General features: G+C 41.1%; 1 protein-coding gene and 1 long non-coding RNA gene across 2 annotated transcripts; one reads left to right on the forward strand and one right to left on the reverse strand.

Annotated features, from left to right (window-relative positions):
* The first annotated feature begins 20404 nt into the window (after window positions 1-20404).
* Window positions 20405-58295, forward strand: IGSF5 (immunoglobulin superfamily member 5). Its single transcript, XM_075197268.1, has 9 exons — window positions 20405-20685; window positions 35020-35099; window positions 40152-40472; window positions 41083-41391; window positions 48279-48407; window positions 51779-51803; window positions 53026-53129; window positions 54877-54950; window positions 57946-58295. Exons 2-9 carry the CDS (start codon window positions 35042-35044, stop codon window positions 58006-58008), a joined length of 1083 nt encoding a protein of 360 aa, XP_075053369.1. The 5' UTR covers window positions 20405-20685; window positions 35020-35041; the 3' UTR covers window positions 58009-58295.
* LOC142139563 (uncharacterized) lies at window positions 36743-45364 on the reverse strand. Its single transcript, XR_012688231.1, has 3 exons — window positions 45342-45364; window positions 44901-44969; window positions 36743-36833 (listed from the first exon to the last, which is right to left on the reverse strand). It is a non-coding gene; the product is annotated as an uncharacterized LOC142139563 (long non-coding RNA).
* Window positions 58296-72089: the final 13794 nt, after the last annotated feature.

Consider the following 72089-nt stretch of genomic DNA (forward strand, 5'->3'; position numbering starts at 1 on the left):
CGCCCGTATAATTGGTGGCATTGTTGTAGTGTGGGGGTGGCGTGGTGGTGGTTGTAGTGATGTAGTGTGTTTGGGGGTTAGTATTGTTAATAAGTGGGAGAAGGTATTGCTGTAATGTGGGGGTAATGCTAGTTGCTGTAATTTGGGAGGGTATTCATGATTGCTGTAATGTGGGAGTTTTGCTGGTAAGCGAGAGAGAATAGCCTTCCAAGTTGACTGCCCAGTCATGTGTATCATCCCACCAGGTCTCAGTAATACCTATAATATCATACTGCTCATTCATTGCTACTAGTTCTAACTCCCCCATTTTACCTGTCAGGCTTCTTGCATTTGCAAGCATACACTTAAGTCTATTGCCTCCCTTAGGTATTTCTTTTTGCTTTAAAAAGGGCCGCTCCTTATCGGCTATGCTTCCCTTTCCCCCCCTCTCCACCCCCTTTACTCTTGTTAAATTCCTCCTTACTACTCTCAATGTCTATCCCATAAATACTTGCTTGCCCCTCCCCCCCGGAGCCTAGTTTCAAATCTCCTCCAACCTTCTAACCATCCTCTCCCCTAGCACTGCAGCCCCTTCCTCATTCAGGTGCAATCCATCACGACAATAAAGATGGCAACTGACCGAGAAATCAGCCCAGTGCTCTAAGAATCCAAAACCCTCCTGTCACGATTTGCACTCTGCAGCTGCTGTCTGCAGTGACTCTATTGGATTTGGTATGCTTTCCACTTGTAGTACCACTGCCTACCAAAGGGGCCACTGTGCTACTTGATTATTCTCCTTGATCACTGGGAGTGGTTTCAGCTGCATGAGGCCTATTTATACCTGCCTGCTTCAAACAGTCTGGGCCAGATCATCAGGTCATTCCGAGGAGCATTCCCTGTGCTCAGCTTCTGTCTGCTATCTGGACTCCTGCATATTTCTTCGTTGAAATCTACTATTTGCTGTTACCTGTGTCCTGGACTCCTGCATTTTCAACCATTATACCTGGTACTTGTAGTTCTACGCTGCCTGTTGAAATCTACTATTTGCTGTTACCTGTGTCCTGGACTCCTGCATCTTTAACCATTATACCTGGTACTTGTAGTTCTACGCTGCCTGTTGAAATCTACTATTTGCTGTTACCTGTGTCCTGGACCCCTGCATCTTCAATCATTATACCTGGTACTTGTAGTTCTACGCTGCCTGTTGAAATCTACTATTTGCTGTTACCTGTGTCCTGGACTCCTGCATCTTCAACCATTATACCTGGTACTTGTAGTTCTACGCTGCCTGTTGAAATCTACTATTTGTTGTTACCTGTGTCCTGGACTCCTGCATCTTTAACCATTATACCTGGTACTTGTAGTTCTACGCTGCCTGTTGAAATCTACTATTTGCTGTTACCTGTGTCCTGGACTCCTGCATCTTTAACCATTATACCTGGTACTTGTAGTTCTACGCTGCCTGTTGAAATCTACTATTTGCTGTTACCTGTGTCCTGGACTCCTGCATCTTCAATCATTATACCTGGTACTTGTAGTTCTACGCTGCCTGTTGAAATCTACTATTTGCTGTTACCTGTGTCCTGGACTCCTGCATCTTCAATCATTATACCTGGTACTTGTAGTTCTACGCTGCCTGTTGAAATCTACTATTGCAGTTACCTGTTTCTCATCCGCACTTTGAACTGTCTCATGAGTTACCTTGTCATCTCTGTTTGTTAATAAACTCATTATAACCACTTATCTCCTCTCCGTGGTCATACCTGGGATATCCTGACACCTCCTCCCTACACCAATCTTTTAGCCACGCATTAACCTCCCTAATCTCCCGCTGCCTCCCTGGACTAGCGCGTGGCACAGGTAGTATTTCCGAAAATACTACCTTGGATGTCCTTGCCTTAAGTTTGCGACCTATGTCCCTGAAATCATTCTTTAGGACACCCCTTCTTCCTCTAACTCGGTCATTGGTGCCAACATGCACCAAAACCGCTGGGTCATTCCCAGCCCCTCCCAGCAATCTGTCCACCCGATCCACAATATGCCGAGCCCGAGCACCCGGGAGACAACACACTGTTCGGCATGCACGGTCCCGGTAACAGATTGCCCTATCTACCTTCCTAATAATTGAATCCCCTACCACCACAATCTGCCTGGGTCCCTGAGTAACTTTGGTCCCCTCTGTGCTGGAGAGACCATTCCCCTGGTTGCTAGAGGAAGCAGTGTCATCCAACTCTACCAATTCTGAACTGCCTTCCACAGTATCTTCATCCAATCTGGCAAATCTGCTGGGATTGCCTAGCTCAGAACTGGCCTGCCTCTTCCTCCCTCTGCTACCCCTAGTAACTGTTACCCAGCTGCCTACCTGTGCATCCTCCTCTGTCTCTGCTCCACCCTGCTCAGATAACGCATCAACGGTGAGCTGTAAACTCTGCTCCAGGTTGGCAATGTCTCTCAATGTTGCAATGGTCTGCTTTAGATCAGTTACCTGGGCTTCCAAAGAGACCAATTGCTCACATTTCTCACAGAGGTATAAACCTTGGAACACTTGCTCCACGTGTGCATACATATGACAAGATATGCATTGAGTGAGATCATCAAGCCTGCTACTACTCATCGTATTATGGCTAACCTAACTTCTTATAGCCTACAGTGAACTTTAGTACTAGACTTTCCTAGCCACTTACCAGATTAAACCCCTTCCTGGATTCAACTCCTTAATGGAACCAACTCCACACTTTAAACAAAAACAGCACTTGAAATCAAAAAAGCAGTCAAATCACAAGCTCAATGAAATCGCTTGCTACCTCCTGTTAAATAGAGCTTGCACTAACCAGCTGTATCAACTATGCAATTAAACCACACCCACTAGCTCTAACAGAGAGAAGGTTAAAAAAAAACCAAAAAAAAAACCACTTAATAAACACACAGAAAAACGAATCCCGTTCAATAAACACACAGAATAATTCCCCAAACTATATCACTCTCTCAGCACAGCACAGCAATCCTTACTGGAACCAAATCCACACTTTAAACAAAAACAGCACTTGAAATCAAAAAATCCACTGGTAACTTGTGTGCCCCAAAATATAATAGGAAGAAAGGTGCATAAACTGTTGCATCATGTCTGGTATTCTGTACGTATGAACAATACAAGATTTTTCATGCATATGACATGCATTCCCCAGATATGAGAATTGCCGAGATACAGGGCCGGACTGGCCATCTGGCACTTCTGGCAAATGCCGATGGCTGGATGGGCCCGGTCTAAGCAGGGGCGGATTGGCATTACTACTCCGGGACTAGACTGCCACGCCGGGTCCCGGCGTGAGTATGTGCGGACAAGCTAATGGGGCAGGCGCTAGCCTATTGGTGGCCGGCCCCAACAATGACTGGTTTCCTGGTGGCTAGCTCCTCCCCAGGAACCAGCCACCTTACTACATTTGCTGTGCAGAGCAGCACTGGGCTGCTCCGTCCCCCCCCTCCTCCTTATTCTCACCTCCTTCCTTCCTTCTGTCCACTGCTCCCTCTGAGACAGCTGCGGATCCTCGGAAATGTCAGCCCAGCAGAGTAGATATTGCAGTAAATATTAGACTGTGCCGTGCGGTCTGTGAGATGGTGAGTGAGATGGGTTTGCCAGCTTTCCTGGTGGGAATATACTATGGATCGCTGGGGTAATGCCATAGGAAGCATGTCAGCGCGACCATCATGCATTCAATCTTAAAGTGACAGAAAATAAAGAAGCAACCTTTTTCTCCTGTCAGGCTATACAGCAAAAGGCATCCTTGGATACATACAGCATCTGATATATATCCAGAGATCTGCCACACATACAAATGCCTGACTCTTGTATGAAGGATACAGTGTGTGATGTTCTAGAAACACATTTTTTTCCATGTGGCTTTAAGAATATCTTTAACAAGTTTAAGGCTTTCTCTGTATCATACATTTTCTTATATACTCCTTCTTCCCCATGAGACCTCAGTCTGTGTTTACTTACTAATTAGTGGTCACTGTGTAAAGATCCAATGCATAGCTAGATGTGATAGTTAGCTCCTCAATGGAAGGCCACTGTGCTCTTCTAGCTGTAATTTGTAGCCTGACCTGAAGAGATCCCCACTGACTGTAAGTAATAGGACCCTGCTGAAGTCAACACACAGCGACATTCCCCAGTAAGGAACCACCACCAAAGTACTGCTGGGGGGTATATAGCAAAATAAAAGTGGACAACTCTCTTTAATATTCATAGTAAATCCCACTTAAATTTACTAACTGTTCTGGGGTTACAAAAAGTGCCTGTTAAACCATAATGCACCTTGAGAGAACTATTTACCGTATTAGGGATAAGGGCTAAGGAAGGTGCCGGTTGTGCATAGGGTTTGATTGTGTTGTGCAGCTACATCACATTCACAATTCAAACTATTTTCAAACTCCTTACCATCACGTACAAGGCTCTCTCCCAGTCTACTGCCCCTATATCTATAACCTCCTCTCCATTCACACTCCTGCCTTTTCCACCACCCTGATCATCTCTTTCCACTCCAGAATCCAAGACTTCCCCCGTTCGGCCCCCTTCACTGGAACGACCTCCCTCACTCCATCCGTCTCTCTCCTAATCTGTGCTCCTTCAAATGGGCGCTTAAAACTCACCTGTTCCTCAAAGCCTATCAACCATCCAATCTAATTATATGTGTGTAGCTACTCTGTTGTTGCAATTTTGTGGGAGATTTGAAAAAAGCAGAACATTGGTTCCCTACAGTGGCGCCCGTATAATTGGTGGCATTGTTGTAGTGTGGGGGTGGCGTGGTGGTGGTTGTAGTGATGTAGTGTGTTTGGGGGTTAGTATTGTTAATAAGTGGGAGAAAGGTATTGCTGTAATGTGGGGGTAAGGCTAGTTGCTGTAATTTGGGAGGGTATTCATGATTGCTGTAATGTGGGAGTTTTGCTGGTAAGCGTAGGGGTATTGCCGATTGCTGTAGTTTGAGTGGGTATTGATGTAGTATAAGTGTATATGTCGGGAGGTATTTATTGCTGTAATTGGGGTACTAATAATGTATTGACATGGTATTTATTGATGTGTTGGTGGTGCTAACAATGTAGTGTTGGGGGTCATTAGGAGAAATAAGTCTATTTGCTAAATGTGAATGCTATTGATTTAATGTTGGAGCTGGTTGGGGGGCTTAGAGTGTTTATTAGTTGTGCAGCTTTCCAGGAGGTGAACAATATCTATCCCTTTTCCAAACAGGACTTATTTATTCAAGGTGAGGTATTGGGACCTTCAATTTAATTCTGGGGTGGTTTGAGGATATTAATTTACAGGGCTGGTTGGAGGAAAATAGATCTATTTATCAAATGTGCATACTATTATTTTAATGTTGGGGCTGGAGGGAGGCCTAATTATACAATGTGGGTGCTATTGATTTAATGCCGGGGCTGGTTGGAGTTTTCTACATTTCATGTACCCATTTTTTTTCCAAATTAGGCCCCCAACATTCCAGGATCCAGACAAGCAGCAACTAAAGACACCAGCAGTCACAGGTGGTGACAGTGACAAGAACAGGTAGGAGAGACCAAGACAGTCTGCCAACTGTACTGAATTTGGTGGGTGACTGTCCCGCTTAGTCAGGATTTGGTCTGACTACAAGGACAGTTGGAAGGTATGTCCTGCTTCACATTGTACTACTTGTGAAGACAGAACTGCGTACACCTAACAGTAGTGCACACAGTATTGCCTGTGTATTTGTCTAAAATGCGCCTAATAACCATAATACATCATAGGAGCCCCCCTGTCTTAAGTGACCTGGGCCACCTGAGCCTTAATCCAGCTCTGGTGAGCAGGAGGAAGCTGATAGTTGCTTCTAGTCCCCGGACAGGACACAGCCTGCAGCAAGCAGAGGAGCTCTAAGTCTCATGAGATTTGGTAATTTTGTGAGGCTAAGAGCTTCCCTGCTCACTCTACAGGAAGTTCCCACGCTGATGATGTCAGCAGCACCAGAAGAATAGATAAGTACAGTGGGCTGGGGGTGTCATAGTGTGGATGGGGAGGGCATAATAAATGTAATGTTTTATTATAATGTATTTATCAATGTCCCATGTTGACCACGCCCCTAATGCAATGTGGCCCCGGCACATGTTTTATTTTCTACTCATTAACAGAGGTGGGCCTATATACTTTAAATGCTAGGGCTGATTTTTAGTCCCAGTCCGGCCCTGCCGAGATATTTGTCTCTTCAAAGTTACAAAGTAAGTATGGCTATTCACATGTCCCACTGGGTTGCTTTGTGGATAGTATTATGTTGTCCTAGACTGTACTATTCTCTGTCTTTTGAACCCATGGTTGTGAAATACTTTTCTTCATTTTTTAGCATACTGTGGCTAAATCTGGTAATGACAGCATTAAAAATCTCCTCTGGTGCTATTTTTCCTACTAGAAAGCAAAGAAAAAACACACTTTAAGGGATATTTAATCTGAGTAACATGACCCTTAGCAAATCACACATTTAATTCCTTGATAACGTTTTTAAATTTCCACCTGATAATAAGTTGAGTAGATTCAAAATATTCCTGGACGGCAAAAGATTTATTAAGAAACTCAGCCTCAAGAAAGTATTTATAGTAACACCAGCTGAAAGAACAATAAGAAAAAATTATAGACCTTCAAACAGATTTACCTCAATCCACCGTCAAACTTCTACCCTTGCCATGTAAAAGTAATTTCATAAAGACATAGAATAATTAATTACACACAAACAGAAGACCAATCCTATCCTAAACAGACAAGAATTTAAGGCTCTTAGAGAGCTAGGAGACAACACTAATACCATTGCAAAACCAGCAACTAAAGGGGGAGGGATTGTGATCTTATACACAGCAGACTATATCAAACATTCTCTCTAATAAGGACACCTACCTCAAATTACCCTCAGACCCCACTCAGAAATCTCCAAAACAAATTCACAATGCTGTCTAAATAGAATTTGGAGAAGGGAATCCTCATAAAGACAGACTTTTGGTTTGTTCATACACCACATCCAGTTATACCTGTCATATATCATTTACTAAAAACACACAAAGACCTCAATCAATTATTTCCAGAATAAAATAATTAGCCTCAAACCTTTCACAGTACATAGACCTTATGTAAAGGTACAGAAGTCTTACCTACTAGTCACTACAAAAGCTACAGTCACTTAATGATGTGAAAGCTGGTTAATTACAAGTGACGTCACATCCCTCTATATAGTTATTAACCATCAAAGAGAGATGATCAGTATCAAACATTTTCTAGACAGTGACATCAATTATTACTTAAAACAAACAGATTTCATTCTAAGGGGCATATTCAATTAGCTTTCGGATTCGCGGTAACGCGCGTTACCGCGAAAAGTGCGCGTTCTTGCGGGTATTATGGTACCGCATTAACGCGGATTTTCGTTCGCAACCCTATGGGCTGCGAATGAAAATCCACGTTATTGCGGTAACGTGTATTACGTTTCGCGGCTGTTCCGGCGCGTTACCGCGAATCCGAAAGCTAATTGAATATGCCCCCAAAGGTTTGAAGGAAAACTCCAGGTAATGGACACATCCATGAGGACTTACGCCAATCTTTTTTGAGCAAATAGAAGGAAGATAACATCTGGTTGAGCAGCGAACCTGTCCCTGTGACAACACTATATAGTGTATTTTATAACTCAATACAATAATTCTGTATGACAGATTAAAGGAATTCTTAGAAAGCACTGGTCCATCTGAAAGATGAGGATATTGTCAAAATACTACCACCCAAACCCAATATGATATACAAGAAAGCCACACATATATGAAGGCAACTAGAAAGCTACAATAGTCCCAATTACATGCAAAGAAAAATGGATTTTATAATTTTATGAGATGCTCCAACTGCAAAACACTCAGTTACTATAGCACCAAAACAATTGAGTTCTTTAGTTCAAATTAGACAAAGCTGTCATACAACATAAAAAGCTTTTGAGGAAGTCAAATAATTGGATGAAGTAAACCAAATTGATTAATAATTTTATTCTCAGATATAATATTTATTTATCTGTCAAATTTTAAATAGCTTTTGTTATATTATCTCAATTAGGACACTAAAAGAGATTATATAATCTTTATTGAGAGATTAACAATTTAGGATCCTATAACAATTTACTATTGTGAATGGAGCCTCCTCTCCATTCACACTCCTGCCCGCTCCCTGCGCTCGGCCAATGACCGCTGCCTCTCCTCCACTCTTATCACCTCTTCCCACTCCAGAATCCAAGACTTTTCCCGTGCAGCCCCCCTTCTCTGGAACGACCTCCCTCGTTCCATCCGTCTCTCTCCTACTCTGTGCTCCTTCAATTGTGCACTCAAAACTCACCTCTTCCTCAAAGCCTACCAACCATCCACTTAACTCCCATCTCCTCCCTTCAGCTCGTCCTCCCTTCTCTCCCCTTACCTCAACTGGCTCCTCTTGTGCCTGGTCTGTTTACCCTCTCTTAGGATGTAAGCTCGCATGAGCAGGGCCCTCTTCCCTCCTGTCTCCTCACCCATTCTTCTGCTCCTTGTAGCCTGCCTGGAGTTTCTGAAATATTGGTACTTTTTGTTTATTGTTCTGTATGGTTTCACCCTGTATAGTCTACTGTTCGTACTGTGTGCGGCACTGCGGATACCTTGTGGCGCCTAACAAATAAATTATAATAATAATAATGATTTACTACTAAAATATATTTAACATAGCGAGGCGGGGCAGCAGAAGCTGCCAATTTTAATCACACATTTTGCACTTTTGTCACTGTTCATTTTTGTTTTGAAATAATTTGCTACTGGTGGCTCATTGGCCATTTAGGGATTATTTTAATATATATCTAATAAAGTATTTATTTTTAAATATTACTCTTTCACTTCAAGAATGCCCCCATTAACATTCCATGCTTTCTCTCTTTTCTCTTTTGTTAATTTCTAGAACCTGGTTTAGGTCAGTTTTCCCTTAGGCACAACATATGCTCAGCTGGTCACACTTTATCAGAGGAATCCTTTGAATTAACTTATGACCAGCAGACAACTGGAACATCATTAAACCCTGAGCCAATGGAGACCCTAGAATTGATGCTTGTATACATAGTGATATGCAAGCAGGAAAGTATAAACCGAATAAAAAAAAAACCCTTATATAAAATTAGCAAATGTAACTGATAATTTGTATTAAGTGTGCAACTATTCAAGTTTAAAGATGAGTAACTTAAAAGTATATTTTCTTTTGTGTTTGTGTATGGTGTGTGATTAAATCTATAAAAAAAAAAAGGCAGCTTGTGAGACCAGTTTTTCAAACAGTCTATAGAAACCTTTGGTTCTATTACATTCATTGTCAGTATGTAAAGTGACACTTCTCACCTTATGTGGATAATTACTAAAGTGAAGCCAGGGAAAATAAGTGTATCATGTATCAGTAAAAGATATTTGTTTTGTTCCTGTAATGGCATAGATTCAGAAATACTGGAAGGAAAAATAAGGTTTCACTGGTATGTGCTATCAGTAGGTGAGAGATATCCATTGTGTCCAGACAAATGGTATTAGTTAATTGACACTGAGTGAAATGAGGTTATATAGCCTTAGAACAATACAAAATACTTATGATAGCAGTTGCTAGGGAATTTTCCTGCATAAGAAACAATTGTCACCAATGAATGACTGCAGTCTAAGGTTTGTTTGTTTTTTTTGTGTGTTTTATGTTTTATGTTTGTTTTTCTGTTGAAAGTAAAGAAATGAAAATGTTTTGTATGTTTCGGATACTAACTTTTATTTTTCTCTTTTGTAGACAAAAACAGCCAGAGATATATTTAGTAATTATAGTGATTGCAGGTGAAATGCATAATTTTCTCTTAAAAGACAAGATAACAATGGGTCATTGTAACACTCTTTCTTCTAACTGCGGTGGCCTATGATAACTTATTTGGTTGACATTTATCATGTCGAAGTCAGCAAATTGGATAAAGTCATTTCAATTAAAGTCTAACAAACTTGGTTGTCTTTGTCTGAAAAGATGCGTACGGTACGCATCTACGTACAAGGGCACGCTATGGCGTGAAAGGGCGTACGCATCCACTACACGTGGCAGCAACAGTAATTGGTCTTTTACCATACATTCGCACAAACACGCATTCTTATAAAATAGTACACATTAATGGTAGTTGCAACACATAGTCAGTTATGTCGAAATATAGTAGTATTTATATGTTATATCAGAGTTACATGCATATTAGTGAAATACACGGAACGGGTTAAAGGAATAACCTCATGAGTGGTATCATAATGAACCTTGTTACATATCCTACTGTTTGGTCCACTCCGCGGGGGAATCGCAGAGTGCATACGCAAGTTATGAATGATAGGGAATTATGAACTACTTAAGACTAAGGAATCCTGGCGGGAAGAGCAGAGCATACCCCCTGCAGAGATGACCCCCTCCTTTGGATTCCTTAGGATGAACCAGCCAATGATTGACGACCCCTTGGACATTCCTGAGACCCGGACCAATAGATGCAAGCTATACCATCTTCATTGTATTACTGTATTTGATTGTGTATATAAGCAGCAGCTTGTGATCCAGAGTGCAGACATCTTGTCCCCAGACTTCAGGATTGAATGACTGCACTGGATCCAGAGCGCCTGCGATAAGTAACGGCTGTATTTACTATTACTTCGCTTGAGCATATTTATTCTTTTATTAGCAAATAAATCTTTGTGCTTTGGAAACACAACGCAAGGTTCGACGATCGTTATTGGTTAGCGACAATACGCACATAACAATCATTTGAAATGAAGTGTGTATATACTCTGCTTCTAATGTTGTTTTTATATATTCCAGGAAGACACACATGGGAGATACAGAGTATGCATCACAAAAGGTTAATTTTGCACTTCTCTATTATAGTCACAAGTCCATCACAAGGTATAGTTATTATAATCAGAGATACTGGGCTCCTTACGAGCTGATGGACGACACTGGATTGGATGGGTGATGTAACTCCCTGTTAAATTTAATAAGAATGGGGGAGGGGTCATAGATTAGTTAAGAGTCAAGGGGATTAGTGGAATAGTTGAAAGCCAAATCCCGTAGTGCCCAATCCAGCTGTCATCTTGTTGTAAATCTCCTTTTCTGTTTCAGCAACATCTCTAACTGTCAGTATCTTATTCTTTTCTTTTTTTTTTTTTAAAGTAGTTTTTAATTAAGGTTTTTACAAAACAACATAGATAAAACATACCAAGAGAAAGAATAAGAATAAAGTATACATATGAAACCCAGAATGTTTACAAACATTAAAAAGGACTCAAAGTAGCAAAAGGAGAATAGGTATGCTTTAAATAAAAAGCAAGAATGATGTTTTTTAATTTTCGTATCTTGGAAGGAGGGGGGAGACAAACAATGAGGGAAAAAAGGGTATTAGGGGTGAGGAGGGGGGAGAAGGATATGCTACTCCTTGTTTCATGCATCAGGTTATGAAGAAGAGGAGCGGTAACCCGTATGGTTATATGAAGGCAAAACTAAATTAAGCATTTCTGTAACTTATATGCGTGATAAACCTTCTAAACCTAGAGGGGTTATATGTCAAGACAACGGTGAAATGTCAAAGGAGGCTCAGCATCATAGTAATTCATCCAGGATGACCACGTGTTTTGGAAATTTACTGGTTTGTCTTTGAGGAGAGCTGTGATGCTTTCCATTCTATAGATTGACCAAACTTTATTGATAGTGGCTGAGAGCGAGGGGGGAGACGTATTTTTCTAAAGAGCGGCAATTAAACATTTAGATGCATTTAATATATAATTGATGAGTTTCTGTGTGGGACGAGTAGTGTCCAGGAGTCATCTAGGAAGAAGTGAGTATAGGGGGGACTCGGGCATTTTAATCTGAGTAATGGAATTAATGAGTTTATGAATTTGCTTCCAATAAGGTTGTAGTATAGGGCAGCACCACCAAACGTGAAACAGGGTACCTCGCAAACCGCACCCTCTCTAACATCGCTAGCTAGACGCAGGAAAGATAGTGTGGAGATAAGAGGAGACCAAATACCACCTGTAGAAAATCTTGCAAGAATTTTCTTTTATTCTAACTGATATAGATGTCTTAGCTATATTAGCTCTAATCTTTGACCATTCTTTAGAAGTCAGAGTCTCCCCAATGTCCCACTCCCTGGCAAGCTCATGAGGGTCTTTTTCAGGCTGACCAAAATTATTAATCAATTGGTACAAGGTGGGTATCAAGCCTCTTGTAGTAGGGGAAAAGCGACATAAAGTTTCCAGAGCATAGCATTGGTCCGATGGGAGAGGTGCTTTTAAGGATCGATAAAAGTGTCTAAGTTTAAGATATTGATAAAATAATTTTTGGGGCAAATCTAAGCTTCTCTGTAAGTCTGAAAATGTAGGGAAAACCCTCGCTGGGACCATATCCCAAATAAAAAGCAAGTTGTGTGTAGTCCAGTAATGAAACATTTTATGATCTAAGCCTGGATCAAAATTTTTATTGTTCCAAAGTGGGACAAGGAGTGGGTGATCAGATCGCAATTTGTAAAATCTGGTCATTTGATCCCAAATTGAAACAGATAAACGAGCAGACGGAAGTTGGGCTAAACGCCTAGTCGTATGCTGGGATGGTATCCAGAGTAGGGAATATGGGGAGTATAATTGTAATATATCTGCCTCAATTTGGTCTACACTCTATGATGGGGAGGTGAGTGCCATAGAATATATTGTGACATATGCGTAGCTCGATGATATTTTATTATGTTTGGGAGGCCCAGACCTCCAGAGGTTTGGTGCTTATAGAGTATTCACATTCACACTCTAGGCTTACGTCCTGTCCATACAAATTTAGATACCATTTGTTGTAGATGTTTGAGAACATGCAAGGGAACCTGAATTGGGAGCGTTTGGCACAAATAAAGTAACCTGGGTAAAACATTCATTTTAATAGAGGCCATTCGGCCAATATAGGAAATATGAAATTTATTCTATTGAGTAAGGTCTCTCCTAATTGTATTAATAAGTCTAGGGAAGTTGGCTGCATATAGGGAGGAGTAACTCTTCGTTAAGTAAATTCCCAAGTACTTAATCTTATTATTTTGCCATTGAAAATTATAAGTGGTTTTAAGTGGTTGGGTAATAAGTTGAGGAATATTAAGATCTAAAATTTCAGATTTGTCCGCATTAATTTTGTAGTTCGAAAGAGAACTATAGATCAATATTTCTTTAAAAAGGGTGGGTAGTGAAGTGTGTGGACTAGTTAATGTAAGTATAACATCAACAGCATATAAAGCTATCTTATTGTCTCTAGAACTCGTGGGGATACCCGTGACATCCGGATTGTTTCTAATTCTAGCTGCTAAAGGTTCCATAATAAGGACAAAAAGTAGGGGACATAGGGGGCATCCCTGACAAGTGCCATTATTTATGCTGAAGGGAGAGGATGTAAGATCGTTCACTAAAACTGAAGCTGTGGGGTTATGTTAGAGCGCTGAGATCCTCTTACAAAAAGACCCCTGGATCCCCATGCTCATCAGGGTCTGCTGCCTAAATGGCCAAGCCACCCTATCAAAAACTTTCTCAGCATCTTATGCAACCACCAAAGCAGGGAGAGATGTACTGTTAGCTATATGAATTAGATATATTATTCTTCTAGTATTATTTGAAGCTTGCCGTCCCAGGACAAATCCAACTTGGTCAGGATGGACCAGCGAAGGGAGAACAGTACCCAGTCTATTAGCCAGTATCTTAGCGAAAAGCTGTAAATCAACGTTAAGAAGAGAGATGGGATTATAGTTACTGACTTCCGTTGGATCTCTCTCCGGTTTAGGTATTACCACAATCCCTGCTCCGGTAGTGGCTCCATCAAATATGCCTATTGTATGGGGCTATTGAACTGGATACTAGCAAATAAAACATAAAGTTACATAGTCTAAGAAATTAGCGAAGGCCTATAATCTAGCACCTGTGTGATACATTGAACTAATTTAGTATAAACAATGACAGTCATAGTTAAGACAGTATGGTTACTCAAACATCATGAAAAAGACAGCCAAAGAAAGAGAGGAGACTGGAGTAAAATTATGTTCAAGTATCATGCTTTTTGCCAGGATGGGGCCGGAACCGGAGTCTTTTGCTGTGATGAAGAAGCTGAAGTGGAAGGCTCAGAGTCCTGGATAAGGTGAAGACGCTTAAGCAAGTCAAGACCCTGCTCCGTGGTTCTCACCGAATGGTTCCGTCCATCTTTGGAGACAATTAATTGGAATGGGAAGCCCCACTTGTACTTTATCGACTGGTTCAGTAGAACTTTTGTTACATTAATAAGGTCTCTATGTTTTTTCAAAGTAGAAGGAGACAAGTCTTGATACAACTGTAGGTACGACCCAGAATAGGGGATTGATTGTATGTTTCTAGCTGACGCCATTATTCGTTCCTTAGTTTTGAAGTAATGGAAACGTATAATTATGTCTCGGGAGGCTGATCTGAATTTGGTTTCGGGCGTAATGCTCTGTGTGCCCTGTCTCTGTTAAGTAGGTCTTTTGAAAGATCAGGTATCATTTGGAGGAATAAGCCCTCTAAGTAGTCAGGCAGTGCTTCTGCAGAGATGGATTCTGGAACATTTTTTATCCTGATGTTGTTACATCTGTTGTGGTTCTCTAGATCTTCCAGTTAATCCTTAAAAGTGTTAAGATCCGCTCATAGGTCAGCTATCTCCGTGCCTGTTGTTTGCTGGTGTTTGGAGATTACATCCAGCTGATTTTCAACAATATCAGTACGAGATCCAATTTTGATATTTCTGATCGAAGCTCTGGAACAATTGCTCTCATTTCTGACTGAATTGTTTTTTTGACTATAGCAATCACATCAGTAGGGGTGAGTGGATTTTCAGGCGATGAGTTGCCATCTGAATCTGATCCCATATCAGCTGCATCAGGCAATGCTTTAGAACGGAGACCAGCCTTTTCAAGAGCTTTTATAATGGTATGTTTAGGAGTGCTACTTATTTTTTTATTTTTGTGAGACATATTGGCAAGTAGAGAACACCCACAATCGTCCCAGGATTAGTGTAGAGACCGAAACCTGCAACAATCAAATGTACAGAACAATAGAAGGCTTCCCAATCTGTATGGAAAAATATACGACACTTTGCTTCAAGACATCATTAAAATGTAGTGCATCCTGCACCCACTAAGGTTAGAGTCAAGGTAACATTTCTTTACAACTTATAGTTGAAAGTTGCAGAGGAGTTCTGAACGTGATAGATAATCTACATATCTTGATGACGTCAATGTCAGCTATTGTTGTTGCTGCAGGAGGAGCTATCCGCATTGCCGTCAGCTCAGGGCTACGATAAGCTGAGAAAGTGGTTTCAACTCTTCTCGGTATCACTCCGTGAGGCTTCAAAGTATAAAACCAAACATTAGTATTGCCAAACAGCCACTAGGTGCTAGCAGAGATGTGTCTTGTGGGCTGCTAGGTCACAGTGTGCACAAATCAGGATCTAAGGATACCAACATAGAAAGGCTATTCAGTGTGGTAATTTGTGCAGCCTTCAGGGGTATTTTAAACTTGATATCCTTTCTAACAATGCATGTGAGATGGCCAGGTCAGCAGTCTCACAATCTCAACTGCACTCCACAGACCCAGAGGTTAACTTTCAAAGTAGCCAAAAGTAATACTAACTGCTGATGGGAGTAGGCACTCAGCTGACATACACCAAAGACTGATTTCAATATGACCAGGAGCAGCTTTGTGACCCACCCAGATCCCCAGGGGATTTCCAGCCTGTATCTTCTCACCGAGAGCTCTGCGACGTACAGAGGACATTTGGTTTCCAAAGGCAACCGATCGGCACTGCTGCCTGGCACTAAGTGGACAGATGAAGGCACAAGCGCCACCTGCTGGATTCTCCAGACGAATCTTCTGCTGTACAAGGAAAACCGGAAAAGAAGCTGGGCAAAGGCTTCCTCAACCTTTGGTATCGCCGGACCAAGGGATCTTCCTGTCACGAATCCAGTGGATATTTAGTGGATCCCTTTTATCTGCTAGATGATAGAGCTCATTCAGGGGCGCGAAGTCTAATGGGTAGGTGGTGTTCGCCACAAGAAGGTATGGATTTTTGCTGCCCCTATCCCGCAGGTCGCGATTACCTGAATGAGTGTTTGGCAAAGTAATGGGTGAAGCTTGATATAGCGGAAAAGTGCAACAAGTCAGAGAAGTACCGGAGGTAGTGGCGAGGGAGCCAGTCTCATAGGAATGCAGGGCAATGGTAGAGTAGCGGAGAAAGTAGCAACGGAGTAGCCGATTGTTAGGAACTTACCTTGTTCCCGTTCCGCTGAGCTGTCAGCGTGATCTGACAGCGGTGTCCGATCGGTTCAGCGCTTCTTCTGTTAGTGCTGCCGCACTTCCGGGTTCTCCCTGCTGCCGATCATGTGACTCCTGGGTGGGGAATTCAAACTCCTATATCTCCCCTGCTCTGACACGCTGCCTGTGTCAGAGCAATGTGTTTCCTGTTCCTGGCTACAGTTCCTGTGTCCTGACTCCTGTGAACCTGCTCCCTGTGTATACCTCTATTCCTCCTACTCCTGTGTACCTACCTGGCTGTGACCTGACTATTCTTTGGCTTATCCCTGGCACTACGCAACTGGACTATCTCTTGTGTACCGACTCGGCTGTGTTACCGACTATTCTCTGGATCTCCCTCTGGCACCGTATACCTGATCTTCTGTGTACCGACTCGGCTGTGTTACCAACTATTCTCTGGATCTCCCTCTGGCACCGTATACCTGATACCTTCTATGTACCGACTCGGCTGTGTTACCAACTATTCTCTGGATTTCCCTCTGGTACCGTTTATCTGATATCACCAGTGTACTGACCCGGTCGTCTCTCTAGACCCAAATCCTGTCACGCACCCATTGGCTTCGTGCACCTACCGGTTACTGTTCCAGACCTACAATGCCTGGAATTAACGGTTAGTGCCTGTACTTGCACCGCATTGTCTATTTTCTTGTCTGCCTGCCATCACTTAGAACTTTCTCCCTTACGTCAGTAGGCTAATCTGGGGGCCGCGACCTGCGGTTCTTCGGCAGCAAAGTCCACACTACCTTGCGGTGGTTCTTGGTGAAGACCGGAAGGCCGTTAGACTCCGCGCCCTAGGTAAGCCTGTGCTAATACTGACTAAGGCATCATAATCGTAACACCGATCTGTGGAAGGTAGCTCAGAGCAGTGGCAGGAGAATTACTGGTACAGCGGCAGTTCAAATAGAGGCAGTGGTGGAGTAGAACTAGCTGATCTGTAGATAGTAACTCAGAGCAATGGCAGGTGAATCACTGATAAAGCGGCAGTTCTAAAAGAGGCATTAATGGAGTAGAACTACCTGATCTGTAGATGGTAACTCAGAGCAATGGCAGGTGAATCACTGATACAGCGGCAGTTCAAATAGAAGCAGTAGTGGAAAAGAACTTAGCTGATCCGTAGATGGTGATTCAGAGCAATAGGTGGTGAGTTACTGGTACAGCGGTAGTTCAGAAATAGGAGCAGTAGTGAAGTAGAACTTAGCTGGTTCGTAGATGGTAACTCAGAGCACGGCTGGTGAGTACAGGTGCAGCAAGCAGTTCTATTAGAGGCAGCAGCGGAGAGGAACTCAGCTGATCTGAGCACGTTCGTACAGAGCAACAGCAGGTGAGTCAGACCGAAGGAAGCCAGATCCTTACGGAGAGTGAGTAACTCGAAGAACAGGCATCGGATAGAAGGAAATGGGAGGTTTAAATAGTGTTCCAAAATACTAGGACCAATGGGAACAGGTAGGAGGTTATAAGAGAGGGTAGTTGGTTGCACATGCGCAGAACAAGAGACTAGATGGTGGATGTTGATCCGAGAGTGAAGTCAGGACACCCTGATCACCACTTATAGAAGGAAGGTAACAACGTCGGTACCCGTCCACGGGGCCGGCGTGTGACACTTCCTTCGCTAGTCTGCGCCTGACATCCGAAAAGTGTATACAGGTAAGCAATGACAGGCGTTGGTAGTGGCTTGTTCTTTTTCCCCGCATTATGGCTGTTAAGCAGAAGCTGGAAAAGGAAGAATTAGTGTGAGCCATCGCAATTAGCGTGCCAGCTCATAACAGTACCGTCCTTGAGCAGGAGTTAAATAATCCCTATATTCGGGTTAATCTGGAAATTGTTTGTAAAATGCCTTTTACAATCTTTCCCAATGTACATTTTTTTGCAGGAATCCCTGATTTCTCCTCAGGTCCATAGACATTACAGTGGACTTGCACCTTATCAGAATGCAAATTTTTTTCTACAATGAATGCCTGATGCCCATCGATCTCCAGGTTTAGTGGAGAGGCTAGACTCAAATTTCTTAGAAATAACAACAGACTTGAAAAGAAAACATTGAAAAGTGATTGGAATTTTTAATGATCTAAAGAGATCCAGCCAAAAGGCAACAGGGTTCATTTGCTTAAGGATCATGAATGGATCGATGTATCTAGGTCAAAATTTTCTTGAAGGCTGAAGTTTCGAGTGGACAACCAGACTATATCACCCACGTTGAAAGTGCATGCCCTACGATGCTGATCCCAAAAATATTTTGATCAAACAGAGACTAGTTGCTGAGAGATGATATAATGAATTAGCCCTGTGATGGTGCCCAAAAATACAAAAGAATGGAGAGCTGTTAGTAGAGGAGTGATAGGCATTGCTGTAAGCAGATTCAGTCCACAATAAATATCCAACCTAATTATTCTGAAATTTAGAAATATAACACTGTAGATACTGCTCCAAGGACTGATTCACTCTCTCAGCCATTGGATTGAGGGTGATATGCAGAGGACAGGTTAAGATTGATTCCCAAAAGGAAACACAAGGATCTCCAGAACTGAGTGACAAATTGAGATCCTCTATCTGAGACTATATGGAAGGGCAGTCCATGGAGTCTGAACACATGTTGGATGAAAAGAGAGGCAAATGATTTAGTATTTGGTTATTTGGTAAGAGAAACAAAATGGGCTATTTTGCTGAATCGATCGACAATGGCCCATATGGTATTGTGATGTGTAAATCAACAAGAGATATGGGTCCAGGGTTTTCTGTAGCAAGCTCTTGTAACCCTGTCTTTCTGCCATATCTCTTGCTTCATCTCTGGGGTTGGGTAATAAAGTGAAGTAAAAATTAAGAAAGAGTGTAAAACACCACTTGAGTTGGTGGAACTTCTCCAAGTGCCAGAATGCCCATGCTAGCACAGGCTGTGGTGGGTTCTTACAATTTTCTTGCACACAGCCCGGGGTTGGTTTGTCAATATGGCAGGGAGACACCCTTTCGCATGTCCCCCTGCTATAGTGCCAAAAACCGCGGCTGGCTGCCCTAGTGCTGGTTTCAGTAAAATCAGAGGGACCCCATGATGTTGCCCCATTGATTTTGTAAAAATGAGCACCAGCCTGGCAGCACTAGGATTAATAGCATTAGGAGGGTGGACCACGCACTTTTTTTTTTCTTTAAATCTATTTTGACACCACTTTAACACCCGCCAGCTTTATTGAGCTGGCAGGTCAGGCGGCTGTAATTCTGCCCGATCTGCCGGCTAAGCCAGCGCTGACAGGTACATATGTACCTGAGCGCCTGTGTGCTACATCTTAAGATCCGTGGCTTGATCAACTTGGGCGCACGCAAAGCCTAAATAGCTGCGTAGAATTCGGAGCGCGATTTGTGCTCAGAACGGGGGCCCTAATGAATCAGGCCCATTGTGTCTATTTAAATACGTGCAGGTTTCTTTATATTGTGTATATTCAAGGAGGGATACTTTGTGAACCGTGATGAAACATTAGTAGGTATCTGAGCGCTGGCTCCCTTTCTTTATTTAACAAAAATGATTTATAGTCAAAATATGCCCAGAGTACCTTACTTGATCACCCAGGGGTAAATGTATGAACGTGCGGGTTCTTCAACACCCGCGTGTTCAGCGTGTTCGGCGATTAAATTTCAAGCGGCGCTGCATTGTAAAGGGAAACTTCCCTTTACAATGCAGCGCCGCTTGAAATTTAATCGCCGAACACGCTGAACACGCGGGTGTTGAAGAACCCGCACGTTCATACATTTACCCCCTAGAATGACATCATAACAGGCGGCATATGATATGACCTAGTGCTTGCCCTGGCACAAAATACATATACCAGTGCAATTCACGCAAAACTCGTTTTGATAATTCAATAATGTTGTGTATGTTCCATATTTACAACCCGTTTCCTTTAATAAATGTAAAGAAAACTCCCAGTGTAACGTCCACACTACAGGTTTCTGTCCTTCTGTCACCGTGCCTGGCTATTCCATTAAGCCTTAGGTTAATGATTGCCTGGGCACTGCGTGGTGATGTATGGACTCTACCCTAATCTTATCTGCAGAGACTGCCAGCAGCATAAATCAGGGGCACGGCCCTTTCTATACTCACTTGAGCTTTCTTGTCTCATTAGCAAAGCTCGTTTGGGAATTAATGACTTTTTGGTCAAGCATTTTAGTTTGGGAATTAAAGACTTCCGTTTAGTCCACATTTCTAGTGGCTCAGGTGTCCAAATCCTACCATGGCATAAGAAGACGTCATTGTCAATAGGGCACACGTGCGAGATACAATGTCTCTACCGCTTCCTTCTATATGGAGAGAAAACATTCACAGTACCGAAACATAAGGTAAGTTTGAGTTTTCTTAAATATTGCTGCATAACTCTGTGTTTTGTATGATTTTTGTTTAAGCCTTTTGTATGTTTAAATGAAAACATTTATTATAATAAAGCTGTAATAGTTAGAAATTAAATTAAACATTCACGGAGGCAGCTTCAAAAGCTATTGTATATTATTTTTAAGTAGCAAAAGTATAGTTTTGTGGTTATCGTCTGGTTATTAAACAAAATAAATTATAGTTAATCCAGTTAAAGGGTCAAATTGAATAAGTTATAGGCAAGATATTCAAGCAAATTAGTTTCTTTATTAGAGCATATAATAGAATCAACAAACATTTGTCATTTCCTCATTAAACTTCATTTCTTTCTTTAAATAATCAATACATCAACTGGCGGTAGAACATGCATAATTTCCTTTTAGCTTTTCTCAAGGGGTACTACATAAAATATTGGCATGTAATAATAATAATAATAATAATAATAATAAGGATGATGATTTCTCTCCCCAGCACGTGTTATGTTATTAATCTATGCCTAAATCTAAGTATTTCTGTAGTAAACAGTTAATAAGTGAGGGCTGTTTTTGACATTTTATTTCCTGTATTATGAAACTATTGTTCGACATTATTAACTTAATTATTTCAGTATCGCTATCACAGGAGGTAGGAATCATTAACTGTTTCCTGTACACAGTGGAGGCAGCCATTTTGTCAAATAAAGCAACGCTCAGTATGAAGATACAGGGTTCTTTTATTCACTCAGACACCGAGCAGAGGAAATTAAATTGATGGTTTATTTTGCACCGCATACACAGATCGGTAATACACAGTATCAGGATATGAGTTTTACGTAGCGACAATATACCAGTAACGGTCCAGAAAGCTTGAGTCTTTGAACCAGATAGAGTTCCACACAATAATCCTACACAGGGAACGGTAACAGGTAGTTCCACACAGGAACAGCGATGCGCAAGTCTACGCAGGAGACTGGAGAGCAATTCCACACAGGAATAACGATGAAAATAAATCCACACAGGAAATAAAGACGCGATCCACAAGGACCCTTAGCAGAGTATAACCCCTTAGCCAAGTCAGTCACTAACCTCCTTATCTGGCTTGAATAACCTGTTTTTAAGCCCACCAAATTCCCACGGTGCTGGTGATCACCCAGGAGAGTGTCGCAGGGTCTTGGTTGGTGGGATCCCTTATCATGCCCCTCCCTACTAGCTCCCCTAGATGTTGTTCTCTTGATGACCCCAAGCTGGGGTTTCTTAAAGTCCAGAGAACATGTTTCTTAAAGTCCAGAGAACAATGGGAAGCCAACAGAGGAAACAATGACAGGATAGTTGGTTCAAGACCTGAGTGTCCCCTGTGGAGATGGGATTTAACCATGAGGTACTTTTTCAGTGAGATGTTGCCCTGAGTACTTCCTGTGTGGCAGGTAATAAAACACCCAATAACAAAACTCCATAGCAACTGATCAGTACTTTGGAACAAAAGGGAACTAAACAGTAATGGCCCCGTGTCGGTTTACTCAGGGGCTTTGTTTCCTCACATTGAGTCTGTTACTTCACTACAAAATAATGACATCAATGTGGTGTAAAATATATTACATGCTTAAAGTGCAGCTGTCACCATTATTGCCAGATAAACTGAAACCACCTCTATGTCTATTAGTCATATAAGCTATTTGTTCTAGAAGTGTTTACATCCCTGGTCAGGTCTCCTCCGCTGGGTGATTCCATCACATTGGCCTACAGAGTTGCAGACTGTGATAGACTTTGCTATGACAAATTAAATATAGAAGTCTTTTGTGCTAGTTTATGTTTAGTGTGATGGACGAGTCTCAACACGTATGCAAGTTCCACGTAGCTAGTAATATAGTCCCAGTTTTGTTCAGAATTTCTGAAAGGATGGTGTTATGTAGAGTGGATAGTAAAACAAGCTTGTGGTGTGTGGAGACATTGAATGATGCACAGGGGGATGTACGTCAGTTCATGTAGCATACCTTATGTGAAATCGCTCTGTTCATGTCTAAAAAGTAGAGATGCTCACTGACCCCCGTGAACTGGTTTTGGTTTTGGATCTGGATTAGCTTCGTGTTTTGGTTTTGGCAAAATCACCCTCGTGTGTTTTGGTTTTGGCTTTGGATTTTTTTAGAAAAAAAATTAAAATATGCTAAAATCACATAATTTTGCTCCTTTATTGTTCCTACATTATTATTAACCTCAATAACACTAGTTTCAAGTCATTTGCAGTCAATTTAGACCACCTCACAGGTCACAATATTATTTTCATACACTTTCAAACAAAGACTGCAGCGACCTTGCTGGATGGTAAGCGACAGAGCAATGACACAAATATACGGCACGTCCTAGCACATCTAGGACACATTGGCACACAGCAGTGGCAGAAAAAATAAATGGGAGTTCGACCTCCCTCCCTCCCGCCCGCCGTGATGTTGGATCTTTAAAAGGAATTCAAAACTTGCGAGATCCGAGATCTGACGAGGTCACGCTGACGTTTTGCCTCGTTTTCAATTCCGAGAGCGCGCAACAGTACCGAGTCGGCTCGGATCGGTACTCGGATCGGTACTCGGATCCCCTAAGTTCAGGTGTGTTCGGTTCTCAAGGAACCGAGCCTGAGCATCTCCATTAGAAAGTGGGTGCACTATGTGTACTTGTGTGATTCTGGCACTTACGTCTGCCTGAGCGTGGAGAGAGGAGGAAGAGGCGTGTAAACGCAGGCCGAGTACAGCCAAATGCAGCTCATGACCACCTACAGAAACACGCATGTACGTCTGTTAGGTTTGTGTTTTTCCTGCTATAGGGCAAGTGCAAGTAAGCGCTGATGATGATGATTTGTCATAAACCAGGTGCATATGCTGCTGATGCAGAGAGGAACACATCTCGAGGTGCATACAGCTCTGCATATGGGTGGACATACGCAGCGCTCTTTTTATAAGAGTTAGTTATTCCCACGGCCAACTCTGCAACAACCCCATTGCATGCACTACGGTGTTCATGATTTGAAGTTACACTTGCAGGGTTTTTCTTTGCAAGAAGAGTCGTCCACAACTTTTCTATTAGCTTTAACTACTGGTTTGGAATCTGTTATCCGGAGACTAGTTTCGGTAACTTTGTTCTACACACGAACATGATGAAGCGTGTTTTCCTACTAAACAATTTAAAGATGAGGGGATACCAGGTGAAATGCAGGGAAAGAGAGGGGTCATTTTTAAATGTGTTTAAGTGGATTTTAGACATTATGACAAACAATCAGATCATTTTGGAGACATCAACAAAAAATTTTACTTCTTAAGTAACGGAATAATATAATTGCTCAATGAGGGTCAGTAAAATATGTAAGGAAGACCCTGCACCAGAAAAGTCTTTGTGTAATTTACTTACTGCTGGTAGTATATGCCGCATCTATATTACATTGGGGTGCTCTCCCGGAAAAAATTAACATCGAGAAATTTGGAAGCAGATTGGGAATAATTCATCAAGACACTTATCTGACGATTTTGAGTGTAACATACGCAAAATCACTGTGCCAATGCCCAGAACCGGGAGATATGTTCATGAAAGGAGCCATGTCTACTGTGTCTTCCAATGAAAAATACACTTACTACATAACCTACGATTTCGGGGAGTGAACAAGATGGGGAAGGGATGTTTGGCCGTAGTCAATGTACAGTTAGGGTGTGCTAAATTCAAGCGTATGCAGACATGTCCAAATCCAGGTCTGAGCACCTCAAAGTTACTTGTTTTTCTGCCGTATCTCTTGCTCCAGCTAGAGGGCTAGTCTAAGTCCTGAGCAGTAGTGATGACAGTCTGGTATGCATGCTATAACATGTGTTTGCAATCAGGAGCAACTGTAAAAATGTATTTTATGTTCAGTAGCCATTAACAGCATACTAACAAATGTATTTCATGAGAAAAATACTTTTTTTTACTGCTTGATCATTAATGTCTTTATTATTAACTGTTAACTGGTGGCATTATCTACTATATAAATGCCTAGTGGCGTGTGTGAAAAAAAAAAAGCTGCAGCGGCACCTGCTGGGCAGAGTTATACACTGACCTATATATTTCTTGAAGGAGAAGTGACAGTTGGGAGTGGTTGGTGGTTGCCGGGGGTGACAGTGGGGAGTTTTTAACATCTTAAGTAGCTTGATGAAGGATGTGGCGATGAAGATGAAGGATGAGGTGATGGAGAAAAATGATGAGGTGGTGACATGTGGACAAAACCACGTTAAAAAAGGGTGCTTGCGACGGAAAGTAACGCTCTTCCCCTGAGGAGGCCTGGGCTAGGCCCAAATGCATGACAAGAACCTTTTTAACACCTTAAGTAGCTTGATTTGACTAGAATGCATGAGTATCATACACGGGTTAACTTGTATGTATATATATATATATATATATATATATATACATATATATATTATTCTTTTTTCTGTGTGTTCTTTTGCAAATGTATAATCCACATAGGTATTGGACGTATCCTGTAGCGTATTGTGTAGTAGAGCACGGCAGACCTACACCCGAATTCAACAGCACATGTAACTTCCGTGTCTTGATGAATTTGGGCGTACCGAAATACGTGTATGCTTTACCAAACGCAGGTTGCACTCAGTATATGTGCCTTGATGAATCAGACCCATTGTGTATATAAACTAACAGTGCTAAGACACAAGAATAATAAGTTCATAACTTGTTATTAAAAAGATTGTTTTTATTTCTGTTTTTTTTTAAAATATATCCAATATATGATATAGTGTCATGTAGTCCCAAGCAAAGAAAAATAAAACTTAAATTTGTGATGAGTAGAACGAAATAATCTGTGTGCAATAGATTAAAATCAAAGAGGAAGAGAAATTCCTCTATTGTATTCGATTGACAGTCTATTAATTGCCTAGTTATTTACTAGTAACGTATAGGTATAATATACCTTAGTTGTTATTCTTTCCTAGGAAATTTCTTAGACACATCAAAGTGTAATTGGAGAGGGATTATTCATAATCTTTTACTACTATTGGTAGATAGATAATGCTACAGACATAAGGTTATAGCTCTTAATAATTTCTTTATGGGTTTGTGTCGGTGTTTATTACATTCCTATGTAATTTTTCTCAATACTGACATGTACAATTATACTCTTTTATTGATAAAGCAGTTGCTACTCAGAACTCTCCCATTTGTATACAATGTTACAGTTTGTTAACATCATCTCCTCTGATGCTTGGCAGAAGAAAAAAAAACCCTTCTCAGACGACGAATACTAACTCCTCCAGTCAGGAGTCACCACCGCATAATGCTAACATGACAGCCGCTAGGTCTCTTTATAACCTGGGACTTTCTCTCTGACAGCGTGGGAAAGTCCCAGGTTATAATAGACCTAGCAGTTGTCATTTCTTTCATCATCTGATTCTGAGCATGAGCATACTGATTTTGAGGACGATACGTATAAAAAAAAAGCCAGTTTACGCTCCTTAATGACCCAATGTGCTTCCAACGTTTTTCTTCTTTCTCCATGTATCAATGAGGATCAGACATGCTGTACATTATAGGTCACTTACAAAAGTATAAAATATGAGCCTCCTACCGTGCGTGTATTTGCTTCCTTTTTTGGGGGAGAAGAATATAGATTTGCAAATAACATACCGACATCCACGGGAGTGCAAGATTTTGCATCTTCCGAGGGAGAGATCAGGCGGATAAGGTGGGTTCCTCACTGAGTGCAGGCACATGAATACACCTAGTTACACAGCAACATGCAGAAACAAGATATTTTACTATGAGGAATATCAGATTCAAGGGCTTGAAAAGTGCACATAGTGAGGTGTTCCTCTTTGGCAATATTTTTCTCCACAGGTGCTGCTGAGGAGGTGGCTGTAATGGTGAGTTATCCTACATTTCAACGGGACACCTTTCAAACCTACCAACATGACCTGACCTGACCACTGATCATGAGCATAATACAATTCTGTTACTCTCTACACAGACATAGGGCACTACACCCCCAACATGACCTGACTACTGGACATGATCATAATACAATTCTATTACACTGTATACAGACATAGGACACTACACCCCCAACATGACCTGACCACTGGACATGATCATAATACAATTCTATTACACTCTGTACTGACATAGGACACTACACCCCCAACATGACCTGACCACTGGACATCATCATCATCATTATTTATTTATATAGCGCCAGTAATTCCGCAGCGCTGTACAGAGAACTCATTCACATCAGTCCCTGCCCCATTAGAGTTTACAGTCTAAATTCCCTAATAAAGACACTCACACACAGTCACAGACAGACAGAGACGGGAAGACTAGTGCTTTTTTAAAATTTATTTATTTTTATTTTTGATAGCAGCCAATTAACCTACCAGTATGTTTTTATTTGGAGTGTGGAAGGAAACCCACGCTATCACAGGGAGAACATACAAACTCTACACAGATAAGGCCATGGTCGGGAATCGAACTCATGACCCCAGTGCTGTGAGGCAGAAGTGCTAACCACTTGGCCACTGTGCTGACATGATCATAATACAATTCTATTACACTCTATACAGACATAGGACACTACACCCCCAACATGACCTGACCACTGGACATGATCATAATACAATTCTATTACACTCTATACAGACATAGGACACTACACCCCCAACATGACCTGGCCACTGGACATGATCATAATACAATTCTATTACACTCTATACAGACATAGGACACTACACCCCCAACATGACCTGGCCACTGGACATGATCATAATACAATTCTATTACACTCTATACAGACATAGGACACTACACCCCCAACATGACCTGACCACTACTATTAATAGGAAGTTATTGGACCATGCAGTCACGTTCCTCTGCCGATAATAAAGAGGGATAAATGTTTTACTACAGAGGTGAGGGTGGTATGTCTCGCTCCATATGTGACCACACTCACTACATGAGATGACCATGCCCCCTCTAGTGGCATACATCTTTTTTGTGATGGAGCACGCCCTAATGTCCTAATGGTGAGAGGTATGGATAACTGCAAACAGGTTCAGTTTATTCCTTTGTAAATTCCACATAATAAACATGTTGCAGCAAGTTACGTTTTATAGCAGCCCACTCAAATGAGTACTATCTCCCAATGCAGGTATCAGACCAAAAAATGTGGTCCACCCCAGCTCTATGCAGACATAGGACACTATGGGCCTGTTTCATCTTCGGACGTGAGCCCAGTTGTGTGCCATATCTTGCATAAAAATGCATGTACATTTCCTGCTGTCTAGGCTGTCTGCATGTGGCAAGTAATGTATAGCCAGATCATACTTATACCCATATTCAAATGGAAGTTTTATGAGATACGCTTCTATGTGAATACGGGTGTACGTGCGGCAAGTTATGTATGTTTTTTTAAAATTCAAGTTGCGGTATTCACATTGCTTTTGAAGATGAATCCGGCCCTATACCTCTAGCATGACCTGACCACTAAACATGATCATAGCATAATTCTTGTAATTGTATTTAATAGATTTTATTAGATTATTCCCCCTTCCTCTTTCTTATCCTATCATTTATTAACTTGCTCTGCAGAATAATCATCAGATGAGGAAGAGTATGACAACGTTTCATTTCATACAATTATTTTTTCCCTAATCAATTAACAACAAATTTATGTTTAGGAAAATTAATATTGATGACCACATATACGTTTTGCATAGTAGGGCACTGGATATAAGGACACACATATAACTCTGGTAAGAAATTAAACAATTTTACATATTATGTAACTCATTTGTATTATATTAATATATACATTGCTATATACTATTACAATTGCCAGCCTTGCTCTTAAACTCTATTAATGTGTAACTGAACCAAGTTGTCATATTCACTGTAAAGCAATATATGATATGTTGGTGCTATAAAAATAAAGGTTAATAATAAATAATACAGTATCATAAACTAAAAGCAGAAGTATTTTCAGGTTTGCCCACCAGATGGTGATATAATAGTACACTTGGCTCATCATGTCTTAAATGCACTGTCCTTCATAATCATCACAATTCTTTATATCACAGCTGTAAAGATATATTAGTAAGACTAACATAACAAGTAAATGTACACACTGGTAGTAACACAGATAGATGCCCTTGTACAAATCTCTGTTGTTGCTATATCAACCACAAGTGATAAAGTGACAAAGAAAATAGATATTATGACAATGGGGCAGATTCAATTAGCGGCTTGGTGCCGTCGGCCATTGCCAGCTAATATCGTACAGTAATATCATCCCATAGATATGCACGGGAAAATGAGTGGAGACATGATGGGCCTGATTCATTAGTGATCTTATCTGCCATTTTTTGCTTATCTTAAGCAAATCCACTCTGTGCATGCTCAGAAAAGGGAGATAAGAAGCAAAATCCACTGCGTAAGTGAAGAATTTCTTAAGTTAAGATGAAAATCCATCTTAACTTCACTCTTATCTCCCCGTTTCTTCTTAAAAATAAGCATCTTAAGTTTTGCACAAGATATGATCACTAATGAATCAGGCCCGATGTATCTCCACAGACTCTGAAATGCATGGCATCACCTCGCGCGCAAATTAAATTTTCCGCATAGTAAGGAGACAGCAATTAAGGTTTATAAAATGTTTAAAAAATAGTTAGCAAATTAATTTGTACTTACATTGTTTATTAGTTTAGTTCATAAAGCCTGATTTAACAACCTTATTGAATAGAATTTCTACTAAGAGTGTTACCAGTGCCTACACACAGTGGAGGCAGCCATTTTATGGACCAGTTTTGAGATATTTTTTGGCATAGTTTGTCAGATGAAATTTGGTTTCTTTTCATTATTTGTCTCATATAACATTTTTGCGCCATCGTAGAATTCATTTAGTTTTTGTAAGGCAATTACCTAGTTTCATGTAGCGCTAGTGACATAAGGCCCATTCTATGAAACAGCAACGAGCCTTGAATTGAATAGGTCAGGTGTGTCACAATCTGCCTCCTGCAGCTCCTGTCTGCCAAGAGCTATGTTGGACTTTTGCCTTGTTATGTATCTAGCTTGCAGTACCACTATTCCACCAATGGGGCCACTGTGGTACTTGAACTGCTCTCCTACCTGACAGAGCTAAGCTCATTACTCCAGGATGTTTAGCACCTGTCCCTGGCCTATAAAAGTCTGCCTGCCCCACCAGCCTTTGTCAGTTCATCTGTTGCCTTTACCTCTGCTGGTTCTCCTGTGAGTTATCCTTGTTTGAATTCTTGGATTTGACCTCTGCTTGTCGTTCTGTTTGGACATCCCTTCCTGTGACCCCTCACTTGGCTTTGTTGTGACTCTGCACCTGCTTCTCCTTGGTATCGTGGTGGACCGTCTGGCTTTCATCCTTGGCTTGTTTGACCCTCCTGCGTTACGGTGTTTGTATTCCATTGCACCACTAGCAATACAGCACCTACAGTCTGCATCCTGTTTCCAGTATCTCCTGTGTATCGGTCTGTAAACTATTGCATCCTGTGTGTCATCTCCACTGTCTAGTGGTAACGTCTCCCAGACCATCGCATCCAGTCTTCACTCCTGTGTATCAGTCCACAAACTATTGCACCCCTTGTGACATCTCCACTGTCTTCGCAGACCACTACACTTTCTCGGCTTGCTGATCATCTGTTGCCTCGTGCCTCCCGAGTTATCTGCAGTCCTGCTACCTGTGACGCATCCGGTGCCTCGTGCCTCCAGAGTCCAAGTAGTCCTTGCTATAACGGCCATACTCTGACTTTTTATGCCTTACCATTTATTGCATCACTTACCTGTGTAACCCGTGTTAAATAAAAATCACCTCATTCTCTTAATGGTTTTTATATTGGGAATCCTAATAAGATGATGACTAGCATTTTTAAGGGTGACCCAGGCTTTATTTAAATTAGCAACTGTGGGCTGTCCTCAGGGCTGAAGATCCTGTGACACTAACCTTATGTGATTAATCAGAGGAAGTTGGTTAAAGTTGTCAGACCCTACTGTTTAATTATGACACAACTAGTTTCTCAGGAGCACAGTGAGCATGTTCCTGCCAGTACATGGAATGTTCACACTTATTAATACTTCATACAGGCCTGCAAAATGACAATTTTATGACCAACTATATGGCTGTAGCAAAACATAGATGTAACTTATGTTTCACATGTCTGTTTAATGTATAGTTGTAAGGTCCACATTAGGAACAACTTTATGAGAACCTATAGTTAAAGCAGTAATCCCACATAAAATGTATTATTTTTCCTTCTTTAAATAGCAAGCTTAGTGCCTTTTTTAGCATTTGTCTTAGCTATACTCCCGCAAATCATGAAATGCTCTCTGGTTGGCAGACAAAAAATGGCTGCCAGACACAGACACAGTTGGTCTGATAAACAGACAGGCTTAGAGATCTCAGCATAGCATGTGACGGAAGAGGGGGGGGGGGGGCGGGGTGGATGTCACAATGCAACCAGAGCTCAGAGGGATGCTCCAAAGTCTCTCTGCTCATTACATCATGTGCCATTTGACTGTAGTTGTCATGGTAGTCCAGAGTCATAAATGAATTAATGAATTGCAGCCTGATGAAAAAACGTTATAAATAGGTAAATTCCATTATTCTTTTTATAGCCTGCCACGTTGATTTATGTTTAAAAACATGGAATTGCTGTTTTAAATATATATAGAATACATAGTTGTTGTTTTTTTTATAGAAAAAAACAGAATTAATAAAACATTTTCTGCTTTAGACTTGTCTCATTTTCAGTATACTCGCATCCTCTACAAACCAATGTCTACCATCGGCCTTTTCCATCTGCATTACCCTTGCAATTTTAACATGAATTGACCAATTACACTGAACTCTTCTTTCATGCTGTAAACCTTGGACCAGAGCCCAGCTTCAGAGCTTTGATCTTGGGAAGGTCAGTCTTTCCGGTCTCTGATCTACGAACTGAAAACTCTTCACACAAAACACACTGCTACAAGTAAACGTAACATATTTTTATTTGTATTTCTCATCAAAAATTCATTCGGTTGTTGCGTTTCCCACTAAAAGGCATTATCTTTTTAAAAGTAATTTGTTATAGTTCGTATATGCAAACATAGAAAAGGTAATCTAAAAAGGTTACATTATAACATGAAGAAGAAAGCAACTGTGACTCAGGAAAAATAAATTGCTACAAGTCCGTAAATGCATAATTGACAATAATTTGAAGTAATAAGAGTAATGTACTTCTTTCTTGATGTAGATGAGGGGAGTAATCCCAAGAATAATAATGATTATAAATATGTATTGAGTAGTTCAAGACCAGGGGCCTGTGTGCTACATGAATAAATAGTCAGTATTTAACTTAAGAAGTTTCTTATTTAAGTCTCCTGGACAAAACCATGTGACAATGCAAGGGGTGCAAATTAGTTTTCTGTTTTGCACATGTTAAATACTGATTGTTTTTTCATGTAACACACAAATACTTGAAAGCTTATTTGTAAACTGAAATTTAAAGTTGATATTTGTGTGCTACATGAAAAGACAGTCAGTATTTAACTTATGTGCAAAACAGAATACTAATTTGCACCCCTTGCATTGTAACATGGTTTTGTCCAGGAGACTGAAATAAGAAGTTTCTGCAGTTAAGATCCTTAATGAATCAGGCCCCAGATCTCTAACTCAGGTGGCCTGTTGTTGTGGATCTCAGACCCATGTATGGTGTGATGCATGATTAAATGGGTCATTCACACTTGCCATTGAGATAGATCAGTTCTGGAGACCTGGTGGGGACTTCCGGTATGATTTGAAGGCCTTGAAGAGTCAAAGAATCTTTTCACTAGGCAAAAGAAAAGAAGCAGGAGGAAGGCACCTGGAACAACTAAAACATAGCAGGACTTCCTGCAGACAACTAAAACAGACACTCTCTTGACACCTGGGCTGAATCTGGACTACCTGTGGACACCTGAACTGGATCTGGACTCCCTATCAGACAGCTGTCTCCCTGAAAAGGACAGCTTCCTCTCTGGTACTGGCAGCTTGTTCTCCGATACAGGCAGCTTACTCTCTTATACCTCTGGAATTGGCAGCACTCGCTGTCGTGCCTGCAGTTTCCTCTGTGATTCTGGCAGCTCTCTTTATTAGATGGCAACATTCTCTGTTAGACTAACTGCCCTCCTCATTGCATTCAGCCTATTTGTAATGCCGGCTTCACCCCCACCTACAGTCTCTCCCTCCTGGATAGTGACTCTCTCAATGTTCTGAACTTCTCTTTTGCCAAACTCCTCTCTCTGTGGTTTCCAGTGGCCAAGGCACTGCCCCCAAGCCAGCGGCTCCTCCTCTCTTCTCTCCACTAATAGGGTCCAGCTCCCTGAACAGCGAGCACTGGATCCGAGTATTACATATTATAATCTGGGGGGCTAGTCCAAGGATATGGCTTATAAATTACATCTACCACTATATTTTTTATATATTACAGCTATTCCTTTTTCTTTTTTTTCCAAAAAACATTAATTTATTTTAGTAGCTAAAACCATACTTCCAGTTCCATGCATGCGCCGAGCCCCTTTGCATGTTCAGTAGGGCACAACGTGGACCTCCAGATAAGAGTTACTATATATAGGTTTTGCTATGGTGATAAAGTAGGGAACCTTAGTTATAAATGCAATGATCTTCCATTACCAGGTCTGTGCTAAAATGTTTTCCATTCTGGTTCCAACCCTCTGTTGGATATTCCCATTCTTTTCCCGATAATTCCTTTCTTGTCCATTCAGCTGTTCTCCCCCTTCCACACTCACAACACCTCCTTTACTAATAAAGCATCCCTGGTAGTGAAAAATGGCGTCCTCCTGTGGCTGTCTGATATTGGACCTCGATCATGATTTGCTACCTGTTTTACTGTGAAACAACGAATGTGCTTTTGATATTATATTATTTAGATAGTAACAATTTTGCACGCCATTTACACTGATTCAATAACTAGAGAGAAATAAAAAATATTCATAGACCACGGAAATAAGTCATTTTTTATGGCTGCGATATTATAGTCCAGTAGATCCTTGAAACTACCTCATTATTGGTGTGATAAAAGAATATGGGAGATAGGACATAGAGCTGAAGTACTGTGCAGCTATCTCTATATACTCTCTGCATGCCATATATATCGGAAGAGCTAAAAGAGGAGGAATGAAAGGTGCAGACAGACAAGGGAGAAGGGACAGGCGTTCCTACCACACAGGATCTAAGCTCAGCTGTAAATATCTAACACAGAATATACCATTGCATAAACATCCAGCTGTAAATGTCTAACACAGAATATACCATTGCATAAATATCCAATCAATAGTCTGTATTTCAAGACACTGCAATTTGTTCACATACTGTAAAATGTACGATAAATTTCATGGCAATTTCAGTCAAGGTGACAAAATGTCAATGCCGTTTTTATAGCCAATGTCATAGACTTTGGGCTAGATTTACTAAGCTGCGGGTTTGAAAAAGTGGGGATGTTGCCTATAGCAACCAATCAGATTCTAGCTATCATTTTGTAGAAGGTACTAAATAAATGAAATCTAGAATCTGATTAGTTGCTATAGGCAACATCCCCACTTTTTCAAACCCGCAGCTTAGTAAATCTATCCCTTTGACTCAATTTACTGACTTATAGATGCCAAACAAGTCCTAACTGTTCCTTTTTTGTGACATGTCCTCTTCATTTTATATATGTGTAAAACTATATTCTATATAAACTACAAGCTTTGCAACCTCTGAATAATCTACCAAACATTGCCTTGTTCCAACTTCCTCTTGACAGATACATTTTGATTTAATATTAACCATCGAAGACAGATATAACTGCAAAACAACATTTATGTCTCACCATCCCCCTAAATAGGGTACATTTGCTATTGGTCAATGGACTCTCCAGGTTCCGAACCCAGTTGTGTTTGTGGCATGGTCCCACCCCTGGAGAATTATTTCAGCAAATATCTCTGGAGAGTTCAGTGGTCAGTGGGTTGCATTTTGGTAAATGGGGGAGTTTCAGGGGAGAGACCCCTCCACCACAAACAACTCCAATGTCCTGGTTAGGAGGAAGAAGGGATAGTGTTGCATTAGAAATTGAGATGGAAATCTTCTAAGAAACTTAATTATTGTCCATCTGTTATGAACAGTAATTTTTCCTGGATACCTATTAATTTTCTCTCCTAACATTTGTAACAAATTGCAAAAATGTGAGATCATATTTATTCAGTAAATCACTTTATATAATGTTAGAAATTGCTCTTCCTAATTTGTCTACATTTTCATTGTTTCAGGACGTGAGTGAGATTAAAGCTGATGGACGGAGATAGAAGGATCTGTGCATTGATCATTGTACTGCTGTGTTTGGTACAAGGTAAGACAACAGTAGTTTATTATATAAGTCACCCATGGCCATGTGCTTCCTGTGGGAATATGAGTAGCATCCATTTATTCTCATGTCCTTCTGTTTTCAGGAGAGTTCTCACCCACTAAAAATGAGATTTTGCAGTCCAGAAATGCATCAGACACCAATGCACCCAGGGCTGGAATTGTAAAATAAGTTCATTCTGGGGGAAGGTGACCATGATGCATTGACACCTTGGACCAATGAGAAACAGCAGGTGGCTACCTATTGGTTCGTGTTGTCACATTCCCTTTGGCAGACATATTCTGCTGGTCAACACATTTACCAAGCAGAATTAACAGGGCACTGTATCTGCTGCCCCAAGAAAAGCTGTTTCAGGGTTCTGTGTCCTAGGCCCCTCATGCATCTAACAAACATTTATAGGTAATAAAATCAGAGCCTGCAATTATTGCAAAATGTCTAGTTGAAATTGTTTTTATATAAAATGTATATTTATTGACAATTGGCAAGCAGACAATGTGCCTTTTTCTCAGTCATTCATTTGTAAACTTGCCTGATGAAGGGGCCTTTGTGCTCTGAAAGCTAGCAAATATAATAATAAAAAAAAAAATTGGGGGGTTAGCCAATAAAGGTATCAATCATATAATACTTTTGACACCAAAGTATTTAACATTACATAGGTCAACAATTGAAATGTAGAGAGTATTATTAGGTCAACAATTGAAATGTAGACTGTATTATTAGGTTATCAATTGAAATGTAGACAGTATTATTAGGTCAACAATTGAGATTTAGACAGTATTATTAGGTCAACAATAATATCCCTAACACTAACCATATAATACTGTCTACATTTGAATTGTCTACCTAATAATACTGTCAAGCATGTGAATTGTCCACCTAATGTTGTCGACTTTCTGAATGTTGACCAAATGAATGTCTAGCCGTCGACAGCATACCCTTATTATAGTATGACTGTTACTGGACTTATACAGTGAATTAAGTATATAAAACTAGAATAGTTAAAAGGAAACAAAGAAAAAAAAAAAAAACAATTAAAACTCAGGATTCCTGCCTGCAAAGAGAACTTTTCCCAACAATCAAATTTTTTATTGCCACTCTTGAAACCAGTCCTCTGCAGGCCCTGAGTAGAGGACAGTGATAGGCTGGGATGCTCCACATGGTATTCCCCACTGAATATCGTGCCTCAGGATTGGATGTGAGACAATCTCATGATGCCCACAGCTAAGCTTGGGAACCTCTTCAGCCAGACATGTAGCAATGCAGCCAAGACTCCTGGCCAAATTGAATTAAATACTGCACTTCAACCGGACTATACTTTCCCTATAATCTTGAATGCAAACAAAATCTTGTATCTTAATTAACTTTAATAATTTATTTTATTATGCTTTTTCCTTTTTGTGTTATATCTAGTAACTTATTTTGTAGACTGTAGAAGCTGTTACAGCCTCATCTTCTTAAATGATAAATTTACCAATAAATACCATTGCCTTATTAGCATACATACTTAAAGGGTACTGATTTGTATGTATGACTTTATATTAACTGCATTACTTTTCATATCAATCGTAACGTGACCAGAAAATACAATAACCATTTTGGTTTCATGTCTTTTATTATTTTTAGCATGACTTTGATATATTGCGACCACTCGTAGCTGTGCTCTCCCGTCCCCCTAGGATATAGAAATTTGACAGTGTGATATTGTGCCAAACGCTGAACCTTCAACAGTGGAAAAAAAAAAAAGAAAATGAGAATTTCATATGAGATAAAGAATAGCCGAAATGCCCACATTTGTCAGTGCAGAAATAAACCATCAACGTCTAGACGTGCAGCAGTTCACAAAATAATACTGGAAAGATAGATGGGGCAATTATGCGACAGTTTTCACAGCTTACAGATTGATCTCTTCTAGGAAACATGATTTGAACTGCAGAACCTGACCATAGGTTACATAAGAAAATTTCATATATGATCATTTTAAAAGAAATTGTATGGCTGAATTGATAAATAAATGTATTCCAAGCAAACGTACAAATATGTATGAGTTTTGACAATAGAAGTCTAGACTCAGAATTGCCCACTCAACTCGGATTTGCAAGTAAGGCAAATGTCTGTGAGGTTGGAATCTTGTGAACTTTGTACTCCCCCCTCCTCGTAAAGACCGTCATTCTGTGTTGGGGAGCGAGTGGGTCAAGGTCTGGAGCCTGGAACTCTAGACCTTGTTAATAATAATAACAAATAATCTTAAATATAATTAATTAATCATGTAATAATTAAATAATGAAATGGGAATGACCGCTATATATATTATCTTGCCAACGCACAGAACAGAAGAGCAGTTTGCAATGAGAAGGAGTACCGTAGGTCCCAGTAAACATAAATAAAATTGTTATACTTCCAGGCAGTTTTTTAGGTCCAATACCCCTAGGGAATTCAGCCCCGTGCTGACCAGTCTGGCACTGGTGCACATTATAACAGGTGTGCCCGACACTGCAGCCTAATATACTGTGACCAGCAGGGGTTGGATGGCAGACGTTAGCCCGGGGGACAAGCACATAGCACTGGCCCATAAGTAGCGGCCCATCCTTAAAGGGTGGTATTCGGTACACTATATATTTATCATACTTGCCAACTCTCCCGGAATGTCCGGGAGACTCCCGCATTGCGAGTGTGGCAATCTCCCGAATTCTGCCCACTTCCCTAGGAATTAGATCCCAAACGCCGTGATTCCCGGTGAATCGCGGCGTTTGGTCCCACCCCCAATGTCAAATGACGTCACAGGGAGCGGGCCAAAATGACGCAATTTCGGCCGTCCCGCCCCCCCCCCCCCCCACGCCCCCCTCCACTGGCTGGCTCCCGGAAGGGAGCTTGTAGAAAGTGGGCAAGTATGATATTTATCAATATAAAAAGAGGTTATTTAAGTGTTACTTAACACAGCAATATTTTATTATTATAAATGATAAAGCTTAAGTAATGAAAACAAATAATGCAATAAAAAACAAACCTCACTTTATATTGCATTTTATTTTATATGTTCCTTCTTCGTACAGCACCATTTTTTTATCTTTTCACATAGCTGGCTGATTATAATAGGGTGTAGATCATATTATAGCAATAGATTATATAATAATGTTCTATGACAGTACTGAACACAGGGGCTGATTTATCAAAATGCAAAAAGCCATTTTGCTTTAAAAACTTGATGTTTTTACCAGCAAATGGGCCTGCTTCTGTTTCATTACACACTATATTAATATACTGACACACACACACACACACTACAGTCATGGCCAAAAGTATTGAGAATGACACAAGTATTGGTTTTCACAAAGTTTGCTGCATCAGTGTTTTTAGAACATTCTGTCAGATGTTGCTATGGTATACTGAAGTATAATTACAAACATTTAATAAGTGTCAAAGGCTTTTATTGGCAATTACATTAAGTTTATTCAAAAAGTCAATATTTGCAGTGTTGACCCTTCATTTTGAAGACCTCTGCAATTCACCCTGAGAAGCTGCCAGTCAACTTCTGGGCCACGTACTGACTGACGGCCGCCCTTTCTTGCCTAATCTGAGTTTGTCAGAATTTGTGGGTTTTTGCTTGTCCACCCGCCTCTTGAGGATTGACCCAAGTTCTCAATGAAATTAAGGTCTGGGGAGTTTCAGGGTGAATTGCAGAGGCTGTACCAGTGGTGAGAGTGAGCGTACTGATGTGCGCAAAGACGGTTGTGGGAAAGTATTGCAAGCAGTCCAGCAAAACAGTGGGTGTGTGTGTCGAGGTAAAAATATAACAAGTTGGAGATATGAACTTTGTTTCACACTACATGCAGCCCTGTCTTCACTAACACATCACTCACCTCCTGATATTCTCTGTGCTGCTGGGGGATCCTGCTCCTTCTACTATATAACTCTCAGTCTGTTGCTTCCTGCTGCCCCCACTTCCCTCCTCACATCATATCACTGCCTCTGTCACATGCAGCCCTGTCCTCACTAACACATCACTCATCTCCTGAAATACGCTGTGCTGCTGGGGATCCTGCTCCTTCTACTATATAACTCTCCGTCTGTGGCTTTCTGTTGCCTCCATCCCCCTCCTCACATCATGTCACTGCCCCTGTCACATGCAGCCCTGTCCTCACTAACACATCACTCATCTCCTGAAATACGCTGTGCTGCTGGGGATCCTGCTCCTTCTACTATATAACTCTCCGTCTGTGGCTTTCTGTTGCCTCCATTCCCCTCCTCACATCATGTCACTGCTCCTGTCACATGCAGCCCTGTCCTCAGTAACACATCACTCATCTCCTGATATTCTGTGTGCTGCAGGGTCCTGCTCCTTCTACTATATAACTCTCAACCTGTGGCTTCCTGCTGCCTCCACTCCCCTCCTCACATCATGTCACTGCCCCTGTCACATGCAGCCCTGTCCTCACTAACACATCACTCATCTCCTGATATACTCTGAGCTGCTTGGGGACCCTGCTCCTTCCACTATATAACTCTCAGTCTGTGGCTTCCTGCTGCCTCCATTCCCCTCCTCACATCATGTCACTGCTCCTGTCACATGCAGCCCTGTCCTCAGTAACACATCACTCATCTCCTGATATTCTGTGTGCTGCAGGGTCCTGCTCCTTCTACTATATAACTCTCAACCTGTGGCTTCCTGCTGCCTCCACTCCCCTCCTCACATCATGTCACTGCTCCTGTCACATGCAGCTGTGTCCTCACTTTTATAATCAGATGACTAGACAGGTCACTGTCTCCCACATGATCAGTGCACTCATCTCCTGGTGCTGTGACTATTCTGTTATGATTGGCTACAGAAAGTTCTATGTTCAACTAATTTTGGAGGTAACCAAATTTGTTGGTTTTCAACAAATGGAGGAATTAAAAATGAAATGCAATAAGGTGTTCAGACCCTGCACCTTAAAAATGTGTTAGGCCTCTGCTTCTGGGCCAAAGGACAAATGAGCTTAATTTACTATGATGAACCGCTGTTTTGTTGTTTACAGTCTTGTTCTGTTTTCCTCTCAACAGATTATGGGTCATGCTCGGAGATAATAGAAGGACCTCAGAATGTTACCGTCCTCACTGGTTCTAATGCCAGCTTCCTGTGCACTATAGCGGCTGGATGGCAAAGTATTTCGTGGTACCTAAAAGATGTTTATGTTGTCAGTATAGGGCCCACAGGGCCCTCTGTGAGTTATGATTATATACATGTACGGAACAGCACAAATGCCATTACCGGAGCGTTTACCTCGGAGATGACAATTATCAATGTCAACAAAAGCAACTCTGGACCAGTAAGGTGCAGTAGCCTCTTGGCATCGATTCGTGATGCCTACCTCTCCGTCCAGGGTGTGTATTACTATTATTACTATTATTATATTTTATGTTGTTCTATAGATGTCATTATGTCTAGACCCAGTGGGAACTGCGGTAACATAGTTTTCTGAACCTCTTAGCAAGCAGAGATATTTTACACCTTAATGACCAGACCAGGGGGTAAATGTATCATACCCCGGTTTTCTCAACTCGCGGGAGATTGGCGTCTTCGCAGCTTAAATTTAAAGCGGTGCTGCCTTGTAAAGGGAAATCCACAAAATCCACATGGCCCACAACAGGTTCGGACAGATTCCAAAAAGATTATTAAAGACCTTCCAATTTGCAAAAATCCTTAACGAATCACTGGAGTCTCTGATAGGTCCACCTAAATGCCAGCACTTATAAATTCCCTCTTGAGTTGTGTCTAATATTAATTGACATGATGAGATCCATTTAACACTGGATTGCCCATTATGAATGTGGAAGCGCATGAACTATTTAACTGGAGCAAGGTCATATTCAGCTGCTTTCTCCAGAGAGCAGCAACTTGACCATCTCCAAATGTTGTTTAGCGAAACTTAGGGGTCTCTCGTGGTTCCAAATGGTGTTAATATATATGTAACACCTGTTTTTCCTCCCTTAGTGAAAGGATCCATTCTTATCACAAATGGAAGTGTCACTGTTAAACCAAACACCACAATAAGCATGGTCTGCAGAGCCTCGGACTGGCACCCAGCTCCAGCCATCACTTGGAAAATGAACGATACGTTAGCGAGTAATTTATATTACTTCACGGAATATATTGCAGGAGCAGACAGCTTTGTGACTGCTGTAAGCACTTTTAAAATAATCCCAGAGGGTGATATGGGTTTAACCTGCCTGGCCTCAATATCAACTCTGAATGAACCGCAGTCTGCAACCGTGAACGTAGCAGTAAGGGAGCAAATCCAGGGTAAGTGCGTCTGATCGTAACGATTATATTATAGTTATTACAGTGGAACATTGTTTCTGAATAATGGCTGCTCGCAATTAGTGAGACATCCAATTACCACAAAGTGTGCGCAAATTAACTGGTTCTCCTGAGTGTTTCGATAACACAATGTCTGTGTATTATAAAAGGTCTGAAGCCACTATAGAGTGCAGGGACAAATGTTTGTATTTATTTTTATTTATTTGTTTACTACATTTTTATGTTGTGATGTCACTGCACATAGGCCCCATACACAAAGCCTTAAGGTGAAGGAAGTGAGGATAGGGTCAGGGGTTGGAGGACAAATGTCAGGGGCCGGCAGTATTTGGGGCATTTCATTCTGTGTGATATTCATACATTTTTGCAGGAGTGCGTGAATGACTGAGGTGATTGTATTAAGCTGGTGAGAGGTCCAGGGAACATAATTACTTGTTTTATTCATGTTTTATATTTATAACAACTTTTTTTTTTTTTATTACTTCCAACATTTGGTTCTCACATTTTTTATTTGGGAGGCTCTTTAGAATGAGGATGGGGCCTGATGGATCAATTAACTCCGGGACCCTAGCCAGTCTCCTTGAGGTGTAATAACCCTTTTACAAACAAAAGCTTGTGGCCCAATGGGAAAAGAGATGTGTGACATCATTGGGCATTGGGTATCATATCATTGGAGGCTTGATCAGTGTCGGACTGGCCCATAACTCATTTTGGCCTCTGCCTCTGCTCCACTTTGAATCTAAAAAGCTGAGCCTAACCTAAGACTATGTTCAGCCATGTTCTGGCAGAAACAACTCCCTAAATTTGTTCATAGCCTACACACATGCAATACCTTCCAGAAGTCCAGATGTTCAGGCTTGCTGGAGGGTGGACATAACTTCTGGGCACTTTTTGCACTGTAGGGTGGATCCGGGCAAGGCTTGGGCAGATAATGGGTGGGGCTTGTGAGCAGGGCTTAATTTGTTCTGTATTTTCATTATTTACTGTTGGGAGGTATGTGCACAAAGGTGTAACAACTCTGGACCTGAGTCGTTAAGGAAAGTAAGTAAAAACAATGAGTACATTTTCTCCTGGACAAAACCATGTTGCAATACAAGGGGTGCAAATTAGTTTATTATTTTGCACATAAGATAAATACTGACTGCTTTTCATGCAGCACACAAAAACTTGATAGCTTTAATTTTGCCCTGAAATTTAACGTTGATCTAGGACATTTCCAATTCCAACTAGGAATCTGTGCCCACATTTTAAATTTACCTCTCTCCAATGCAACATGGTTTTGCCAAGGTGTCAAGTTACTCCTTTATTTTGCTTTAGTTTCCTTAATGAATCAGGCCCTCTATGTTTAGGGTAAACATTCCCCCGTAAAAGGTACAATTAAGCAATGATAAATGTATTTTTTACAAGTCTCTGTAGTGTGTTTGACCGCTTTTAATTTTGGATAAAATGTGCCTAGTAAGGTATAATTTGCATCCCACTGAAAGTATAGGATGATTCCTGATTACCGGGACCTCATTAATATCTTAAAATTCAAGCCCTTTAGAAGCCCCCCACAAATATAGGTGAAAGGTATAAGTACTACAAGAGGCACACTGTTTGCACTTTTTTCAAAGATGTTTAATTCTGTTTCTTCAGAGGTTTTTTCAAAGTACTTTTTATTGAACAAGAACTATAAACATCAGGGGCCATCCATGTTCTTATACAAGGGGTGTGAATGATTTTGTTTTTGCATGCAGGGAAAATACGGTCTGCTTTTGCATGTAGCACACAAATACTGGAAAGTTTTAGTTGTACGCTGCAATTTAGAGTTGAGTTACGACACTCCCCCCTCCTAACGCTAAATCTACCCACACATTTTATATTTGTCACCCCCCCCCCCCCCCCAGCAATGTAACATTGTTTTGCCACAAAGCAGAATTGTCCCTTCTAGTTGGATTTATTCCTACTGATAAATGAGGCCCAATATGGTTTTAAAAGTGGTGCCTGTGCTGTAAGGTGGATTTTTTTTGGTAAAAATTTTTCACACCTTATATTTTATTTTTACACAATATACTTAATGATTGTAAAGATATATTTTTAAATTGTCACCTCTTATTACATGAATTTTTGAATTGTCCACAAGATGGCGATCACAATATGTGCACCTGAAGTTACATGTCACAAATGCACAAGGTGGTTATACAGCAAGTACCTTTATCTATAATAAGAAAATACATATAATGTATAAATATCCTAACAGAAGTAGAATTTCTGTCCTGATGGAAACACGGGTATTATACAATCTGGATCACACACAAAATATTGTAATCAATATGGATGGATTTGAAGGTTTGTGAGTGGATTATCCAGGTTTAAAGACTCTGATCTCATTTGTGACAACATATACCCCGATCAGACACAACATTAAAACCACCGACAAGTGTAGTGAATAACATTGATTATCTTGTTACAATGGCACCTGTCAAGGGGTATGATATATTTGGCAGCAAGGGAACAGTTAGCACTTGAATTTGATGTGTTGGAAGCAGGAAAAATGGGCAAGTGTAAAGATCTGAGCGACTTTGACAAGGGCCAAATTATGATGGCTAGATGATGGGGTCAGAGTATCTCCAAAACGGCAGGTCTTGTGGGGGTTTCCGGGTATGTAGTAGTTAGTACCTACCAAAAATGTTCCAAGGAAGGACAACCGGTGAACCAGCGACAAGGTCATGGGCGCCCTAGGCTCACTGATACACGTGGGGAGTGAAGGCCTAGCCCGTCTAGTCCAATCCCACAGCAAAGCTACTGTAGCACAATTTGCTGAAAAAGTAAATACTGGCTTATGATAAAAAGGTGTCAGAACATACAGTGCATCGTAGTATGCTGTGTACTGGGCAGAGTGCCCATGTTGATCCCTGTCCACCACTGAAAGCGCCTAAATGGGCACGTTTGCACCAGAACTGGACCACGGAGCAATGGAAGAAGATGGCCTGGTCTGATGAATCAGATTTAAATCATGTGGACGACCAGGTCTGTATGTGTCGCTTAACTCGGGAAGAGATGGCACCAGGATGCACTATGGGAAGTAGCTAAGCCGTGCAGGCAGTGGGATGCTATGGGCAATGTTCTGCTGGGAAAACTTGGGTCCTGGCATTCATGTCAATGTTACTTTGACACATACAACCTACCTAAAATATTATTGCAGACCAAATAACCCTTTTCATGGCAACAGTATTCCCTGATGGCAGTGGCCTCTTTCAGCAGGATTTTGCGTCTAGCCACACTGCACAAATTATTCAGGAATGGTTTGAGGAACATGACAAAGAGTTTAAGGTGTTGACTTGGCCTCCAAATTCCAGGATCTCAATCCGATGGAGCATCTGTGGGATGTGCTGGAAAAACAAGTCCGAGCCAAGGAGCTTACAGGACTTACAGGATCTGCTGCTAATGTCTTGGTGCCAGATACCACAGTTAGGGCCGGTGCAACGTTTTACAAATTAAAAATAATAACTTACCTTCTTCTGCCAGGTAAAGCTGCAGTCTAGGTGCACTGATGTCTGATGCAGAACGCTGTCCTGGGGAAACTGCAAGGGGAAGGGGATTCCAAATGTTAGATTTCAAAACAAAGCAAAAAAAAATTAAATAATGACAATAAGCTGGCAACAACCCCTCCCGTCTCCCCACACATTACACAAATACCTCCCTCATAGCCACTAGGCACATTACAATAATACCACCTCTTTTAACCACTTTCTATTCATTAACTCCTTCATCCCCATAATTAATTTACACCAACATCATTAAATAATCCCATTTTTAGTCATTAACTCCCTCAGTCTCATCAAAAGTACCCCATTAACCCACTTACCCTCATAATTAACTCTCTTATTATACCTATCCCCCTCAACATCAACTTCTCACCAAGCACGTTATATCCCCCCATCATCCCAAGTCACCTGCTGATGCTCCATCCTCCCTGTGAGAACTGATCACATGTCAAATCCCCTCTGTGTGCCTTCCCCCCACAGTGCACCCTGCAGGACGGAGGTTATACAGCAGCTGGGGACAGGTAGCGGCTGTCTGCTCCGTGCCAGCTGCTCTCTATGCTCTTCTTCACTAGTGAGCGCCAAAGTTTTTCTTTCCGGGTGGCAGAGGTCTTGTGGAGTCCATGTCTCGACGGGTCAGAGCTGTATAGGCGGCACAAGGGGGACCTACACAATATTAGGCAGGTGGTTTTAATGGTTTGGCTGAACGGTGTATACCCCTGTAGGCAAGTTGTTCTTACCCCAGTCGGGGATCATTTATCACTGTTTATTTTAGACTGCTTGTTTTTCTAATACTTTTATGTAATAAAGGAGGTAATTTAATATATATACCCTATTTTTTTACTTATTTATTGTGGCTTCTGTAAAAAATCCTTCGAAGACCCTTGAGGGAAAGGGAGAGAAAGGCATCTGAATTGAAGATACAATATTAGTGCATGCATGTTAAAGTTTTCAATCAAGTAAGCAGGTACATAAAGGATAAAGGGAGAGTGTTCCGGAGAGGGATAGTGCATCCGTGTTTTTATCATACCTTAGTTATTTGGTTCAAAGTGCTTTTTAACCATCTGTAAAGTAAAAACATTCACAGAGGGACATTGCTTCCTGCGCTTGTGGGGGAAATAAATCCTTTAAATACCCTCTCACAAATTAACACTCTACTGTATAACATAGCTGCCTACGCTCACGGAATGTCCGGGAGACTCCCGGATTTCTGGGAGTCCTCCCGGATTTCAGGGAGAGCAGGGCAACCTCCCGGTTCCTGGCCACCTCATTAGTTGAGTGGTGGGAGTGGGTCTTAGGACTCAATTCAGGCGTCATCTGTACACTATGGCTGCACTTAAACTCCCACTTGCATAGGAACCAGCTCTGTGTGCTGCTTGAGCACCTCACTACCCATGTCTATGCATGGCATTTTTCAGTTATATTGGGGGGGGGGGGGGGTTGGGGGGTAACAATAGCACACTCCCCAATCATTTTTAAAAGTTTCCTCCTATGCTCACTTGCATGTCTGACAGGACAAGAGCTGCTGTTTTTGCACTCGACTCTGCTTGAGATGCGACCAACTCAACAAAAACACACAAACACGCTTTTTTATTACTCTTCTTACGTACATTTACCAAAAACTATGCTTGAATATTTCTGTGTATAGTTTTGCCCACCATAAAATACTATAGCTAGCGCCTATGCCAGCCAGCCTGGTTAATGTGATTTCATGGAAATTCGTACTGCCAACCAGGAGCTGGCTGATCACGCTACAAGCTTCCTCCAAATCACATCACATTTTATATCATTTTTAGTTTATAGCTAAAAATATTATTACTGTCCTTATTCCCTGGGTATTAGTAACATAGTAACATAGTTGATGAGGTTGAAAAAAGACACCAGTCCATCAAGTTCAACCTATTTTGGATCTTCTGCGATCCTGCACTTATATTTGAAATTAATCCAGAGTAGGCAACCGCCCATCTGTTTCAATTTTGAAAATCCCCCCAGACTCAATATTGCAATCCAATTTTACCCTATATCCACTACTATCCTTTATTTTAAATTGACGGTCGTATCCCTGGATACACCTTTCCGCTAAAAATTTGTCTAACCCTTTCTTAAACATATCTATTGAATCTGCCATCACAACCTTCCCTGGCAATGAATTCCATATCTTGACTGCCCTTACTGTATTAGGTGTTAATATTTTCAGAACTGTTGTATTTAAAATTCAAAACAATTAACACTCATACCTCCCAACAGACATCCCGATTCGCGGGCTGCAAAAGGGACAGGGCTTAATCAAAGGGGGTGGAGTTTGATTAAATCAGTATCATTTGTGGGCGGGGTTTGGTTGGAATGCGGCCTGGCTTATTTTGCCTCAATTTCAAGATTCCAAGGGGTAGATTCAATCAGCTGCATTGCTCCTTCGAACAACGCGGCTGAGCATTATTACCGTTACTAGGGATTTTTGCTCACGGCTCATGGAGCTGCGAGCATAAATCAGCTGAGAAATTACCGTAGTAACGGTAATAATACACAGCTATTACAGCTATCACCGTGGTGACGGTACTAATGCACAAGTGTTGGGAGATAAAGCATTATAAGCAAATTCCATAAATGTATCGCAAAGTGGGTGGTAATGCAAATTGTCATAAGTAGCATCAAAGCATCCGTGGAATTTGTTTTAATAATGTTGGCAGCTATGCATATGACATTGGTCTTTGGTCTTGCAATGCTCCACAATACACTCCATTCATACTACAAGTAAACAGAACTTTGCAGAATATATCATTTGAAATGTGATATACAGTATTACAAAGTAGTGTAATATAAAACATAGCTGTCTAGTTTCCCGGAATGTCCGGGAGACTCCCGATTTTTTGGGAGCTCTCCCGGACTCCCGGGAGAGCAGTGCAACCTCCCGAATCCTGCTCACTTCCTTGGTGATGTGGGTGGGGGTGGGGCTAAACGTGTCATCCTGGTCCCACCCCCTGCTATAATAGGCCAAAATTGATATTGCAAAACAGAGGGTGGGGCCTAAGGATGTGATTAGCATGCCCATGCCCCCAAGACACGCCCAACGTTGAAGATCACCCGGAGGGGTAATCTTCATAGTTGACAAGTATGATATAAAATGACGCTTCTGCTATAATACACTTGTTATGATGTCCTTTATTTTGGTCAATAATAAAGATTTGCCTACACCTGGGGGATGTTGTTAGTGCTGCATCCCAATGATGGTTTGCACATTTATCCTTAATAGGATTTGTTGTTCAGTTCTGGGACTACCCACTACTATACAGTGCAACCTGATATAATATGTTTTAAAAAGTTCTGTATTTTCCTTGCAATCTTTTCCAGGAAGCGGCCCATTCCTGAGTCGGACAGACATAATTCTCATCGCTGTCTTTGGATCCCTTGCTGGGTTACTGCTGCTGATTGCCATTATCGTAATTATAGTAATATGTTGTCGCAGGAAGAAAAAAAGAGGTAAGGACAGACATGGATTTATCCACTGTTACTTTCTACATTCCGGTGACATAAAAGAATATGCCTAGGAGATGGCTGGGTATTATTATAGGAAAGCCATTATCTGTAATAGAACAGCGGCTTTCATGCAAAATTCATCTCATCAATCTCCTATTACCCTGTAGGACCCGAAGAGTCTCATAAATGTGGGATTATCTCTTTTTTTTTAATCACGCTCATTGGTTGTTTAAATCAATCTGTTCTCATAGTGAGATTTGTAAACTCAGATAGGATATGCAGTATATAGTATTATAGTTTCACTGTATTTTTCACTAAATCTTCAAACATTTAAACTCTATATAAGTAGAAAAGTGCATTTAAACTCACTATATATATATATATATATATATATATATATATATATATATATATATATAGCTGTCTGTCTTATCCCTTTGCTGACAATTATCATTTTTAAAATGTCATTTTATGTAAGAGGGCAGAGAACCGGGCTTGCAGTCTCCTAGGTAACAGAAGCGCTCTGGACTGATGGACTCACAGACAGGACCTAATGCAGTAATGCGTATATAACCCTAGCTGAGAGTCACTGTGGAACCTCGCTCCTAATTGAATCAGCCTCATAGACTTTTGTGACGCTTTCCCTTTTGCACTGTGCATCTCTTCACAAATTTTTTCCTGCACACCTTAAAATTTGCAGCCGGGAATAGATGCGCATCTTGATGTGTGCAGGGCAGAGCAGCCATGTGTGCTGCTACAAACCCAACGCGTTTCATGGTGCATCTAATGAGCTTGATAAATGAGACACACATGTGTGTAGGGTAAAGGTGCGTATTGACCGTAATCATATTTTCAAGGGATTTTAGATTGTCAAAATGCACCAGATCATCATCAGCTATTTATATAGCGCCACTAATTCTGCAGCGTTGTACAGAGAACTCACTCACATCAGTCCCTCATCAGTCCATTGGGGCTTACAGTCTAAATTCCCTATCATACATAAACAAACAGACAGACAGACTAGGTCAACTTGATAGCAGCCAATTAACCTACTAGTATGTTTTTGGAGTGTGGGAGGAAACCGGAGCACCCGGAGGAAACCCACGCAAACACGGGCAGAACATACAAACTCCACACAGATAAGGCCATGGTCGGGAATTGAACTCCTGACCCCAGTGTTGTGAGGCAGAAGTGCTAACCACTAAGCCACCTTGCTGCCCCCAAACATATTTTTTTTTTTTCACTTTAAACTGTCCCTTTTAAAAATATCTTTAAATTTAAATGACTAAGTCTATTATCAGACACTTATAAGGGATACATAAATGTTTTTTTTCCCCTCCAAATACCAGAAATACAGCTAAATGGTTTTACAGTGCACAATCTATTATTCGGGGCATTATTTCAGAAATAGCAATACGTCATTTAAAAGCAATTGTTCAGCAAAGGTCTGTAGTACAGTAAATGTCTTTATAATGACTGAAAATGTGTCTTATATAAAGTGTGGGCTTTGATCTGTGCTTACCAACAACTCATTTGCATTCCCCTGCATGGAACAGAATGTACACCACTAAAATGTATATAGATTTACAATGTATTATCCCTTCGCATTATGATTAATTGTGCTTCAGGACACAACATTCAGCAGAGGCACGGAGATTAGCAAGACTTATTTCTCATGCATTTGCTATTAGAGAAATGTTAATTTGAAGTAACATAAACTAATGTCCACATAGAAGATACAAATGTCCCAATATTATATTTGACTACTTTTAGACATTTAGGGGGGGAATTGAATTAGCAGCGAGATGCTGCCAGACAAAATGCGTCAGAATGTTAAGGCAAAAATGTTTCTGAACATTTGTATTTTGAATTGCAAATCAAAAAACTGGTGCAACTTAAAATCTACGTATGAGTGTGGCCAGAGGGTGAAGCTGTAGGCGGAACAAAGATATACCTGCCATCATAATCAACTGACTGGCAGAACCTTACTACGTTAGAAAATGAATAAATAAAAAAAGCCCCCCCCCCCCACTTCTTCCCCAAAACAAGATCACTGTAGCCTAATATACTTCCGAATTCAGGAAGGGTCTTTGAGAGTAGCCGTTTTTCTATCCCCTGCATAGGCAAACAGAGGGGGGGGGGGTTCCTTGTGCCTGGAAACCCCCCTCTAAGCCTGGGGCACTGTATAATTGAGGTGTCTGGACCCTGCTCCTGCTTCACACGACTCTGCTTGAAAAGGGAGAGCTACATGCACCTAACAGTAGTGCACACAGCATTGCCCATGTATATGATGGGGATAGGAAGAGTTGGAGAGCAGCCAAGCACTGTCTAAAATTATAGCCACGCCCCCATGCATGCTGGTCACGTCCACTGGCGGCGTGGTGTGGAAACCCCCCTCTACAAATCTTGCGTCTGCCCTGCCCACTTAATAACGATTGCATAATTTCACCACTGAGGTGAGGCCACCATGGTGTAATACGCAGTGACCCGTCCCCCTCTGGCATCTCCCGGAGGTGAGAGATATACAATTGGCAGGTAAGATTACCACTAGGAGTAAGGGAAAAGCAGGAGTGGGTTCTCATGCTAAAGCAGTAACCTGCACCAGGCTTTGCCAAGCTGGGCTGGTCACATGATCACAGGAAAGTGGAGTCTCCCTACCATAATGTGCTCCAGCCGCTCAGGGTGAGGGGAGTCAACTACCCTGTGCTGAACAGCACTGAGGTTCTGCCTGGCACGCCTGGGGATGTTGGTGCCAGGGTAAAAATGTGTTCTAAACTAATGTGGAACTACAATGACTGCTTGGTCAGGCTGCTGCTTGTGGAACTACTAAAATATTTTTTGAGCTATGTAACAAGGGTTTCTCTGCATTTATATTCATTTTGTGATGTTTGTGGGGCAACAATATTCATATCTGCACTGGGCACTTCTAGTCCAAACCAGGACTGCTGGTGCACTAATGGTCCCAGCAAGTCCCGGCATGCCTGTAGTGCTTGGGTAGAACCAAAAGTGCCAGCATGCCTTGGTATCCAGAGCAAATGTACTGCAAATATAAAGAAAAACTGTAAAATAGCCACAGGAATACAGTAAGAAAAAATACTGTAAAAAACAAACAAATACCATTGTTCTCCACCTATTACTCACCTAACTCCAGCAGGGGTGGGGGAACCAAACCAAGCCATATTGCAGTGCACATCCAGAGCGCTTCGTACATATAACCGCCACAATCTACCCTCTTGCTATCTACACCTACCTCCTGATGCTTTGTTTTACCCATTGTGTTATACAATAGGCATCTTCATATAGTCAGTGAGAATTATATTATTATATCCATATATTTTACCACTTTACTAACATTTCCGTCTGTCTCCTTCCAGAGACCAGCTATCAGAGTGATACATGGTAAGTCCTCCATCATGATAAATACTGTGGCTGTGATTTACAGTCACAACGTACGTCCTATAAGATTTAAGGCGATATTATTTCAGCTGCACAGGAGATCTCGCCGCTCATTTTATTACTAGCAATGTCACCGTGAGGCGAGGAACAGAGCTGCCGGTGGAATTCCTTTTGCAGTGTCAGCGATGACATTTATACTGACGTTATGTGAGAGAAATATCAGATTTGCTCTGGTGTCGCTCCAGTATATGAAATATTTTTTTTTGTGCAGTGTTGTGTTTCATATAAGACAATGAAACACCTTCTCCTGCTCATTTATCTGTTACCACAACAGGTTTTCCAAGAGTCCCTGAAAACGGCAACTTGATTTTTTTATTTTAACTTGACCTGTTACTGATGTGTGATAATGTTCTGCTCTGGTTTTCCCACTGATTCTCCAATCACAATTACGTCAATGGGTTAGTAGGTGTTGTTATTGGGTAGCAGTGTTGAAGAGAGAGGTAGCAGGGGCAGGGGTAATACGACACGGATGAGAAGAAACATTGGACTGAATAATTACTGGTTCTTTAGTGCATTTGAAACAGGACAGAGGTGAAGCTCCATCATTCCAAAATATATAGAACTGGTTCATTCATATAAAGTCTTATCAGTATAAGATCTGGGAGTAGATTTACTGAGCCTTCTACAAAGGAAAAGGGGAGGAGTTACCCATAGCAACCAATCAGATTCTAGCTATCATTTTCTAGAGCAGTGATGGCTAACCTGTGACACTCCAGGTGGTGTGAAACTACAAGCCCCAGCATGCTTTGCCAGCTATCAGCTAGTTTTTTACTGGCAAAGCATGCTGGGGCTTGTAGTTTCACACCACCTGGAGTGTCACAGGTTAGCCATCACTGTTCTAGAGTGTACTATATAAATGATAGCTATAATCTGATTGGCTGCTATGGGAAATACCCCCACATTTCCTTTGAAGAAGTTTTAATAAATCTACCCCATGGACTTTGACCTCTGCAGGGTATTAGTTGTGGAGTGACTCAGGTACTCTTTTATTATATAGAGAACATGGCATTTCACATTGTCTTTTCAATCACTAGTATACGAATTGTCCTCTCAAAAATATAGATGGTTTCCATGTTAACTATATAATATTTAATAGGGTTTAATTAATATTTTGGCTAATATATTAAGGGAAAATAAAGATCTTTATTTATTTTTTCACTGCTAGGAAATCTCCAGAGAAGAATGTCAGTGATCTGAAAACCATCGAGTCGGACAGCCTTGGAGAAAGTAACTTTGGATATACACCAGAACCTAGACCAGTAGGACAAAGTAAGACCCACAAGAGGCAAAACAAAAATTGTCTGATATGATCATAGTTAATTATTAAGGTTCCAAGGAATCAATTTTAGGAAGCACCACAACCAATATGATTTTGCAGGGGATATTGGACAATCTACAAAATGACCTCAATGCCTAATAATAATGATCTATTGACATGTATAGGGTTATTTTTTGGGCATGATGAAATGTGGTTAAAGGGCGAGTCATCTTCTAAACTAACAGGCAACTGTAAAAGCCCGAAGGGATCTGGCCGACCGACGTGAGAGAGAAGACAGGATGTAATCCGGTGTGGCCCCCCGCGTGTCTTGCCATTCTGAACAATTACCCTGTCACTCAGCTCAAGGGCCAAGCAGTAGGAACAGGCCACCAGCCCATGTGGCCACCTTTACGTTTCCTGGCCTTGACATAGTTACACAGTTTGTAGGGCTGAAGACAGCACATGTCCTTCAAGTTCAACCAAAAATTGTGCTGAATTATCATTTAGAAGTGCGTAAAATACCGATCGAGGTAGTTGACACATGATGTGCGCTGTTTTGGACATAGATGCCAAACTGTATCCAATTTCCATGCCCGACCACAGGTGTCGAAGTTCAGCAAAGTAGTAAGAGCACACAGCACCTGCTAACATTGCCAACTTTCGGTAACTAAAGGGCTGTGGCCATCTAGGATTGACTTTGGCATTGGAAGGAATGGACACGGTTTACTTGGGTCAAAGGACATGGTTAACTTTGCTCCAATTTTCCATTTGGTATGGTAAAAGTGCCAGGTGACGGCATTTCTGCCCAGAGGGAAGGTGGGTACCTTATCTCAAGCAGCAGTATGTAAGGGCAGCATGAAAGGGATGAGTTTGGATAGACGTTCTCTCTCCCCACTCCCGTGACTCTTGCTGCCCTTCCATTAGCTGACAAAAGTAGGAGCGCACGGTGACACTGAGACATATGGGACCTGAATCATTAAGGAGAGTAAAGCATAAAAAAGGAGTAACTTTGTATCTGGGCAAAACCATGTTGCATTGGAGGGGGAGGTAAATGTAAAATGTGGGGACAGATTTATATTTGGGGTAGGGCATGTCCTAGAGCAACTTTAAATTTCAGTGTACAAATAAAGCTATTACGTATTTGTGTGCTAGATGAAAAAACAGCCAGTATTTAACTAATGTGCAAAATAATAAACTAATTTGCACCCCTTGCATTGATTAACATGTTTTGTCCCAGAGAACATTTACTCCTTTTTTTACCTTACCTTCCTTAATGACTCAGGCCGGGAGCAATGTTGGGCTACCAGTATAACTTTCCCCTTGCCCTTGTACCTCTCACCGTCACCTTGCTCTCCTCAGTACTAGAGGTGAAGTTTGACACAACAATCTTCCACGTCCCCTTACCAGGCGTCTCACATCACTTCTCTGTGTTGTATGAGGACTCTGACTTCCTGCTTGACTCCGTTGCCCTTCACAAATGCAACTAATTCAGTGTCACACTCCCTACTCCCTCAGCCGCAGCGAGGCCCGGTACAGGACAGTCACATGGGGGACTCGGGGCACCAATGCAGACATACTACTGTGTATTTTTCTCCTGGCATCCCAAGTCCCCTATGTCTTGCTTCCTGTGAGCTGTAAAAAGTTACTTTGTGGGTCTCAGTCAGCCCCTGGGTTGTGCATCCATGGTCTACATGATCTACACTAGGGACAGGATAAAAATGTAAAGTGAAATAACTAAACTGTTGCTTTTTCCAATAGGTTTTCACCCCAGTAATGATAGAAACTCGACTTACAGTGATGAGTCATCTATCTCAAGAAACTATGCTCCACAGGTAACTTACCCACAAGAGTGGAATTTCTGGGAAAGTTAGTAAATAGCACAATGTACCAGGGGCGGATCTAGAAAAGTACTGTACCCGGGGCGATTTAGGGGGGGCGATTTAGGCTGCCGATGGCTGCACAGTATGTGCAGGTCCGTCCAGCCGTGACAGGCAGGGACAGTGTGCTGCCCGGCTGCTCTGATTGTGTTTTAAACACAATCAGAGCAGCCGGGCAGAACACTGTCCCTGCCTGTCACGGCTGGATGGACCTGCACATACTGTGCAGCCGTCGGCAGCAAGTGTCTGCTAGGGGGGGCAATCGCCCCGATCGCCCCCCCCCCCCCTGGATCCGCCACTGCAATGTACTCAGTGGCAGAACAAGACATGACACCAGTATTGCAAGGGATTCTGGGATAAACAGCCACATTACTTCTTGTACTTGGGTTAAGAGGACAATCAAGCAGACCTGTATAGAGCTCAGATGGGCACACTACTAATTTTCTTAGTAAGTATAAATATTCATGAATATTTATGCGCTATGAACGTCCCATGTACTCCCATGAGCATGATATAGTCTGTGACATCTGCAAACTGCTAAAAGTCAGACACCTTTCTGCACATTGGCTCTGCTTAAGCACATGTGATTACTGGCTGGAGATATTCAGCCCGCAGGGTAGCCCACACAGACATCTACTTTGAATAACGCCTAAGACGTTTTAGCACAGAGGCACTTCTTGATGAATGATTTTCTCAACAAGGTTGCCATTAGGTTGTTACTTAGGCCGTACTAATCATGATAGATTTTTCTGTGTCATGGATATACTTTATAGGTGTTTGGTACACAGAATAAGTGCTGAAACATATTAAATCTGGCTGTGTTGCAGTGGCTTAATTGTAGCTAGTTCTGCACCTCATCTCATATATTGTTATTTATTACATTTGGCAGCTGTATTATGGATGCTCATTCATCATATAAGACACAGTTGCATTCATGCACTGGCTAACATAAAGACGTATTAGCAACTTACACACTATTAGTATTATACATTGCATTTTTTAGCTTATTTGTATATATATTTTACTTAGATAGTATCACTTTTATATAACCTGAAGGTTTATTATTGCTATTCCTTTGGCCAATATGAAAAGTGATAGATTCCTACTGTATTTAAATAGAGCTATAACCTAAATCTAAGTAGACACAATCAACATTGTAAACAAAAGTCATCACAGCATTTAGTTATTGGTGTTGAGCAACCTGTCAGCTTAATGTGTATCCTGAATGTATTAATAAGAATATGATATTTCCCTTGGTCATATATTTTACAGCTGCACAGTTATATCCATAGCTGCTAATTAATGCGTTGTCTTATAAATTACATAGCTTTTCCCCTCGTTTCCTTTTCTTGTCTGGCACAAAGACTAAAGTATAATAATCTGGGGCCTGATTCATTAAGGATCTTAAATAAAGAAACTTCTTATTTAAGTCTCCTGGACAAAACCATGTTACAATGCAAGGGGTGCAAATGAATGTTCTGTTTTGCACATAAGTTAAATACTGACTGTTTTTTCATGTAGCACACAAATATCATCTTTAAATTTCAGTGTACAAATAAGCTATCAAGTATTTGTGTGCTACATGAAAAAACAGTCAGTACTTAACTTATGTGCAAAACAGAACACTCATTTGCACCCCTTGCATTGTAACATGGTTTTGTCCAGGAGACTTAAATAAGAAGTTTCTTAAGTTAAGATCCTTAATGAATCAGGCCCCTGGAACTTTAAAATGAAAGTTCTTGATTGTTTCAAAAGAAGAACCTACACAGCCTAGTTAAAACCACAAAGCCGTATATATACTTTAGCTTATCAAATTCCTCAACCACCCTCTTAACCTCCCTATGTCATTGTACCTTATTACCAATCCCCCACACAGTTCACACAAGACTTACATGTGTTCTTTCTATAGTCAAACAATCCTCTGACCCCCCCTGACCAACATTTCTGTGTTACTGGATCATATGGGTTGGGTACGTACTGTCGACAATGGATATGTTGGTCGTTATCCTGTCGACATGAATACTCGCCGGCATAGCTCTTACAATGTCGGCATTGTGATTGTCTACATTATGAATGTCGACAATCACACTGTCAATATCGTGAAGCTGTCACCAGAATGGAAGTATCGGCGTTTAGCCTGCCGGAATTTGCATTGCCGGAAAATTGACCGCATTCCGATCATATAGCCCAGTAAGCACTAATAAATAGTTTAAGCAAATATGTATGAGATAATTAATGATTGACAGATTAAAAATTTGCATCATTTAAACTGCACCTATCGCCTACAGACTTTGGAGGCAGCTATTTAGTAAGCTGATCCAATATTCATGAGAAAACCGGCTATCAGTTCACTGGAAAGTTTCCTTGGTCTAGCCCACACAGTCACTTCGCCCGGTGTGATAGTGACAGGCGCGATAACCACATTGGCGTAATATTCACTCAAAGGCCATTATTTATAGCAAAGAGTAATGTGCAGTAATAAGCAGATATTGGTTTGCGTTGTCTAACTTCCACTAGATCAATCAAATCTATTTGAGGATTAGTTGCTATACGTTACTGCACATTTGTAAATCAATTTACCATCAATTTTTTTTTTCGTCTCTGAAGATTATTTTCTCAAGTACATTTATTACGCTCCTCCATATGATAACACTACTTCTCCATCCCTCCCCACCTTCCCCCCGTCCTTACTGCGTTCATTTTAGAATAAGCTTTATGAACAGACCGGTTGCAGTGTATGCCAAGAAGAGCCATATAAAAATAACACATTTTGGGTGATTTCCTTCCATTCCTCAGTTCCAAAATAAACAAGTGTAGCTTCCAAAAGTCTCAGAATAAACTCACAACAGATATCGCTGCAGATGCAAGGACACAGTTGTTGTATTATAAAAGAGACAATTAGAATGTTGGATAAGGTCTTTTAAAAAATTTCTTTTGTTTTTGCCTGTAGGTCCTTGGACGTGAACAGACTGATGAATATTTGAAAAACGTTAGACGTGTAACTCATGTGTAATATAGTCGGCAATTATTAATTAGTGACACAGTCAATAAAGAATCTATTGCTGTTTGTGAGGTTGCAAATACTCAATAACCAGACACCGCTGACACGAATCATCAATATTACTAAGGATTGTGGGAAACTGATGGAAAATATGATATATACTTCCATGAAAGTTCAAGCTCTGTACAATATAGCCTCTATATCACACAAGCGATATATGTATATGTATATTTAGAGAACGTTGATGTCACTTGTGACACATGACTCATTATGAAATGTCTTGCTGAACCGTGTTCATTTAAACTGTATAGCCAAGAAAGAAATTTATTTAACATGAACCAGTTTTTTACTTTTTTACAAACACTTTAATTTGTAATCGGTGTAATAAATAATAGTAGAGGGGCTAAAAAGTGGAGGTAGCCATGTTGTGAGTTAATTTAATATACATGAGAATACAGCCTCAGATATGTCACTAGTTCCTGGTGCTCATGTATATAAGCACAGCTCACAAAATGGCTGCCGCTCTCTATATACTCATACCGCCCAAACTTGCCCCTTCTTCAATAGAGACAGGGGGTGTGACCCTTCACATTGTGGGCGTGGCTACACCAATGGGGGCGTGCCTAGCGCTTTTGAAATGCAAGATTGCCCCGTACTCTCCTTCTCACAAGCACCATTCATTGGCACCCGTTCACCACTGCAGACCGCAGTGAATAAGATACGTCCCAAATCTACCACCCGCGGGACAAAGCTGTCCCAATTGGGATGGCGGGACAGAGCCCTTAAATCGGAACAGTTGGGGGGTATATATGCTGTATATGGCAAGCACACTTTGAGATATTCAGACATGAGGGAATTATAAATGAAGTTCAAACGTTTCTCTCTCTTTAAATGCGAGTAATTGGGCAGCACGGTGGCTCAGTCGTTAGCACTTCTGCCTCACAGCACTGGGGTCATGAGTTCAATTCCCGACCATGGTCTTATCTGTGAGGAGTTTGTATGTTCTCCCCGTGTTTGCGTGGGTTTCCTCTGGGTGCTCCGGTTTCCTCCCACACTCCAAAAACATACTGGTAGATTAATTGGCTGCTAACAAATTGACCCTACCCTGTGTGTGTGTGTTAGGGAATTAGACTGTAAGCTCCAATGGGGCAGGGACTGATGTGAGTGAGTTCTCTGTACAGCGCTGCGGGATTAGCGGCGCTATATAAACAAATTTAAACAAATATATATTATATTATATATAGAATTGGCCGCTCAATTAACTTTGCTGCAGTTAATGATTAAATGAACACAGTTGCTGCCATTAATGCACTGCAATAAAAACTTTATGAGTGTAATCATGTTTCAGTATATTTTTATCCTGTCTGTCTTTTTTTACACATGTACTGTATTTTCCTTTGTATATTTTGGATATAACAGAAAAACACATGATGTACTGGATATCATTCTGTAAATGCTAATGGCATATATATGTATTTATGTTTATTGAAAGCAAAACTTTGTATGTGATTATATAACCATTAAACGATTTAATGAAAATGTCAGATATCTATAATGATATATCTATCTTTTCCTGATTGCTTCCTGTTTAATCATTTCCTTTTTCTTAATACACTCCCTCCACATCTGCTTTTTTGTATGGGGTTTTTTCAGTCTGGTAATATACACCTGAAAAATTATCCGGACAACATACGTGACAACTTTACCCCAAGTGACTAGTAAGGGGGAGGTGTGGCGAATTTTAGCCTCACCTCCCTGGCCTTGGCCCACTGGGGCGGGGCCGAGGGAGGTGAGCCTGGCCCCGCCCCAGTGGGTCGAGGCCAGACTGACGCGTTTCAACGTGAGTCACATCATTGAGACTCCCGTCCCAGTCACTTCACTAGGAAGCAGGCCGTATATGAAAGGATGGGAATCATATTCACAAGTGTCCCAGGTTGTAAAGATTGTCCCCTGAAAATTTTTGTTCCCTGGAAATGTGTCTGACAGCTCCGTGTGGCGCTTGCGCCTAGCAAGGAGAAAATGGCGTGCACGGTGGCTAAGTGGTTAGCCGTTCTGCCTTACAGCACTGGGGTCATGAGCGCAATATGGGCAGCACAGTGGCCTAGTGGTTAGCACTTGTGCTTCACAGCACTGGGGTCATGAGTTCGATTCCCAACTATGGCCTTATCTCATCCATGATGCGACTTGCTGTGAATCGCATCATTTTCACACAGGCCTCGTGTCAAAATGACACTTTCATGTCATTGTGGGGTGGGGCCAAAATGACGCGATTCGCCGCCCTCCTCCCTTTATCCTCCCACTTCTCCTGGAAGATAAAAACAAAAAATTGGCAAGTATGTTTACGCTCCTTAGTAGTCCGCCGATGAGGCCATGACTTCAGCAGGGACCTAAAGCTTGGCCTGCTGTTATATTTGTGTTGGGGAAAATGAATCTGGTTTGCCTAGAGTGGGCTGCAAGGAGTTAATAGCGTGAGGACAGGAGGTACATGTGTGCTGTGATACCCGGGAGCGGGAGGAGAAGAGGAAGGCAACCCCGCCTAACCCAAACTTGTCCAGTGAGATGATGAGGAAGTAAGGTATTGTGTTTTGATTTATTGTCATTGTAATGTATTCTGATTTTTCATTCTTTTAAAAAAAGAAAATAGAATAAAGTTGCTTCAAAGAAAAAAAATTTGAATGGAAGATAGAGAACAAATAAATAAAAGATGGCCTCATCGGAGACAACCAGCCTAGGGACAGCCCATCCGTTCACCACCCCCCAAGCACCTCCCTTTTGCTAAGGGGGGGCACCAAGAAGCGGTCTCGCTGGAACTAGGCTCTCGGTGTCTCTGTACTATCTCCATCTTACCTTTCCCTTTCTCCTAATGTACATGTTACTTGAGAAAAGGAGCACATAACTGCTAATATCATTAATATCATGTATTTTCTGACAATTATGTGCACTACATATATTATTTTTAACTCGGCCCTGATAATTGTATTTACTAATGGGCCATGCAATCGTAAGTGTGACTCTCTTTCTGATTGCTTTTTAATCCCTTTTCTTTACCATGTGTCAGTGCTGGAATTAGTAAACACAAACACGCTCATTTATGAAAGATAAAACATGCATCGCAAATATTGTTCTATGATGCACACTGTGTCAGGATGGACCGCCTATGCCACCCTGTCTGTTGTTGCTGGGAACCGGCTGGGCTGACTTTGCCACCGTTCCTTTCGTTATTACAAATGCGCCCTCTTGCCACAGTAGGAGGGGCTTACAACGGCTGCCACCACTGGACTCCTATACCGGCATCCAGAACCGGGTTTCTTCTGGGTAACTAACGCTGCTAGCATATTTCGCTGCTGGTGTACCTGGGCTGGTACTACTGACCTCTTACTATGGATCAGAGAATCTGTGGATGGATCCTCCCTGGCCTATCACACTTACCAGGGCTGCATGGGTAGCAGGCAGAGCAGTGGTACTGGAAAGCTTGGGTCCAAACCTCAGAGACAGCCAGAGAATGGATTATATTTAGGGTCTAATCTGCAGGTCACAAGAATTCAGCAATACTTAAGATGTTTTCAAGCAGGTCTTTGAAGCAAGATGTTTATTTGCTCTCACACTAGTTGGAGGTACCAGTGATCAGGTCAGATGAAAATCAGAAGAACAAGTTTCCAATACAAGCTAGTGCCTTTTATACAGTTTAGACACAGGGTATTTTTAGCATTAGAATATAACCTGTTTACACAAACACGGATTCACATGCATTGCAAAGCCAATAATTTTTACATTTACCTATGAAATTCTTAAAAACCTTGCTGTGATATCCGCTTATTACAAAGGCAGGATACATACTAGGCTCATTGTATCAGATATATACATAGGACATAATGCATTTCCTCTAGAAAGGCTAAACAGAAAAAACACATTTTCAACCCTGGTCTCAGAAATAACGATTTCCTATCTCAAAATATACATATCCCATCTCAAAAATAAGTACATGTGCAATTATATAAATAAGCGCTCTGCGCTATTTCCTTTAAATAAATGTATACCACAAGTTATTTATATGTGATCCAGTCGCACACACATGTACTAGGATTCAGGTGGAAGCAAATGTAATTGTGGACCAAAATTGGCAGCATCTGCAGTCGTTTGCCTCAGCTGATGAGAGGAGTTGGCTGGAACCTTGGCGCTCTTTGCCGAGTATGGAGTAGACGCACAAGTGCAACATACATAAACAACATTATGCCTACTTGCCCACTTTTTGAACCTCCCCTCCGGTAGATACCGCAGGGAAGTCATGTGATAAGATTATACAGGGCATGGCCCTGCCCCCTGTTATGACATGCTGAAACGTCATTGCATACCAGGAGGCGGAGCTTGGTGTAATTAAGCCCCACCTCCACCACGACCTGGGAGGATGCCTACTCCTTCGGGAGGACTCCACAAAATTTGTGAGCCTCCCAGAAATTCCGGGAGAGAAAGCAAGTATGACATTATGGAAAAGAAAAGTACATTTCTACCATGCACACTTTCAGATATTATCTGCAAGCCCACGCAGCTAGGAACAGATTCATTTTCCAAGGCAGTTCCGAAGACAAGGAAGTGGGCGTGTGCCATGAATTCGGGACACAAGGTGGCACACTTGCACACACAAAGTAGAATTGCAAGATAATAAATCCCTTATTGTTTAACACGTGGCTGCGGGAATTAGATCCCTAAGTAATGAAAGTGAGTTTTATTTATACACTTTATGCTGTACATGATTAGATCAACTATATACAAAGCAGTAATCAGATCACCATGATAGACCCACACGTCTACAGCCCAGAAAACCATTAATCTGCAAATTGGATACATGTCTTGCCTGCTTAGTATTTTTCTTTTTGAACACATGTCTTTTAAAGAGATTATTTTTTAATCAACTAGATGTCTTTGACCTTTTCCCATATGTGCCTATTCATCATCATTAGATAACACATTTTCTGTTATTTTGGATTTATCGGGTATCAATATGTTATTCTCTTTCTAATCGCAATTCTAATATGTTCACCTTTGTGAAATCATTTCTGTCTGAGTGATTTAACAACTAATGATATACATGGGCTGTTGTATTAGCTAGTGAATATGTATGCATATAAAATATCCTGCACTTATGTAATTAATAGCTTACAGTTTAAATCTACTAAATGACATTGATCCTCTACCCCCACAAAATACTTTCATTTATTACTTCATATTCATTAAATAGACCACATATATTTTTTCTAGTCTTTTGTTGTGTATTAAAAATGGGTTCTGTGACCAATCCCCTCTTGTAGCTTGTAGTTGCTAATATGACATTATTTCCACATTCAAACTTCATTGGTTTAAACATAACATCTGATCTTTTGTCTGTGTATTTCAGATATGTATTTATAGCATTCAAGGGTGTAGGAACCGAGGGGGGGGTGGGGGCAGAGGGTACAGTTGCCCCCCTCCTCAAAATGATTTCTGCTGTTTGAGCAAAGACTGTGTTTTATCCCCCCTTAAACTTCTACACAAAAGCCTTCATGCTACTTCCTGAAGTCATGGTATCTGTTCTAAACTTGTGAAACTTTTTTAAATGATAGATTGTCTTAGTATAACTACCAAATATTCTTTAATATAGATTGCCTTATTATAGATTTAATATAGATTGATTGATTTGTGTATTTAAAAAGCTCTAAGTGTTGCGTTCATAAATATTTAATAAATGTTCCCCGCTCCTCTGAGCAGGGCCATCTCTCCTCCTGTTTCCACCACTCCTAACTCTGCTCTCCAGCTACTTAGCCCTCCTCCTCGAGGACCCTCCACCCCCCGTCCCCTCTGGGGGTCTCCCTGTCTTCCGCGCCCTCCTTCTTGGGCTCCGTTGTTTGCGCCCTCTCTAGCTGTGCATTGAGCTTACTGAGTTACTGTGCTTACTGTTTACTGTACTGTGCTGTCTCACCTTGTACTGTAACTCGTTTGTCCCTGTACGGCGCTACGGACACCTTGTGGCGCCCTATAAATAAAAATTAATAATAATAATAATAAATAAATAACCTGTATTGATGAAAAATTTTACTTTTCATGCGGTGCGTCCAGTAATAAACGTGATACAGCAATTTGAATTTATAGCACAGACCATAACTAGTGAGGCAGTGACTATAGATTTAAAAATACTCCGAATCAAAATGAGAATAGGCTGTCAAAGAGATTTTAATAAAAAATAGGTTAATGACTATGAAAAATGAAAATTTTTAAGATGAACAATTGAATTTATTTAACCCTTTAGCAGTCCTTGGTCTTTTGCCCCCTCGTGAAAATCTTCATTCCTATGCTCCTGATAACATTAGGCAGAATTGATTAATTTCAACAACACAGAGATTGTCTCTTTATATAACTGGAGATCACAGTTGTCTCTAGTTTGTCTCTAGATGCAATTGCAGAGATCAAAGTTTAAGGTCGACTGTGGTGCGGTCATTCAGCTCTACCACTGAAGAGCCACCTCGGTGCAGTTTGGGATATCACATTGTCTGGCCAAGAATATAAACTGAGAAAGAAGATGTATAGACTTTAGAGCTATCAGCTACAATGAAAATAAATATAAGCAACATAGTTTTCTGTCCGATTCTGTTTTCATCAATCAATATATTGTCCTTGGCCACTTGCTATGTAAACTAAGGCATATGAAAAGACCTTTTTATTGATACTAAATCATTTATTTTCACAACAATTAAAGGCAATGGTTAATTGGTAACATTTATTTTCCAAATAATCTATTGTACATGGAACTAATGCTATTTTAATATTTTAAAATAGACAGAAGCCACAAAAAAATAAATCTACTGGTATAATCGTCAGCCCGTCTTCTGCAAGCCAGACAGAATATAACTAAAGGTCGTCTTCCCAGAATGCTTTGAGAATGCAGCTCTACTGATAGATATGTTAAACACACTCAACTGCCGCACTACTGCATTGCCAAATACTATCCTCCTGCTTTCTCTGTTACATAGAAGATAACACCTGATGGATTATAATTTGCCACTAGCAGTGGCGCATGCAGGGGGGGGTTTCTGGGTCTCCAGAAACCCCCCCTCCTCTAACTAAGTGCCCACCATAGCGGCACTGTACTATACAGCAGCCGTGGCGCTGTCAAAGAAGCGTCCGCGGCGGTGCTGTATTGTATACAGCCCCGCCGCGGACGCTTCTTTGACAGCGCCGCGGCTGCTGTATAGTACAGTGCTGCCGAAACGGAGCTGCTGCGCATGCGCCTCTCGCGTGTTTTGGTTTTTTGTTTTGGTCAGTGGGAGACAATCCTGTGTGCGCCCCTGACTAGAATTATCATCCAAAAAAGAGTTCAAGGCATGTAATTTCTAGATTAAGTGGAACTCCAAAAACAGCTGTTTTTTGTAAATAAAACCCCCCAAAAAGTCCTATATATAAAGTACAAGACAATTCAAAATGAAAATACATCTTGTTAAGTTCAAAATATGTACTAATTAAAGAAAAGAATAATGGTAATAACACTATACTGGAGGTAAAGGAAAGTAAGCTAATGTACACGCGATATATTTTCACAACTTCCAGCTCTAATCCTGCTGCCTGTATACAGCAGCAGACGTCAATTTAAAATGCTTAGATATGTCTGGATATTCCCCTTCTTCTCCAACAGTTCCTAACCTGCAGTTCCTCCTAGTAAACACTTACAATAAGGTTATTTTATGAAGAGCAAATGACAAGATTTTACAAATGAGATAAAGGGCAATTTGGAAAGAGTTCCCTGTTCTGTGGAATGCAAACAGCCTTTTCCTCTCAGCAGAAGTATTGAGTTTTTCCCCGCCTCTGAGGGTCTCGTCCTTCTGCTTTAACCACTTAATGCTGAGGGGTTTCTCACCCTAGGACAGGGCTTTGTCTGTTTGGGCTCAACACGTTTATTTATTGCCTGATGGTCAGCAGGCAATAAATAAACAGGGGTACCATCATTTGAAACAAGGGTACCCCAGCTTTCTAATGCCAGGAATAGGAAGATAGAGACTCTAAAAGAGGCTCACCCTATACCTGGCATTTCTCACAGGTTTTAGCCTTCAAATGCGCAAAGGTGACAAACGGCAACATTCTGAGAAATGCAATGCAGCTTCTACACCCAGAACATTGTAAGTGGGTATGGGGTCATTGGAAACAATGGTTTCCATTTTCAGACACAGTTTCATATTGTACTACTGTAGCTTTAAAAATGCTAGCACATGATATTGACACCAGTGGGTATGAGGTCTCATGTATATAGCTGACCTTATGTATGTCAGCTTGTCCTAAGTTTGCTTTAAAACTTCTTCCATGCAACATTTTTTCTACTTCAAACCAAACAACTCTCCATTGTTTTTAGCTGTTTTATAAATAGGTCCCTACAGTGAGAGGTTCCTTTCTGCAGGAAAATTCATTTCTAGGTGCACTATAATGTCCCCTCACTTTCATTAGTAGTTTAAAACATAAATGGAAGCTGTTTCCACACTGCACATCAGAGCAGCAGTCTCCCCTCCTCCACTGTAACAGCTCATATACTGCTATGATGTCCAGTGAAGGACAGGGCAATAGGCTGCACTGCAGTACACATCAGGAGCTCACACTACTGCTCCAAGTGGGAGGTCTGTGCCGAGCATCAGTGACATCATCAGCGGGAGTCACTGACGCTCTGCACAGAATTCTTTCTCACATGGAGTAGTAGTGTTATTGTTCGGTTTATATCTGCTTTGCAGTTCAGTTGTATCTCTTGAGTGTTGATTGGAAGTCTTCATTTTATAAGCTCTAATCTATCCTGCATGCATTGCCAGTGATAGCGTTACTTGCTAGCTACCTGGTTCTTAAATGTGTGGCTTGTGTCTTTCTGACATTGCCTCACGTTTCTGCTGCCACAAACTGACTCCTCACAGATTTTATGAACCTGGTTACTGGGGCTACATTGCCTAAAGCTAGACTGTTATGATTCCTAGTGCATTCACGAAGCAGCAACAAAAGTATAATAAATCAAATGTCTTTATTCAGGCAAACACATAAACAAGGATTCAGAATGTGGGATAAGCAGATTTCCAGATTGCAGTATAAACAAGAATAACTCAAATCCACAGATATGAACAGGTGAGATCACAGAGCAGCAGGTTCCAAATAGTGACTGTACAGTTAAATGGCAGGGACAAGTATTATAAGTAACCCCAGTCCAGGAGGCACAAGGCTGTTCAGGGAAGCAGACAGAGTCCAGGGATCAAGCAGAGATCAGGTTAAACAGAATCCAATGGCCAGGCAGAGATCAAGGTCACAAGCAAATAAGCATAGTCCAGAAGTCAAGCCAAAGGGCAGGGCAACAGGCAAACAAGCAGGGTCCAGGAATCAAGCCAAGGGTCACAAAAGGAGGTCAAATGGCAGCAAAGCAAACACTGGAGCAGGGATCAACAGGAGACCAGGTACAAATGATGAACTGCACAGAGCACAGCTTGAGGCAGGTATTTCAAGCTGTGGGACAGGTGCAGTTCTTATCAGGCATCAGGCAAGGATATTAACTCCTACAGGCATGGTGAATAGTTCAGGAACAGAACAACAGCTCCTCTGGTGGATTTCAGGTACTGCTGCTACATACAAAGAATAGGCAGATCATAACATAGACTATATTCTTTATTGGTACTGAAGCCAAGTCTGTGGATGAATATATATAATGAAATCCTTGAGAAATGTTTTGTTTGCCTTAATAAATCAGCTGAAGCCTTTTTTTTCAAGAAAGATAGAGGGTTACTCCCCTGCATTGACTTATGTGAACTTAATAAAATAACCAATAAGAGAATAGCAGTGTTGTTAGGTTTTCATATGCTTTACATTCTGCTTGTTACTCAGATCTGGAAGGCTTCACTTTATAAGCTCTCACCTGTCCTGCAGTCAATGCCAGTGATAGTGTTACACGTTAGCTTCCTGGTTTCTGTATCTGTGTCTTGTGTGCTTCTGACCTTGCATCAAGCAGTTCCTGACTCTGCATTCAGCAGTCACCTGGTTCTTGATACCTGGCTATGTAACTTACAGTCTCCTGGTTCATGATACCTGGCTTTGCATCAGCATGTTATTCATATAGCTTTTCACGGCACACTCAGGCGCGTACTGCAGTAATTAGCATTGTTCTCTCTGTAGGTCATTCACAGTAATCCACAAAGACTGTGTTCTATACCTGCATTACCAAAAAGACTAATATATTCCTGCATTACATCAAAGACTGTTATATTTCTGCATCATCACTAAGACCCTGTTACATAACTGCATTGCTATAACCACTTTTATATTCCTGCACTGCCACATAGACAGTGTTATATTCCTGCATCACCACAAACACTGTTATATGTTTGCATTGCTACAAAGAGTGTTATATTCCTGCATTACCTCTGTACTTTCGTTTGCACCTGTCTTCTTTTAATCACTGCAATATCCATTGCGCTTATGCCCAGACCATCACTATGTATGGTGAACTGCAATAAACTACATGTTTTTTTTTACTACAACTTCACCTTGTTAGTTCCTAACAGTTGTGAGTTGCTGCAAGAAAGTCTAGAACCATCCTTCACTGGACATCACAGCAGGTAGGCGCCTAGGAGGGTGAGAAATATGGGAGTGTGGCGGTTGTAGTGGAGTGCGCGTTGGGGGCATAAATTGCAGAGGGAGAATGGAGCAAGGCTGAGGGTAATTTGTGACATAGGGAGAGTGTGGGGGTGCAAGAGACAAGGGGAGAGTTTGGGGGCATAAGAGAGAGGAGAGAGTGTGGGGGCATAAGAGACAAGAGGAGAGTGTGGGGGCATAAGTGACAAGGAGAGAAGGAGAGAGTGTGGGGTCATAAGAGACAAGGAGAAAGTATGGGTGCATAAGAGACAAGCGGAGAATGTGGGGGCATAAGAGACAAGGAGAAAGTGTGCAGGCATAAGAGACAAGGAGAGAGTGTGGGGGCATAAGAGACAAGGAGAGAGTGTGGGGGCATAAGAGACAAGGAGAGAGTGTGGGGGCATAAGAGACAAGGAGAGAGTGTGGGGGCATAAGAGACAAGGAGAGATTGTGGGGGCATAAGAGACAAGGACAGATTGTGGGGGCATAAGAGACAAGGAGAGAGTGTGGGGGCATAAGAGACAAGGAGAAAGTGTGCAGGCATAAGAGACAAGGAAAGATTGTGGGGGCATAAGAGACAAAGAGAAAGTGTGGGGGCATAAGAGACAAGGAGAGAGTGTGGGGGCATAAGAGACAAGGAGAGAGTGTGGGGGCATAAGAGACAAGGAGAGATTGTGGGGGCATAAGAGACAAGGAGAGAGTGTGGGGGCATAAGAGACAAGGAGAGAGTGTGGGGGCATAATTGAGAGCGAGGGAAATATGCAACAATTGGAGGGAGGGTGCATGCCATATATGACAAGGGGTTGGAGTGTGATTGAGAGTATGGGGTGGGGGCCCATGGAGTTCATACAGCCCAAGGCCCCCAATCATCTTAATCCACCACTGGCATAGGAGACCAACTAGAAAGCAACTTTGATTGCTGTGTTGAGTTATTAGGAAATCACTATTTTGTATAATTCTTTCATTTATTCATTCCAAATATAGGATAATTTGCAGTAATATAATACTGCTATATTTGGCTGTGCACTGGTAATTTTGTACATATAGGGCCTGAGTCATTAAAGAGAGCAAAGTATAAAAAAAGGAGTGAATTTGCACCTTGGCAAAACCATGTTGCATTTGAGGGGGAGGTAAATTTAAAATGCAGGGGCGGATTTATAGTTGGGATAGGGCATGTCCTAGGTCAACTTTATATTTCAGTGTAAAAATAAAGCTATCAAGTATCTGTGTGCTACATTAAAAAGCAGCCAGTATTTTACTTATGTGCAAAATAATAAACTCATTTGCATCCCTTGTATTGTAACATGGTTAGTGCAGGATTAAATTTACAAATTTTTTTCCATTGCTCTCTTTAATGACTCAGGCCCTGTACTGAGGTACTACGGTTATATGTAAAAGTGCAGTTCACTATTATTCATCCTTCCTTTTATCATATTTTGGTTTGTATGTAGTCACATAACAACATGCTAATTATATAATAGTTCTCCTAACCTTTGCACCTGCTGGTAAATCGGTGTCAAAAATTGTCAGTAGGGGGAGCTACTGAGTTGAGTTCCATTTATTGCATTGCATGTTTCCCTAATAGTATTCAGGAGACAGATTATTTTTCTCAAATATTCGAGTTGGTATTTCAGGACTGGTAATTTGTAAGAAAATTATAACAAAATAAAATTGGATGTCGTAATAGAGCAAGACTAACATATCTCACTGCAAAAGTCTACAATAGTTCTTAAAAATTCTATTACTGAGCTCATAAAAAGTACTGCAAGGAACATAATTAGCCTCACTTTTTGATATAGGGTAATATGGGGCTATAATTGTAACACTCTGGAAACGCGCACAATAAAACTTTCCTTTTCTCCTTTAATATTTCATAAAGCAATAACCTTCTTTGAATATTCGAGTCGCCAAGCAGCCGCTTTCCAATTCAGAGAGAGCTATCAGATCTACCGCATGTTTAGGTATCAGGGTTTGTAGTTTTATAAATGGCCCTAATGTATTTTAATATCATTTCCAGTGAGTCGGGCTATTCATCAGTATAATGAAGCCCTTAGAATTATTGAACATAGAGCTACAGAAGAAAGAAAAACAATGATCATTTTTACGGTCTGAACTTCACCTTTTCTAGCTCTTCTGTTCTATTCTGTGTCAGATTAGAAGCTTTGGAATTACAAGAAGTGGACTATTTTTCATGATGATCTGGCCACTGGGAGGCACTGTCCTGTAGCTATCTACAAATATAATAATATTTTTTGGGTTAGCCAATAAAGGTATCACTCCTATAATACTTTCGTCTTTTTTGACACAAAAGTATTTAACATCACATAGATTTTTCTGGCTAACACGGTACTGCAATAATAATTGAAATAAAAAAATATTTTTTGCTACACAATTAGCCACCTACAAATGAGACTTAAATGTAATGTGTCTTAATTATAGTATCAAATGTCTAAGTTGCAACACATGACTTTTGAGTGACATATTTGATGTAGATAGTTTTCTGACTCTTTCAGTTAAGGAAGCTTGACCACAAGTGATATTGAGCAAAAATAATACGTACATAGGCGATCATAGGTGTTTATATAGGGAAAAATCTTCTTATAACCCAACCATGGTATATATAAAAAAAGGAAACAATAATTTAGTGTAATATGTAACAGCAAGTTATTCCTAATATGTGTAGATGCCAAAAGTTCCCAATAGGAGAAGTAAGGAAATCCAAGATTCTTCAACACCCAAAAGTGTTATAATCGAAATCTTATATCATATATGCTTACAGAAAAAATTCTTTCATACTTGCATTGTATAATATGAAGGAAACATAAGTCATTTTTACAGAGACCTCTTCATGGTCGTCATCATGCAAATAAATATAACACTATATAGTGTATTACAGATTTTAATGATAAAATATAACAAATAAATAAATAAAGATAAAAACTCCTCCACAAGGGAGGATTATGCCCATACCGCAAAGAAAAAGTTCAGAGGCAAATAGAGAGTACTCAGCTGTTATTCCATCTCCTTGTAAGTTAAACTCCTTCTTTGGGCCACAGAACAGTCCAGCGATTCAGTGTTGATGAAGCCAAATATTGAGTTTTGCATTTTTTGCGACCAGGTTATGTGTCATGCAACAATGTTACACACTTAAGGAGGCTGAATTAGCAATCTGTGTAAGGTCACATAATATTGGAACTAGAAAAGTACAAGGAGTTGTTAGTTTTCAAACCAGAAAGAAAATAAAAGAACATACCAGCTTTAGGTATCACACCGGGGGGAATTCAATTGGACGTGTTACTACCGAAAGTAACGCGGCCTGCGCAATATTACCGGTATTACGGTAACAGTGTGCGTAATTACCATTACTACGGTAATTTCAACGACGGCGTCATGTCGGAACACAAATGACACTTACACCTGCCCTGGAGCTGGAATCTGCCGCATCTGCTTTAGGCAGTTGTAAGTGCTGACTATAGACT

The sequence above is a fragment of the Mixophyes fleayi genome, chromosome 2 (assembly GCF_038048845.1).
Source record: "Mixophyes fleayi isolate aMixFle1 chromosome 2, aMixFle1.hap1, whole genome shotgun sequence".
NCBI classification, from domain to species: Eukaryota; Metazoa; Chordata; class Amphibia; order Anura; family Limnodynastidae; genus Mixophyes; species Mixophyes fleayi.

Coding starts and splice junctions, on each gene's coding strand:
- IGSF5 (XM_075197268.1), top strand. CDS start 35,042: ATGGACGGAGATAGAAGGATCTGTGCATTGATCATTGTACTGCTGTGT. Junction 40,473..41,082: donor TGCCTACCTCTCCGTCCAGG/GTGTGTATTACT, acceptor TTCCTCCCTTAG/TGAAAGGATCCATTCTTATC. Junction 51,804..53,025: donor AGCTATCAGAGTGATACATG/GTAAGTCCTCCA, acceptor TTTCACTGCTAG/GAAATCTCCAGAGAAGAATG.